Source organism: Vicia villosa, linkage group LG5, assembly GCF_029867415.1.
Source record: "Vicia villosa cultivar HV-30 ecotype Madison, WI linkage group LG5, Vvil1.0, whole genome shotgun sequence".
NCBI classification, from domain to species: domain Eukaryota; kingdom Viridiplantae; phylum Streptophyta; class Magnoliopsida; order Fabales; family Fabaceae; genus Vicia; species Vicia villosa.
Window position 1 is genome coordinate 152257571 of NC_081184.1, and position 71145 is coordinate 152328715.

The window sequence follows — 71145 nt, forward strand, 5'->3', positions numbered from 1 at the left end:
GTAGATCTCCAGGTTTATCCCTATCTAGCGGGTGAATACAACATCCATGAGGCCCTGGTAGATAGCGCCAGTATTCTTGAGGCCAAAGGGCATAACATTGTAGTAGTAGTTGCCATGATTCAATAAGAAGGTTGTCTTGGAAGCATCCAAAGGATTCATCAGAATCTCATTATACCATGAGTACACATCCATGAAGCTTAACATGCGATAGCTTGATGACCCGTCAATGAGGCAGTCAATGTCCGACAGTGGGTACATATCTTTAGGGCATGTGGCATTCAAGTCAGTGAAATACACACACGTGTGACACCTTTTGTTAGCTTTCTGTATTAGAACCATGTTGACCAATCAAGTGGAGTATTTTGTTTTTTAGATGAACCTAACGTCAGATAGTTTTCCCACCTCTTTTTTAATGCAGGTCCTTTTTTCCTCGCCAATTTTTCACTTCCTCTATGCTACTAGTCTAAAAAAAAGGTGGATGGCGAGGTGATGATTCACCATTTTGGTGTCTATTCTTGGCATGTCAAAATCTCATTATACCATGAGTACACATCCATGAAGCTCAACATGCGATAGCTTGATGACCCATCAATGAGGCAGTCATTGTCCGGTAGTAGGTACATATCTTTAGGGCATGTGGCATTCAGGTCAGTGAAATACACACACGTGTGGCACCTGTTGTTAGCTTTCTGTATTAGAACTATGTTGGCCAACCAAGTGGAGTATTTTGTTTTTTAGATGAACCTAACTTCAGATAGTTTTCCCACCTCTTTTTTAATGGCGGTCCTTTTTTCCTCGCCAACTTTTCACTTCCTCTGTGCTACTAGTCTAACAAAAGGGTGGATGGCGAGGTGATGTTTCACCATTTTGGTGTCTATTCTTGGCATATCAGAAGGAGCCCAAGCAAACATGTCAATTTCTTAATGATTTTGTTGATTAGTTCATGTTCATCGTCTATGGACAACGAAGTACCTATCTTCGTAACCTGATGGGCATAAGGATCTATCCAGACCTCATTCAACTTTTATGTCAGCGTGAGCCTTTCCACTTTTGCGCCTAGTCCGAGGTCCAACACTCAAAGTCAATTTTGGAACTTTAGAAGGAGGAACATTAACAAGAGCGAGATCTTCTTTGACTGTCTCTAGACTACTTTGATAACACTATCGACCTGCTTGTTGGGGTCCTCAGATTGTTCCGACTCACCCTTCAGGGAACATATAGTTCAAGTTTAGTTGCATGGGGGACACGACTCCTCCTTGGGCGTTAATAGTCAATCGCCTCATAATGATATTGTATGGTGATAAGGCGTCTACAATGAGGTAGCCGATGTCAATCGCCTTGGCGTCCACACCCTCGTCACATGTGGTTTCCAAGGTTATATGGCCCATTATTTGTATTCGTTTGCCTGATAACCCTGTCCAAGAACCATTGAATATTTTTATGTCGTTCGGATCGAGTTGTAGTTTCTAGATGGCGTCCCCAAACAGAACATTAGTAGAGCTGCCAGGATTTATCAGAACACACTTGATGTCCTAGCTGCTATATTGTATAGTGATGACCAAAGGATCATCATCGTGAGGGTTGACACCAATGGCGTCCTCATCAAAGAAGATGATGTTAGCCCTTGATTTTCTTTGGGAGCTTTTGGGGAAACCAAGGGATATTACATTTTTTGCAAACACTTGTCTTGCGTATTTCCTCATGGAAGATCTAGAGTTACCTCCATAAGTGAAACCTTGGGCGATGGTGTTTGTGTTGTAGGTTATGTTTTTTTGTCGGTCATCTTTAGATGGAAGATGAAAGGAGTTACAGTAGGAGTCTGACCCATGTTAGTTTTATCGGGCCCTACGGTGGGCCTCATTGTATTGGTAAAAAAGTACAAGTGTGCATGCCCACAACGACGAGAATCCCGATATGATGGTTTTATGAGTCTTGCTCACGTGAGGTGAAAGGCTTTATGGATGGTGATATGCTTAGGTATAAGAAGATGATGGGTGTGATCAATGTGTTATAATCGAGTGTTGTGGTTTTAGGATGTAATGATCTGTATGGTTTAAGATGTATCTTTTGCTCCTACAAGGGATATGTATTTATATAGGCCTCTAGGTTCTAAGACTCTATAGGGAAGGGTCACCGCGCACTCAGTCAATGCTATAACATTGAATCCATATTTCTTAGAAATTTGTGGGTCAGTTCCTGACTCCTGTCTGCCGCAAAAATGTCTTTTCCCCATGTGTTCCCACGACTGTGAGAGAGGAAAATCTTGGGGGGCGAGGTGTTACCTCCCGTCGGGCGACATGTTATTGTCCCCTTTCCGGAGGCATCCTCTATTCATCACCCTTTAGTTAGGGTTGAAGGACTTTATCTTCCGAATCTTTCTAAAAAACTAACATTCATCTTTTATGTTTTGCAAGGGTAGTAGTAGGTGTAGGTGCATAAGTCTTTTGAGTAGTCATTTGAGGTTCTACAAGTACAAAGTTATTTTCATCCACAATGATTGTGAGGAGTTGGCTAGAATGAGAAATATTGCATAAGGGAAAGTTCTTTTCCTTGGATGAATAAGATCGTTTTTACTTATAATCTTCATCTTGACCTGGTTGTAAGCATTACATTGATTTTCAAAACGAACTTACAAATAACTATAAACTTATAATTGATTGCCAAAATGATTGTTAAAAGAAAATATTTCTCCAGCCAAAAGTTTTTAACAATATCACCCTTCAGATGATTTACATCAACAAATTTCATGTCTAAAATCCCATTTTGACCATATCTTTAATAAAGTGATGTTTAATTTCAACGTGTTTTGTTCTAGAGTGCAACATATGATTCATTGCTATGCAAATGGCTACAATATTATTACAAAAGATATCAATCTTACTTTTCTTTATCTGATAGTCCTTAAATTGATGCTTCGTCCATAGAAGTTGACTGTTACAACTTCCAACTGATATGTATTATACTTTTTTTGTGGACAATACAATTGTTTGTTGCCTTTTGCTTGCCCATGAAATGAGATTATTACCATGAAATTGACAACTTCCACTCATGTTTTTTTTCTTCTATTTTATCTCTAACATAATCAACATCACAAAATCTAAATAACTTGTAATATTTTGTTTTCTTATTACACATGTCAAGGTTAATAGCATATTTTAGATATATAAAGATTCTTTTAACAATAGTTAAATGAGATTCTATAAGATCTGATTCGAAAAAAGCACAAAATTTATATCGAATAAAATATCAAGTAAAGAAGTAGTGAAATAAAAAAGTAATCCTATCATACATGTGCCTATATTGCATGTAAGGTGCATTGGAGTTACTATAAGCTTACGTTCCAACATGTCAAACTTCTTTAAAAGTTCATTTATGTATTTGCTTTGGTAAATCCATACTCCACAAATACATTGATTGATTTGAATGCCCAAAAAGAACTTGAGTTCTTCTATCATACTCATTTCAATTTGAGTCAACACAATCTTAACAAAAAATTTAACAAAATTTTGACAAAGAGTAATACTAGTAGAACAAAAAATGAAATCATCAACATATATGTGTATTATAATAATTTCATTCAATTATCTTACTTAATAATGTAGTGTCAACTTAACCTTTTGAAAAATCATTTTCAATAAGAAAATTACTTAGTTTATCATACCAAACTCAAAAGGCTTGTTTGATACCATAGAGACTTATTTTTTTCAATTTGTACACATGTTTTTGGTGTCTGACATCTTCAAACCAGAAGTTGTTTAACATGCACTTCTTCATTCTTCATTAATGTACCCATTTTGGAATTCACTTTTGACATCTACTTGATGATACAATGTAATATCATGGTTTATATCAAATGATAATAACAATTTAATTGCTTCCAGTCTAGCTACAAATGCAAACATTTGAGTGTAACTAATACATTCTTGTTAACTATAACTTTGAGCTACCATTCTAGCTAAATGCAAAAGTTTTAGTGTAATCAAACATTTTTATTGACTATAATTTTAAGCTACTAATCTATCTTTGTTCGTTACCACTTTTTATTGATCGTTAAGTTTGTTTCTAAAAGCCCATTTAATTCTAATAACGTGTTTTTCTTTTGACCGTGACATAAGATCTCAAATTTCATTTCTTTGAAATTGATTTTGTTCTTCTTGCATTTTCACGTCCAAACATCATTTCTCAATAACTTCATTGAGAGATTGGTTCAACCATCAAGAATAATTCAATTTAAAAAAATCTCATTTTTAAAAAACTATTTTATAATCAAGAGGTTGGTTAAACATTTTTTTAAGTTACCATATATTCTGCATTATTGAAAAATCACATGACTTTTTAATGTTTTTTGGGTACAATTTTTTATTTTTTTTATTTAATTATGAAGTTTTCAATGATTTTTTTTAAACTAATGATAAATCATATAAAATATTATTTTGTGAAACTTTTACTATTATAACCTAGCAGAATTTTTTTTCTAAAGGATATTGCAGTGAAACGCATACACAAATAAATGGGGAGAATGATTACCCATGTCTATGCTACATGCTAGTCCTCTATCACTACGAATATTTATGACGCAAAAATATGCTTAACTGTTGCAAATAAAGTAAAATAAAGATAGAAAAAAAAATCCGACCTACCGGATTCGAACCAGTGACCTAAGGATTAACTGTTGAAACCAACTACAGTCCTCCGCTCTACCAACTGAGCTAAGGTCGGTTGCTGGTTGATAAACGGAATTTTGCAAAATATTGTTTTCAAATGAAGCAATAGTAGACGAAAAACATATTTTTATTGGGGTGAGAGAGGCTCGAACTCTCGACCTCAGGATTACTCTTAGCTATGAGACCTACGCGCTAGCCAACTGCGCCACCACCCCAATTGTTGTAAGCGGTTCGAGTAAACTGAATATAACGATTTTTCATTAAGTGAATTGAGAAATTATTAGTAATTACTGTGAGAGCTGAAAAAAACCTAATAGATCGCATCGTACTATTATTCCTGTGAAAACACACAACCAAATTCGAACCCTAATTGCTAGGTTTCCGCCACAAATTGCCGCCATAACAATTTCAACAACTGCATCTAGATCTCAAATCAAATCCCACTGTACACCAACTCCCTAATCCTATCTACTTTCAAAATCTTTTATTCTTTTCGTTTCCATCGATTACTGATTCTCGTTTCTTCTGTTTTAGGGTTTGTTTCTGATTCCGCAGTAGTACTATTTAGGGATCTTCATTGCTTTTCAAATTGATTTCGGTACAGGTATATACTAATCCACCAAATACTGTATGAACGAACTCTTTCATTTGCGATTTGATGAAAATTTTGTTTAAAAGAGGAACTTAACCCTAACTTAGTAGAATTAATGCAGTCCCTAAACGTAATATTCACTATTTTCATAAGACCTAAGTCATGTTAAAGAGCACGAAATTCCCATTTCTTACTGGAATGGTATTATTATTATTCAGTATCTTCTATAATAGTATTGCAGGTATATGTATGGGGGAATTATTAGTTTTGAATATTTAGGTCAAAAAACATGATACCCTCACCTTGCTGGAGGTACTGACTTTGATTCAAGTTCTTTCATGCTTTGATGTTGAAACAGGTAGACTTAACAGAGTACATTCCAATTTTAGAATTGCCCCACATTTAAGAGTCTATTTGGTTGATATTGGGTAGAAGAGTTTGAAGGATGTTGGTCTGGCCAAATTACTTGCCGTGATTCTCCGTAGCCTTAGTATTCATCCACCTTTGGAAATGATTTTTTCTATCTTCTAGTATATGTCAGCCGAAGGACATTTCTAATTTGTCTTGATTCACAAGCATAGGCTGTTTGGTATAGGGATGGGATACTAGGAAGTAGGAAGTTCCCTAGCTTCCTCCTTAGTGTTCCTGCAAAAGATATCTCAGGAGCCTCAAACCTTAACAATGAGACATGAAAAAACTTTGGCAATAAAAAATAAACTAGTAGGGGGATTGGGGATACCCTGGAGGAAACCTCTTTCCGGAATAAAGTAGGAAATCTTCCATTTAATAAAACAGGGAAAGAAACCGTATTTATTTACGCACTTCTTAAGAAGATTATTCCAATTAGAAGGGAAATCTGTAAAAATGAGCTATTGTTTTATGAAGTTCCACTCAATCCAATGATAGACCTTAATTTAATTCCAACAGAGCCAGTATTGTTTTTTCCTTTTTTCCCTCATGTTTTAGCCCACAATACCAGGTAAAATCAGCTTTGGTCTATTAACAATGTTTTTTTGTAATAATCAGATCAAAGTATTAGCTTCACTATTGGAAACCTCGAGGATCATTGTAAAGACATCACTTCACCGTTGTTTTGGTAAATGAAAGCTGGCATGCCATCAGAACCAGGGGCTGTCGAAGGCTTTGTCAGTTTGATGGTGTGGTAAATCACTTCTTTAGGGAAGTTCTCTCCAGTAGTATTTCTCAAGCGGAATTTAATCCGGCTTTAACCATAGAAGTTGAAGACATTGGTGGCATTGAAAAGATTCAAAACTGTGGAATTTAAGGGGAACAAATAGATGAGTAGAAATGAGTAGGTTGTCTTTCAGGCCTCGACCACTTGACATTCACAAGAAGCTCCCCATTCTCAAGTCCTTCAAGGACTTTGAAGACGACGAGACACCCACTTCTACCCGTAATTCCCAATTGCTACGCATTGTTCCTGAGGTTGAACATGAGGTACGGATCCTTGTAATGTTATATCACTGCACCATATGAAATATTAAGAAATTGATCATAAATTTCCCCCTCTGTAAAAAGTTGAAAATAGGAAAGATACCATTAAAAATGCAATGTTTAGTTCATCAGTAACTCTATTTATTTTTCTTAGGCCCACGTTCAACAGGCTCCCAGCAAGAAATTGGCCTCTGAAATACCCACTCCTCAGTATGTTTATGTGGATACATATGAAAGGGACTATTCTTGCACTTTCGTTCAACCAACTTCCTATTTGCGGGCAAGAGGAGGTATTGCCACCAGATAAGATAATTGAATTATATATGAAATAATTTTAAAAGATTCTTTTGTAAATTCCACTTTGTATGCTGAGAGTTCTTTTATTTTGTTGCAGCTAGGGCCGAGATTGGAGAGTTTGTTGAGTATGATTTGGACAATGAAGATGAGGATTGGCTCTCGGAGTTTAATGAAGAAAGGGATATTCTGACACCTGAAATGTAACTTTTTTGACTGAATTCTGAATTTGTTCAATGATTTTCAGTTATGTGTGTGTTGAGTGCTTGAAATCTAGGGGTACTATTAATCGTGGTTTGTTTTAATTACTCCCTCTAGGGATACTATAATTTATGCATTTTATAACAGTTTTCTCTTTCTTCCAGTTTTTTATATATATATTTTTAATGGATAGGTTTGAGAGTCTTCTTTTCAAGTTGGAGGTGTTGGATCATAAAGCTCGTGAAAGAGCTGGCCTTTTAACAGCCACTCTTGGTTCGCCAATTCCTGTGCTACTACGATTTGAAACTGCTATGGAGGTCATACTCTTTTAGGGTCTTTATGTGTTACGAATCTACCTAGAAACAATTTTGTTCTCTGTGTTGATTGGTTTAGCTGTTGTATTTTTCTAAAAAGAAATATCCCCCAGCTATTTTGTGCTTGGTTACTAAGTACAAAAACTTTACCTCTGGTTCTTGAAGGATTACTTATTAGTGTTTAAGTAAAGACCTAGATGTAGACGTAGTATGCTGATTCACAGTGTTAATTAAATCCTTTTAGAAGTTCTTTTGCAAATGTGAATACAAAGAACCTCATTTGGTTGACTTATCATTAAACCTCAAATCAAGTTTGCGAGATAACAAGATGGGTGATATTTTGAAAGAAAGTTATGTAATTCAACTTAGCAGGACAGTACTTTGAAAAGTGCTGGGACTGCTGCTTGGTTTCTCTAGTTGAAACCATAATAGTTTCCGTCAAACCTGTCTAATAATGGTTTTTATCATTGGCAGTTGGAACACTCATGCAACAGTCATATAACAGCTAGACCTAGACTTCGTGCTAAAATTTTATTGAATTAAGAAGCATGGTTATGGCAATGGTCTATCTATTTCTTGACCACTTGTTGAATATGGTTTTAAGCCTTGTCAAGAGTGGACTTTAGCTCAGCATTTTTTAGTCTTCTTAATGTAATGATAAGTAGTATTGAGAAAACAGACTTGATAGGTGACAAGATTCTTCTTGTAAGAGAGTTGCACATTGATTTTAATGCCAAAAATCACAACACTACCCTAAAGGAATTCAAGTTTTCTTCTTGAGGGTTTGAGTGCAGAATTGAACATTGTATGCCATTGATGAGCTAATGCACGTGTTGTTATTGAAGGTTAACTGTTGATTCATGGATATCTATTTACAGTTTTTTTTGTTAGATGAAAACCCTGAATATTGTGCAGTGTTTTGCTAAATGGCTATGCCAATCGACTTTTGGTTCCTTTTTCTCTAAAAAGTTCATTATTTAGGCTATTATTTATTGTTCTTGAGATTGTAGGAGTGTCTTTGAAGTTTCACAGTGCATTTCATATGTCTTGCAGTACAAACATTACCATGCATATGTTTTGGACATGATTCCTATTGAGCTTATCAAAATTTGTCTTCTTTAAATTTCAGACCTTACAATCTCTAAATGTCAAATACACAATTCTCGAGTCCGTGTATGATTATTGGAAAGAAAAGGTATGTAATTTGACTCTTTTAGAGGGGTATGCCTCATTTGTTATCACTTTATCTTTCTGAATTTATTTCAAATGTATTCATTTGAGATCTAGATTGTACCAGCGCTTGATATTAATGAATATTCACATGACAACGTGGATGCTAATGGGTGGAGGGATGCATTAAGACTTTTAGAATATACCCCAAGGGGAGGATTATAATAAAGTGTCACTTATCTATACTGGTGTTTCCTCTTATAATTTTATGCTTAATCCACAATGAATTAAACCACAGCAACAAAAGGTTCCCCACCACCTACTAGATGCGGTCGGCTACATGGGTATAAGATGTCATTGTATTATTGAATAAACAATGTTTTCAATAGTCTATTTAGATGTATTATATAAAGTACTTTTTAATTATTTCACTTAGACATTTTCTCGGGCTTCCTTCTACCTTAACTATTGGAGAATTATTATCCCCACTTTTCTTCTCACATTTATTTCCAATCTTGTCTTTTATTTCCACTCATCAAAAATGACATTTTTATTTTTGCAACACTCAGCTTACTTATGCTCTTATTGTTACCACCCAAGATCTAGTGCCATAAAACATCACTATGGCTTTGTTGTAAAATTTTCTTGAGTTTAATAGGAACCTTTTGATCTCAAATAACACCTTATCTCTTCAATCACCCAGCTAGCTTGAATCTTATGATTTACGTCTATTTCTATCTAAGGTGCTGAAGCTGTGCTATGAATCTAGATCATTCCTCTTTATATGCTTCTTTTAGTCAATTTTTACCCAAGTTATTGATGCCTTACCCCTTATTTGCATATCTTTGGCAGCGAATACAGTGGCTAAAGCCTATTTTGCGACGTTTGCAGGTTGGCTTTCAAACCGTTCATTTAATACATTTTGTCGTATGTTAATATATATGCATTTAATTTCAGTTCTTATGTATTTGATATATGATTCATCTGTTCTATTACTCAATTGAGCCGGCCTTCTACAGTTTTGTTTAGAGATTTTTAGTTTTCTTTTTTAGCTTCTATTTCTAGTTCTGCATGAATAGACATGACATGATGTCCAATTTTGTTACAGGATTATAGGTGCATTCATTATCCTCTTTTGTTTACCGGTTTGCTTAGACATTATCTTAGTCATTTAGTTATTTTGCTTATCAAGTTTTAAAGTTATTTTATTGGCATTAGTTTTTGCTTAATTCAATTTCTTATTCATAATCTAGTTTTCTTCAGTGCAAGATCAACTATTCTTTTCGAAGTCTTCTATTTGAATTTCTTCTTAAGCAGTTTGCTGCTAGCCCCAGTAGTTAGAGTTATTCGATTTTTGTCTTCTGATGGGTTGGCTATAGTTACTTGTTTTCCTTAAGTAGTATGATTTGCAAGCTCATTATGAAGAGCTTTGACAAGATGTACTGAATTATCCATGCAGCCAGCTCCAGCTGTTAATGACACCAACCCATATAATGTCTTTCGTCCAAGGGAAAAGGCCCATAGGCTTCACACAAGAAGGGTAAGTGGAACAGTTCTCTTATTGTAGTTGTACTTTGTTTTTGGGAAAATGCATTTTCCTCCAAGGCATCAATTTATGAAAATGTAAGTAGTACTTTTGGTTGAGTAAGCCCATTATTTTTTCTGTTCAGATGCAAAGAAGAGAAAACAATGTGCAGTCGTTTGAAAAGCTTCGCCAGGTTAGCACCTGTTAATTAATTCTGACTCTATGACTTCTGTTGAGCTTGTTAAAATTGGGCTTGACGCTTCTCTTCTCATTTGAGGACCTGGTATTCAGTGTGAGCGTGGGGTAACGGGATTATGACCTTGTGGTTTATCCTTGCACTGATTTATTATTTATCTGAAAGTGAATGTACAAATTTTGAAAGTATTGATAGAGATCTATTTCTTTGTTCATTATTACAGGGAATAACAAGTTTCTTGAAAATATTTTGATCAGTACTTTGTATGTTTCTAACCAAGTTTCTTAAATATAAAATCCTGTGTTTTTACATGCTAAAACCGTATTGTGTATATATATTGAGTGCAACTAATATTTCCTCGCCCAAAAATTTAGTAAAAAGACATCATTATTGTCATGATCTTTGGTTTTATGGTATCTTCTGTTGTTCACTATCAACAGAACCACTTTTTTTATTAAAAAATAATGTAAAAATCATTTGCTTGGAAACAATTAGCAGTTTTGGGGTTGTAACTTGTAAGTATGACTATGTCATCCTAGCACAAACAAACTAACAAGTTTATGGAGCTGAAGGCTGTTCGTAATTTGACCAATGACTTTAATGAGAATAATGAACATTGCTCGGTATGTAAATTCCTTAATTTAGTACATGGCTTGTGTGCTGGAAATTATTTGGAAGACGACAGAAAAATGGTAAACCAAAGCATTCACCTTAATGGATTGTAATATAACATAAATTTTCTTTTCCTGACATGCTTTATATCTTTCCATTTGGCTGATAATAAGATTGCTAGCAAGTAAATACGTTAAATCAAATCACTTAGGATTGAAAGTGACACATACATATTTTGGTGTTTAGGTCATGGTTTTGGAGTTCAATATTGCTTATGTAATAGATGGTGCTGCTATTCTGCCTATAGTTGTTGTTTTAACCTAAAATGATTTGATTTGTATCCATTTCCAGTTTCTTCTGTGTTATCGTAACTGTTATAATGTAGAAGCTACCAATTAAACTATATGATTTTTGAGGCGGTGTAGTCAGAAATTCATCATAGAGAACGTAAATCACGAATTGTTACAAGTTCACCCAGACAGTGGTTCTAAATTTTTAAAATAAGCCAAAGTCAATAAATTTAAACCAGAATCAAATCCAACGGTTGAGTTCAATTTGTCGCTTTATCGTACAACTAGTTTTTGTAGTATTTAACTTTTTCCTTGTTCATGTCTCCTGTTTAAAAAAATGTATGGTTGAAAAAAAAACCATTCAAATTGGAATGTTTTTGATGAAGTGTATATTACCTGAGAATTTATTTTAAGCTCTTTGCATAAACAGGTTAGGCGCAACCTTGACCAAGCCAAGAGCTTGTTGGAAGCTTTGATCAAGGTGTGACTTTCAAGCTGTCTAGGGTGTTTTACCCAATATTTACCCTTTTCTATTCTTACTTATTGTGTTGATATACAAACATAACCAGAGGGAAGAGAAAAAAAGAGACGTAATAGAGAGTGAAGTTACACTACAGAGGATGCAAATGAAGTACAAGGTATGGGTATCATTTCATATGTTTAATGTGTTTGAACCTGTTGATACTTAGAGCCGATTATGATTGTTAAATCCTGTCGAGTCTTTACCGGTGCTTCTGCTATTCACAATGGTTACAAAACTTATTCAAAAATATTTGAGACCTCTTGAACATAGTGGAGACAATGATGGTAGATTCCTCTTGGTTGAATTTTCTCTTGTTTTGGGTTTTGCTAAACAGTTCTGTAATGATAAATCTCTATTCTCTAGTTTTTAATGATTCAGTATATCCGTCTAATGGACAAATATCTGTCGTGGACTCTGGAATTTATTGTGTTTTTTCAACTGAGGTGTAAAGTGCATTCTAAACTATTTAGAAACTTGTGAACTGATGTAGAATTATATATTTCAGCATGAAACAGAATTTTTGGAAGACAACTTGGCACTGTCTGGGTTTACTCCCTTCTCTTCCAAGCTTGTTTCAAGTGAAGAGGAATATTTTGATTCAGACGATGTCATGACCAGCCTTCTTCCTCGCTCACGATCTACTGTACAGAATTTACATCCCTATGACTCCAACCTGCCCATGGTTCCTACAGTCAGCGCAAAGCAAGAGTTAAAGAGGATACATGTTCCACATGGATGGCCACATAAACTGGTAAATAAATCAATATAGATTTTGCTAATTTTTAGCAAGGTCTTCTCCCCTAACATATTCTTGTGTCTTGAAAAGAAGATTCGTGTGTTAAAATTTCCATTTTACTTTCATATTCAGCGTGAATGTTGATGAGTTTTGTGGTATGTGCCTCTATGCAGGATCCACTTGAACCCGTTTTATTGTTCACAAAGCCGTTACTTCCTGGTAAGTTGGCAGTGGCAGGTATTTTGCCACCTGATTCTGTCGCAAAAAACGGGGGGTCAGCACAACCACCATATACATTTCGTGGAAGAATTGGCAGAGGTGGCCGCATAATATTTGACAGATCGAATTTGCTTATGCAAACTCCAATTGATTGTGGTAATTCTTATTATATGCCGCCAAAACCAAGACCTTCAACATGTAACTAACTTGTTCATATAATCTGGTGCTAAATTGGTACCCTCCCCTGTTGGTTAGGATTTTAGTTTATAATCATTAGGAAGATACAAGATTGTTTTGGGGAACTTGTAAACATGGTTTAGGGTCTGCAAGTTTTTTTCTTGCTATACAAGGCCTTCAAGTGTTTCAATGGGGTTTTGTATTATGTTTAAGGGAGTATATATTTGTCTTTCCCATGCAATGAGCTTTCAAGCTCCATTAAAAAACAATTCCAAAAATGAAAAAAAAAATCAAGATAACCCAATTTCAAAACTGATTCCCATTATTACAGTTTACCATTTGTATTTTTAATAACACCATTTCCATATTTTGATGCTGTTATTTATTTTGGAAATCATCTTTGAGGAAATAATCAGTTATTTATAAGCTTTTGTATACATGATTCCGTTCTCGCGAGACTTGTATACACATTCTCTGATTGATTTTCTTTTATGTTCATTCTAAAATTTTATTTTTGTATAATAAAAAGAACATGAGATCAAAATATATGACTTAGGAGTGTATTGAATTGAGATTTTAAGAGAATGCATGATTCACCGATCATCTTTCACGTTCGCTCTAGACTTTTATCTATAAGCGTGTTTATAGTGAGAATGAAATCAAAATGGATGATTAAGGATGATTAACTTATTGATTATCTTTCACATTCATTCTACACAAGTGTTTATAGTGAAAATGTATTTTTTATAAAAGAATAAAAGAACATTTATGAGCTTTGAGATTAAAATAGATGACCTAAGAGTATATTGAATTGAGATTATAAGAGACTATTTTTATAAAAATTAAATTTTTTAAAGACTTTAGTAGGATTATATTAACTTTTAAGACTTTTTCGAATGACGGTTTATAATCAAGATTTTCACGTTTGAATTTCAAATAATTTATAAATTTTTATTTTAAAAAATAGTAAAAAAATAGATAATAAATGGAGGAGACTATTCAAAGATATTTGTTCAATTTAAAAAGAAAAATACTTGCAGAGTGAGACAATTTTTCAATAGCCACCACGCAATTCCAATTTTGTTCCTTGCATCTGTAGATGCACATTCGGAAGTACATTTTTTTTTCAAAAATTTTATTTCGTTCCCTAGATGTATTTACGGAAGCGTTAAAAAATATAGTATTGTATAGTTAAAATTAACTTATTTCTTTTCAGCAAACATTTCGGAGATGCATCTACGGAACGTATTGAAAACAAAGTGTTCTGTAGATATATCTACGGAACAGTCTACTATATTTTCAAATCATGTTCATTCAACTCTAAAATTCAATTTTTATTACAAAAATGTCAAATTAAAGTAATGCATTTTAAAGGCAATAGTAAATGATAGACAAAAAAAACATCGTATAAATAATATCGTTCATGATGTCGAATACATCATCAAAGTAACATACATAAAATAGAAATACAGATATAAAAAAATCACAGTAATCACTACTGTGTGTGTCGGACATCTTGCGCATCTCCTCTACCTCTAGCCCCGCCTCCGCCTCTGCGTCCACCACGCCCTCTGCTGACTCTTCCTCTAACGTCAAGTGCCCCACCAGTCCTGGCACAATGCCTATGGTATATAAATGTCTCCTCTTCCAGCCTAATCATAACAACCACCACACTCCTCTGCTTAGACCCCTGAAAGAATAAACCATCTGCAATGGCTCCCAGGCCCGTGTCGGCTATCTGACGACACCGAGAAAGAAGATCCTGAGTGTGGTCCAACTCAGCCTGATGAGTCTGCAGAATCTCCTCGTGGGCTGGTCTGGGCTGATCTCCAGGTGTAGCGGGAAATATGTACGAGTGTGACACTTTGTAGTATCAGGTGATGTACCTCTCAACGTAACTCCAGTCGCTCTCTCATCTCGTCGCCCAAACTGTAACACTCCATATTTTCGTAATTTAAATTAAATTAATTTAATTGAATTATGGGGAATTATTTGGAATTATTGAGAAATTAGGCAAATGGGCTTAAGCAGTGATTAGTAAAGAGGGGGGTGCATTGGTAGGCCCTATTACTAATTAGAATGGTTTTATTTTATTTTATTTTTCACAAAATAAAGGGATTGTGATAAAAGAGGAATAGAACCAAGGAGAAGAGAAAGTTTGAACGTGAAAAGAGAAGAGAAGCAGAGAAGTGTGAAAAAAGGAAGAGCGAAAAATCAACCTTCAGGTAAGGGGGGACTCTTCCATTTATCTTCTATTATGGGATTATAGGTAGTAAGATGGAGTTGAACAGGTTGTTTATGTCAATTGAGTTATGCTTAGGTTGTAGAATGTTAGGTTTTGGGAGAATTGATTAATAATGTTGTATTGATCATGTATGGTGTTAATTGGATGGTTGAAATGTGTTAAATTGTTTTTGTTGTTGCTGTTTTGGTGTTATAATACATATGGGTGCGAATTGGTATGGATTCGGGTTTCTACGGTGTTGGAAAAATGGGGTTTTTTCTGCTACAGCAGCGTCAGAAATCGGTTCCCAGGTGGGAGGAACCGGGTTCCCGTAGTGAAAATCAGAAGCGAAGGATTTTTGTTCAGCAGGAACCGGTTCCCATGTAGGTACAACCCGGTTCCTAGTAGTAAAAACCATAGAGGAGTTTCTGAAGGATTTCAGGAACCGGTTCCCACGTAGGGAGGAACCCGGTTCCACGTACTTTTTTTAAATTTTACTTAACTTTGAAAACTCCTAACTTTTAAACCGTAAATCGGATTTTGGTTCCGTTTCGAGCATAGTGAAGTTAATCAAATATTTTACATAATAAAATAGTGTTTTGGGTCGTGACTCGAAATTATTTTAAAACACTTAATTTTACTTGGTTGTGGTAATTTATGCGTACAGGCATATTAATGAATGTTTTACTTGTTATGATGTTGTGGTTGTAATTGGTGTTTGATATACATATATTGTTGATGTAAAATATGTATTTTGTTATGGTTGAGAAATAACATAACTGTGTGTGGCTATTGATGGTTGTGTTGGTTGATGATTATGACATCTGGTTGATTAATGTTGATGATGAGCATGTTATGGGTGATGCATGCATTTCATAATCATTATGTGGCTGATCCTTGACGATGGTGGATCAGTGGTAGATAATTCCCATTGTATGGAATTAGTGAGTGGGTGTCGCCGTATCCTTGACGATGGTGGATCGGTGAGATGGGTTATCCCATATTTGGTACCACATGCATATAGTTGCATTGCATTAGGCTACTTGTGTTATTATAACATGAATGGAAGATTGTCCAATGTTATAATACGTGTGATTGTGTATTGGTTGTGATTATATGGGTGGTTGTGAATGTGATCATAACTATAATTGGGTGAATAATATGTGATTGATATTTTATTATCTATATCTTATAACATTGGTTAAATGTGAATGAGACTCACCCTTACTGTTGTTATTTTTCAGATTGAGGAGTAGCTTTGTACTTGGTGAGGATTAGCTCATTTAATTAAACACTGGGGACGTTATTTAGAGTTACTTGTTAAACTCTTTTTATTGGGTGTTTTAATGATGGTTGTGTTTTAAGTCTATGACTTTGGTTGTTTCATTATTCAGATGTTAAAGATATTTCCGCTGTGTTAACATGATAATCTGAATAATTTTGGTTTAACGTTCTCTTTTATGGCATGACATGAGTATTGTTTGATTATATGGAAGTTGTAATGCCCTTTTCATGTTTTACTCTGATTATTGTTAAATATTTATGCGGGGTATTAGAAGGGTGTTACACAAGCCTCCTCAGGAACAATGTGATGCACCCAGTTTACAAAGAGCTCATTTATTTACAAACAGATCATAAATACTCTAATTGCAAAGAGATGAAAAGTTGTTCCAAATAAGGTTTGAATAAAGTATAATTATATTTTAATTATATTTTTATAAAAAAATCATGAAAACTGCGTCATTTTGTGCGAAAAAAAAAGAGTATGCATTTGAACCACTGGTTTTATAAAACCGCCGGTTCACCGTTTTTTTTTCCGGTTTTGACCGGTTTTGGTCGGTTTTTACCGGTTCAATAGCAAATCTGGTCCAACAATCAGACCAGACCGATGACCCCTCCGATTCCCGGTCTGACTGGCCCGATCAATCGGTTCGGTCTGGTTTTTAAAACCCTGGCTTGTACGTCAGTACAGTCGCTCTCCAGTTGCACTCATAGATACGTGTTGTATCCGATAGGTGCGTCAGGTAGACGACGCTTGTGTACGACGAGCTCGTATCCACAAAGAGCTGAGTGCCTATTAAATGTAGGAAGTAACATCTCAGTGTCCAATCTCCGTATATATCCGCCTCTACCTCGTCACTAACTGCCTCTTGTGCCACAACAAGCTCCTCATCATATCTCCGCTGCAAGAAGCCAAACTTGACGTGGGTCCCGCAGGGTCCTCTCCACCTCCTCAAACGCGTCATCAGGATCAGCCCCCAGCTCAACAATCAACATCTCCATCACTCCCTCCTTCGTTAGCCTACCGTGACCAAGAAGGGTACCCCTGATAGGTAGATGCACAAGGCATGCCACATCATCAAGAGTGATGGTAATCTCACCGTGAGGAAGTTGAAATGAGGAAGTCTCTGGATGCCATCTCTCAGCAAATGCCATTAGCAACCCATTAAGTATCGTCTCGTAGTCCACCTGATAGAGGTCCCTTAGGCCAGAAGCTGCAATTACATCCCGAAACCACGACTAGTAAGGCTGCACAAGAGCGACAATCTTCCGGCCATGGTTGTAGAACCTCTGGGAATTCCTCTCCTGTTTTTTTTAAAACACGGTTATTGAAAAGCAAATTAAAAAGCTAAAGGAAAAAAGTAATAAGTAATAACCAAAGAAAATTTACCGCTTCTTCCCAGATACGCATGGCTGCATGATCTCCATACTCTGTCAACATGAATGCGTCTATATCCCCCTGTACCAGATAGGATGCGGCACCAGATCATCCTCGTGCAGCTCCAGAGGTGGCAGATCAGATCCTGCATCGGCCGTCATTGGCACAGACACAAGAGTAGAAGTAGAAGTACTACCACGACGACGTCTGCCCACACCCTTGTGAGGAACTCTCAGCATCATCCTGAGGCCTCTGTTGTGTAATAGTAACTGGGGAGGACCCCTCAAGTGGAATGTATGTAGAAAGCCCTTCAACTGGGACAGATGGAGAAGGCACAACCGAAGCGGGTGTATCAGGCTGCTGCGACGACAACTTCATCAGTGACATGAGATACTACACGCACCCGTTCACGCTGTTGAAAGAGTATTGTGGTGTACTTTCCGTTATTATCGTATCCACAGGGATTATTGCGATATCACCGCCGTTCTATAGCCTATTTTGTCTTGAGTTAATGTTACTTTAGTTTTAGGTTTGCAAAAGATCATTTAATTTTAGTAGCAAAGAGTAAATTAATGAAAGTTCTAAGTTAAAGAAAATGTATCAAGATTCAATTTCATCGACCTAAGTTTGTATGTTTCCTTATAAATAGATGCTTATGAACTTGCTAACGATCAATATAATTACGTATCGACACCTATATCGTCCGTGTCCGCAACGATATAGTCAGATTTACCGTATTGTTTAACCGACGATTTCTCCACCGTTTAAACAATACAAATAACGTTTTAAAACCGATACTTAGTAAACATCAAACTCTAAATCCATGTCTGCAACTTATAGTTTGAAAGATGATGAGCTAGGTCTAGATACAAACATTGATGTCTCAAACATTTATACCAAAGAAAAAGCTTTAATAAACAAACTAAACCATCTATATTGATCATCACTTGTTCATACACATATATTCACAAGAAAAACATACAAAAGGCTAGGAAGATTACATCTTATCTTGATACAAAAGGGGTTTAGCTATCCATGAGAATGGTAGCTTGCATAAGAAGGAAAGGATGAAGATCAACAAGCATCAAAGGCGATTAATCGACAATCAAGGCTTTCAATCTTCAAATCTATGTTTGCTACAGTGTATATTGCTCTTGGTTCTCTCTTAAAAAATCTCTCTCTCTTCTAAAAGTGATCTGGCCCATAAACAAATAAACAAAATTTCGCAGACCGCGCTTAGCGCGGTGCAGCCCGCTAAGCGCGCTATCATTAATTGCTTAAACCGCCCAACCGCGCTAAGCGGGCTCCAGACCTCGCTTAGCGCGGAACTCTCTGCCAGAACTTCCTTCTTTTCTTCAAAAGCGCGCTTAGCGGGCTCAACCTCGCTTAGCGCGCTACCTCTTTTCAGCAATCCTTGGCTTTGGTCTTGGAACATCTTCAAAACGCTTTTTCCATGGTCCAAGCTTCCAATTATCTATAAAAACTACAAAATCCAACATAGATTGCAAAGATAAGAACTATTCAACGATAATATAAATATAAGAATAAATGTATACTAAATGACAATAAAATACTACTATTAACCACAAAAAGACTTGAGAGTTACCAAAAATTACCTAAGATATTTACACAAATTGGTAACTAACACACGCCGCACGGATGCGTGTTGTGCAGTCCTCCCATGTATATCCCTATCCGGGTCGTGGGCCATAATGTCTGCATTGTGATATAAATAACATCGACTTAGATACTATGTATCTATAAATAAACAAGAAAAAAATATTCTGTAGATGCATCTACGGAAGTACCTTAGTTATAAAAAACTATGGTGTTTCCGTAGATGCATCTACGGAAGGTTCTGAAACTCGCAAACTCAACAATGGCATAAGGCCACTGTTCAATGACTCAAAATACTCATGTTTTTGGCTTGACTATCCGTTTTACACATCAAACAGCACCTACATTATCTCTAAATTATATTTCTATAACTATTCAATCATTTCTATACCTAAATATCGAATTCTAACTCGATTTTACAAATACTCTAAAATAACTCAAAAAGTAAAAAACTTACCGATTAAATAGAATTTTGAACTTGATGGAATGTGTTGATAGTTGATGTTGACAGTGTCGGCCGACCTCGGAAGAAAGAAATGTAATATTAGGGAAGTTTGATTTTTGGGGTTGAGAGAATATGAGTTTAAGAAGAGAAAAGTGAAGAACGAGGGAGGGGAAGATTCTGCCGCGAATATAACATAAAATGATTCTTTAGATGCATCTACTAAAATTTCCGTATGTGCATCTACGGAACAAAACAACGTTTAACAAAAAAATGGTACTTCCGAAGATGTATTGTTAACTTTGCGATGATTGTTAGCATTGTTCATTTGTTTTTTCCTAACTTTTTTAATTGTTTATCTCTTATGTTTCATTTTTGCTGTTTCTTTATCTACTGTATAGTTCTTATATGACGTGGATGAGATTTTCTGGTTATTGGCACGTTGTGTCAGTGGTGGAGCCAAGAATTTTAGGCAGCCTGGGCAAAAACTTTACACCATTGATTATTCATCCGTTTTAATTTTCACACCCTATTTTTACTAATTTTGCCTCTAATTTTGTCTCTGATTTTGTCTAAAAATCAACTATTAAATTGGAGGAGTACAAAGAAAATAGGGCTTGAGCCTGTGCGCCTACCCGAGCTAACTGGGCCTTGGCTCCGCCCCTGGTGACGAAGAGATCTATACTCGAATTCGAGAAAAAAACCAAAGCTTAAGATGGTGGTTGCATAGTATCGACGTACTTGACGTATTGTCTCGTTGGGTTGGCGCGAGGAACCCGTCTAAAATAGATCCTCTTAAGGATATTGTCAACTAACAAGTAATTTGCTATGGTGGCAATATTCTCAAATAGGATCTATGACTGTAGGGACCTTGTGTAGAACCCTAAACCAATGACTATTAGGACCGATGGTTGCATAGTTAATGCTTCAGGTTCCTCTATGAGCAGGTTATACCGTTTTCTTCTATAGAAAAGACTAGGATCTTGGGACCTAAAGGCTCAATTGGTTGGGAGCAGATCACTTTGTGATCGCTGTCCGATCTTGCTTAAAGCCAACAAGTTAAAGTGGGTCCCAAGCCATTCAAAATTTTCAAGAGGATCGTAGGGATTTTATTCCTTTTATTGAATAGACTTGGAATTCGTTTAATGCAAGAGGCAAGAAAATGTTCATTTTTAAAGAAAAGATCAAACTCTTGAAGGCTAAGCTGAAACTTTGGATCACTCAAGTGTTTGGCAATTAAGAATCTCAAAAATACTAGATCAATTTGTGGCTACTGGCTAATAATGAATACTAGGGCCGCGTTGAGGTCGTCAAGAAAAGAAATGAAGCTCAGTTGGCTTATTGGTAAAAATCTTAATAGGCTTGAAGCTATCTTGAGGCAAAAGTCCAACTGTACGTGGCTCAAAGAAGGGGATCATAACTCAATTTTTTTTTCACTCATTCATGAAATATAGATTAAGACAAAATGGAATTTCTGCAATCATTTATAAATACAGTGAATAATATACTTAACAATGTCTGTAGAGAGAATAAAATTAGAGCTTCAACTACCATCATGTATAATTAGAGACCAGAGCTGGAAATTTTAACTACCACAATGCATAAAGTATACTGTATATCCTTGGCCTTGCTAAGTCTAGTGTACTAAATTGAATATAAACAATTAACATTAGACATAAGTCGAATTGTATTCCTGAAAACGCATTATTATCGTAATAGACCTTTGATAATGAAGAGTGAGAGTGTCATAAAGTAAAAAGATATAGACAATTCATTAATATTAGAAAAAGAATACACAATACGACAAAACACATCACAAAAAATACACAGCATGGAAGGAAAACAGAGAAACAATTCATTAATATTAGAAAAAGAATACACAATACGACAAAACACATCACAAAAAATACACAGCATGGAAGGAAAACAGAGAAAAATATATTATTTGGGGTGAGAGAGGCTCGAACTCTCGACCTCAGGATTACTCTTAGCTATGAGACCTACGCGCTAGCCAACTGCGCCACCACCCCAATTGATGTTGACTTTTATGTTTTCTGAATTATCACACAGTTTTACTGTCTATTGAGAGAACTTTTCATTCAGAAAAATGAAGTTTGTATCGCATTCGGCTAGTCCTCACCCCTCCATCTAACACCTATTGCTATGAGAAAATAGTTCAAAAGTATGGTACTGTCATATTAAAACTTGGCAAGTTGTTGACGGGTCGGGCTTCTTTTCCTTCACAATATCATCACCGAAAAGCTTAAATAAAATGGATACATAGTTTAAACTTGACTTTACAATAGACTAAAATATATCGATGCATGTTTCGATGGGCATTAAGTACGGAATAAGTTTTGGTCCAAAACTCTTAGGCAGGAAGCATTATATGTTCCAATGTTATTTGACCAGTATTAAGATATAATGGTGGTGTGTGAAAATATAACAAGAAAGCAATCAAGGCTTTGAAATTGCTCCTACAATACAACAGAAAAATATGTAGAAATTCCTACTCTCAATAGTGCGGAGATGTACAAAAATGGGCTTACGATTCCAACAAGGTTCTCAAGACAGAATAGATGGACTTTTAGTTGCTGCAGAGAAAACAGCTGGTTCATTCTGTTGTAAAATTCATTTGAAGGGCCTTATTTTAACCTTATCAGCTTGTTGTTAAATTCATTTGAAGGGTCTTATTTTAACCTTATCAGCTTTGGAACACGTGTGTGTGATCAATCACTCAGGACATTCCTCATTACAGATTCATAAGTTTCTGCATAGTTTTGTCAAGTTTATAGTTTGAGCACCTTAAAGTTAAGTAAGATTATTAAATAATACAAAGTAGGCAAGAATAAAGAGCAGATAACCAAAAAATTTAGACATTTTTGGTGGGGTGCGCCAGGCCAATGCTATAGTGCAACGCAAAGGCAACACGTGTGAACCAAAGAATAGATATTACACTTGATCTTCTAACCAAAAACCTCATTATTATAACCAATGTGGGACTTAGTCATTATTATAAATTTATAATATTTATTCCTCTCTTAAATCCAATGCAGCACCCATTAAGTCTGACAATTCCCTCTTCAATGTGACACCATAGTCTAAGTAGAGCAACGCCCAACATAAGCATACAAGTATTTGAACTTCAATAAGTCCATAAAATTGATTTACTCGCTGAAAGTAAATTGAAAAAGAATCAAGAAGTAATAGCTTCTCATTCATTGAATGAAATTAGATTCCTTACAAGTAATGAGAGAAACCGGGGATGGGACATTTCCAATCCAACTTCTAGAGCCTATCTCCCTAGCTACACCAACTAAGGCCTGTGCAACAACATTCTTACTTTGCCTAACATAAACCACATTAGTATTGATCATATATGAGACAAATAATCAAAACAGAATTACAAAATCTAATGCAGCTAACTGTAATTTGCCACAAGGACAGTGCATAACAACTTCAGCATCTATCCCTACAAAACCGACTTTAGGGTGAGAAACATGTTCAGCGCATATCTTGTACGATATGATGAGACTCTTAACATTTATATATATAGAAAACCGGCTTATAGGGTGAAGATTGCTCTCAATTATAACTACATACTCAGGTCATATGTTATCCGATGTGGGACTCTTAACATTTATATATATAGAAACACTGAGCTTCAAATAATGAGGAAAGGGATAAAGAGAGACCTGATAAGCTCCATGATGAACAAGTTATGAAAACCACCTTCAACTTCAACCTCGAAGGAGAACATAATAGTCGGCGACATTTATATCATACAGTTAAATATGTATTGGCATGAATTCTAGAGGATATTCTCATGAAACATTTAATGGGTGAGTTGCTGTCAATTCTTGAGACTTGAAAATGTCATGCTCATGCAGGATAGTTGTTGAGCTGAGAGTGAGTCTAGAGCTTTTTTACATCAATTAGATTGCGTTTTGTGAAACTAATAATTATTTATAGTATATAGACAAAGATTAACCTTGTTAGTTCCTTGTTCATGAAAATGAAATCTGAGGTTCTTAAATATATACTTAATCACCAGTTCTTAATATATATTTAATCGATTAAATTAGTCTCTAGATATGTATTTTGCAGCTTAAATTAGTTCTCAACATTTTTAAATAGATTATTTGACTAAAGAATTATAAAGTTCATTGCTGATTATGCTCAATCTTAAGCACCTTAAGAAAAGAAAAAATCATATGAAAATTGATAAAATAAAAACATTTAAACTTTCATACAGTCAATCTAATAAACCGTGAAACAAAATCTCAGGGAAGCATTCAAAATGTAAACAATAGATTATAAATTTTATTACACTTTGCAATGAATTGAATACACATTATCTCCATGAATACATCTGCTAACAATGAATACATAAAAACACATAAAAGAACGGAAAAAATACAGAATCTTAACCTTGTGAGGAACCTCAACCTTTCATCTACTTAGCAGCTACAACATCTTGAAATAGTAACTCCAAATCTTTCAAGCTGCATAACCGTTCATTATATTTTAGTGGCCGAGTCTAAATTGAAAATACCTACATAATGCATTCAGCAATGTTTTTTTTAAAAGTTATACCTTATGTTACTCAAGTCAGGGTAGATTGCTATGGCCTCTTTGAAATCCTACATTACATCCAAAACAACTAGTTAAGTAATCACACAGGTAGTTTTTCCACTCGAATTCGGATATCAAATCGGTTAACATTTTGTTTTTAAATTAGTCTGAAGGGTCCTAACCTGATCAGCTGTGGAAGATGTGTAGGTAACCACGCAGGACATCCCTGCTTTTGTTGCTGCCTGGAGGGTTTATAAATTTACATTATAGTTTAAGCATGTTTTTAGTTAGATTGCATAATCAAATACAGGTAAGAAGAATAATAAGAAACATAATCAAAAAAGATATTTAGACTTTATTGAAGGGGTGCGCCAGGCCAATGCAATAGTGCAACACAAAGGCGACACACAAGAGACCCAATAGCAAGCTATTGTGATAGACTCTCCCCCTCGAGAAATAAATTTAATATCGTGTGAACCATTGGCTCACATATCAGATATTAAACTGATAAGAACAGATACTACACTTGATCTTAGCCAAAAGGCCGAGAAAGGTATGATTTGAAATAGAGAATAAACTCTTATTTTATATCAAAAACATAAATACTTCTTATTTCTTCTAACCAATGTGGGACAAAAAACTCGTCTGTAGTATTATATTTTTCTCTTTCTAAAGTCCAATGCAGCAAACATCGAAAGTCTAATTATCTCTTCAAACCTTAGATAATGAATGCATTTCATCACAGTTAACAAAATCAGGATAACACATCATGACTTTTCCCTGACCTCTAATGTTCTAACACAGGCTAAGATAGTTAGTTTTGTTTTGATTTACCTTTTTCACAATATTTGAAGAGATAAATTGAGCACATATATAGAGTTTGGATAACATGAGGAAGATCTACCTGTAAACTAATCACACTATCCTCTACCACCAATAGCACAGATATATTCCATACATTTCGGACATTAAATATGACAGCCTGTTTTGACCGAGATTCAACCATTGGTTTGTTATATTGTGGAACTCTTTAAGTATGTATTCTACAACTTAAATTAGTCCTCAAGATTTTTAAATGGATAGTTTGACTGAAGATATATAAAGTTGATTGTTTATTTATTAAGTATATAAACCTTACAGCTAATTATATAGTTACAGCGCAAGAACCCAAAGTCCAAACTAGCATACAATACAATCCAAACAATAACTGTAAATCCCAGCTTCGGAAATAAATTCATTAGCACAACTTGAGAGTAATTATAAATCATTAAAACAACATCATTAGGATTCTATTTAGCCTAGACCTATGGAAAGATTGGTTCATCGTGTATCCATTAGTTTGAGTCATTCATCAAGTAAGATATACAAGTTTTATATTAGTCTATCAACACAGAAGTAATCTCCTCTTCTCTTTCCAAATAAAAATTAAAACAACTCTCCCCTTCCTTTTTTTAAACTTCATCAGTTTAAACAAAAACATGAATCATTCCACAACCTCATTTGCCATCACAATTCATGCCTTTGTTCAAAACAAGTATTTTTTACCTGCAAATTCCCTCTCACTCACCTTTCTTGTTCGCGGATCTTGACCCAAAATTGTCTTTGCCAAGTTTCTAGAATCTGACAAGAATATGTTTTCTTTCGATTTGGATTTCAATTTGATGGTTTAGAGTTACTAGCAAAACACATTGCTTGCTATAAATGACAACGCTTCTGTATAGACATGGCAATAAAACCCAGACCCACGGGTACCCACCCGAACCCGCCCTGAAGTTGACGGGGAAAACCCGCTTTGACTGGGTTTGGGTTTGGGTTTGGGTTTTCCCCGATTAGAAAACATGGGGATGGGTCGGGTAATGGGGACATTAGTACCCACCCCGAACCCGTCCCCGAACCCGCCCCGTTTATTTCAATATATACATTATTATTTATTTTTTATAATTTATATTATTAAATATGTGGCTAATGTTTTAATAATTTGATTTGTGTTTATTATTTTAAATATTTGAAATATATGTATGAAATTTTTTGAGATTGTTTTATTTTGTTATTTATAATGTAATTTGATTTTTGAAAAAGTAAATATTTTTATTAAAAAAATTGATTTTACGAAATACATGGTGGCGGGGGCGGGGATACCCGAACCCAACCCGAACCCGTTAATGACGGGTTTGGGTTTTAATTCCCCATCCCCGTTTGGATTTGGGGCGGATAACGGAGATTGATTGGGGATTCGGGTTTGGGTTTGGGGAGGTAAAAACCGTCCCCGACCCGCCCCGTTGCCATGCCTACTTCTGTATATTCAGGTTTTTAATATAATGGTTTACATGGTAAATGTTGCAGCATAGTACGTATTATATGATTTTGTGTATAAAATTGCTAATTTCAATTTTGAAGAAGTATTAGATCCATCACCCAGTTTGCACTGCTAAACTTTGCAATGCTGTTTTTTCCAATCAAAGACAATTAGGGTTACCAAGTAAGAGAGTTACTCTGAAGTACTTTTATCAAAAGAAAGAAAAAAACTTGGACTTATTTGGTAGAGTGCGCCAGGCCAATGCAATAGTGCAACACAAAGGCGACGCTTGAGAGACCCAATAGCAAGCTATTGTGGTGGACTCTCCCCCTCAAGAAATAAATTTAATATCGTGTGAGCCATTGACCCACATATCAGATATTAAACTGATAAGAACAGATACTACACTTGATCTTAGCCAAAAGGCCGAGAAAGGTATGATTTGTTTTAGAGAATGAACTCTTATTTTATATCAAAAACATAATACTTGTATTTACTCTAACCAATGTGGGACAAAGAACTCGTAAGAAGTCTTATATTTTTCTCTTTCTAAAGTCCAATAGCGCAAACATCCAAGCCTAAAAATCACCTCTTCAAACCTTAGATAATGAATGCATTTCACCACAGTTAACAAAATCAAGATAGCAGTAATTGTAACATTATCAAAAGCAATTTGAGGAGATAAGGAACAAAATGAAGATTTGTCAATTGAAATTTCATTTACCTAAGCCAACTAATATATATCATACAACACATCAAGACTTTTCCCTGACCTCTAATTTTCTAACACAAGCTAAGATAGTTAGTTTACTTTTTATTTTCCTTTCTCACAGCATATAAAGAGATTAATTAGAGTATTAATAACGTGAGGAAGATCTACCTGTAAACCAATAACACTATCCTCTACCACCAAGCAGTTTTTCTCTGATACACCAAGCTTCTGCAATGCACAATATGTAAATTATATTTCGTTAGTTGGCATGATAAAACTCACAATTTTACATTTCTAAGTTCTTGATGGTGATATTGTCATATTAAAACCTTGGAAGCTGTCAAATATATGGATGGATCGGGCTTCTTTTCCTTCACGTCATCACCTGAGAGTTTAAACAATAAGTTATAGTTCCAAACTCTTAAGCAGGATTCAGGAAACATATGTTTCAACGTAATATAGATATAAAATTGATGTGACTGAACATACCAGCAAGGAAGCAATCAAGGCTTTGAAAGCGCTCCTACGTCAGAAAAATGGTTGAATGCATATTAAGAAAAAAAATCTACTGCCAATAGAGAGAATATTTACGAAAGTGGGCTTACGATTCCGATAAGGTTTTCAAGACAAAGAATAACTGAACTTTTAGTTGCTGCAGAGCAAACAGCTAGCAACTTCCCCTGAAAAAGAAATTGGACAAAAGTAGAGTATACTTTGTGCAACAAAACAGAAACAAGAGATCACAAGATTACATAAACATATATAAACTAGTAAACAGTGTGATCTTACGGCGTCTCTAGCCTCGTCCATCAATCTCAAAACTCCCGGTCTAGGTTTGACCTGTGCGTAATGAACATATAATTTAATAGTAGCTCATTAACAAAAATACCTACCACATTCTCAAATTATGGAGTATTAGGAGAGGAAATATATAAAAATATAGCGCTTACCGAGCCAGACTTGATTATATCTTTGTATCTCTCTGTCTTCCAATCCTACATAACCAATGAAATGACACCATAATTTTGGTGAGGCAACAATTGACAAGGTTCTTCGTTATTTAAAAATCAAAATAAGTCAATTATGCATGCAACACAAGCATACACAGGTGTTTGAACTTTTAGGTGCATATCACTTAATTAGATCCTTCTGTCATATGGCATCTGTTGGGGCTATTCGGGGGGTCAACACAAAGAAGGATTTTAACTTCAACATAATTATAAAATCTCACGTAACACTGTAGGATTTCAAAACCTTGCCATTAACACCACTTAAGATACTATTCCAAAATCAACAGTATCATTATAACAACTAATCAAAATCCAAATAAGATTTGTCCCTGAAAAGAAAACCAAAATAATTTAGACTATATTGGTGGGGTGCGCCAGGCCAATGCAATAGTGCAACGCAAAGGCGACACTTGAGTGACCCAATAGCAAGCTATTGTGGTGGTCACTCCCCCTCAAGAAATAAATTTAATATCGTGTGGACCATTGGCCCACATATCAGATATTAAACTGATAAGAACAGATACTACACTTGATCTTAGCCAAAAGGCCGAGAAAGGTATGATTTGTGACAGAGAATGAAGTCTAATTTTATATCAAAAACATGAATACTTGTTATTCTCTTGAACCAATGTGGGACTTAGGCATTGTATAAGTGGTAGTATATCATTCATACTTTTCTTTCTTAAATCCAATGCAACAACCATTTAAGTCTAACAATTCAATCATCCGTGTGACACCATACTCTATGTGACTAAGGACAAACAATTGAAGCTAAACAGTTAATCAAAACCAAAATAGCCCATCTTACTGATCTAAGACAGCTAGAAGCAACAACCCCCTCCCTAAACTAGAACAAACTTCTACCCTAAAACAGTTAGTGAGATTAAAAGGAAGGTAATGATTAGTAATTGATGGTTCAACAATTGAAAGGGCCAACAGAAGCAAGCAAATGTAGTAAATGTTGGATAATGACCTGCATATTTTCCAATCCAAGTCCTATTCTATGAGCAATGGGAAACATGGTTACAAAATAGTGAAACTTAAGTCCTAAGCCCTAGGTAGTAAATTGCTATACAACAAACACACATGGCAAGTCTTAAATTGATAGAAAAGTGGAAAGCATAAAAGACCTGAAGAGTGTCAATTAACTTGGCTTGTTCCTCATCATTAGTTGGAGGAGTTTGCAACAACGTTGATGAAGGCCACCCATGTTCCTTAAAGTACCTTAAAAATCCCCCAAAAAACGAAAAACACAATGACAAACATAAGATAGCATAACATATTAATAGTAAGAAGCAAAGTTGGTAGAATAAAAAGAAAGTGGAAAAGAACCATCGCATTTTGGGTTTGCCACCACCGATTTGGTTCTGGAGTTGATCATAGAATTGAATATCCCAATTGAGTGGTTGGGAAGAAGTAGATGGAGAACGAACATTGAAGTGAAGAAAAGCATCATTATAAGCTTGACGATGTAAATGTTCGGATTCCAAGATGACACCATCACAGTCAAATATGAGAGCTTGAAAAGAAGATGAAGATGAAGATGAAGCTGATACTTTGAACTTGGAGAAGACACGGTGGTTATTATGGTTAATGTTGAAAGAAGGGAAGTTAATAGTAGTTGGATATCGAAAACTGTGTTTGGTTTGGGAGAGATATGAACGGGAAGTGGAGGGAGTAAAGGAGAGAGTGTGAGTGAGAGTAGAAGCCATTGAAATGTTTATTAACCATTAACCATTCATCTTCATCACTTTATTCATCACTCTTTCTTTTCTGTGGCTCTGCAATTAACCATTAAATTCAGTTTTTTTTTTAAATAATAAATTAAAAAAAATATTTGTATTAAAATTATTTTTTAAATTGGGTACTTTATTTATTATCTTTCATTAATATTTTTCATATATATATATATATATATATATATATATATATATATATATATATATATATATATATATATATATATATATATATATATATATATATATATATATAGCAAACAATCGAACAACAAAGTTAAATGATTTAAATAATTATAAAATTAATTTAAATGAGTTGGAATATTGAACATCAAAATTTAAAATTTGTTTTTAATAAATTTTGTTAAGTCATCTCAATTAATAGTTATATAGAAATATCAGATATAAAGACGCAGGTTTAAATTCGTGATATTTTATTTGTTCACTTTTTTTGGTGAAAATATTGGTATCCGACCTTGCGACTGACGAATCCAATAGGGACTAATTCCACCGTCCACTAGCGGCGGTCCCGTTAAACCAGAACAAAGTTCTGTATGAACTGACCCAACACAAAAATTGATAGCACATAACAGGTTAAAATTTGTAATATTTTATTTGTTCACTTTTAAATGGTGAATTTAAATTATTAGACTATTTGGTAAAAAAACTTGCTTAAATAAATAAATAAATATGTAAGCTAAAAAAAACAATGACATGTTATATTTGAAATTATTAAATTATTTTGTAAACAAAATTTATCTATTATTATTATTCTTAATTTTTTTAAATTTTATTTTTAAAATCATTAATAAACAATCTTTGTAATATTACATGATTTAGCTTTGTCTAATACTCAAATTCATTAAGTTATTTCTCTTATTAATAATTAATGAGTTTATAGGTAGTAAATATACAATCAATCAAAATCTTTATACTTACATGTCATATCAATATTCATAACTTTGTGTATTACTATGTCTATTTTTGATAGAGAGACTTAGTAAGAACACTCCTTAAGGATGAGACAACCTCTATGAAACTTTCGATAAGGACGGAAGAGTCCGCCCTAAAGTAGCAAGGGCGTCCATCTCTAATTAGAAAGCCAACTAGACTATCAATTAAGCAGGCAACACGGTCCAATAGACCCAAAATCAACATAGAAGAGACAATGAAGTGATGGGATGTAATGTCTAAGCACTTCGCCCGAATACATGTCTTGTGCTTAAGGGGTTGTGTTATGTTAATAATATTTTTATTGGGATACCAGCAAATAAGAGACCTCAATAGGACTCTGTAAAGGAAAACTCAAGTAAGAGTCGAGCTATAAGCAATTTACACCAAGGTAGATAAAGTCTGGCATTTGATCATGAAGGTGGACATCATCATCATCATTAGGCCAACTCGACCTTTAATAATGAAGGCGACTCCACTAAGCTAAGTCTGACCCTAAAACATTCATCAAAAGAATAATTTGGTTTCATGCCTGGTCTCTCGCTTAAAATATTTTGTTTTTACAGACCTCATGCTTGAGGAAGAGTGTACAATCAAGTAAAATGGGTTGGGTTTTGACCCCTAGTCGATAAAACCCGCCCCAAATTTTAATTCATTCATAAATATGAGACCGAGTTTAGACAATTAATGAGTCAAATCAATCAGGCTGACTCAAAACTAATGCTAAGGGAATATTTGAATTAAGAAGTTGTGTACTCTTTGGTCTTTCACCTAAAGCATTTTGCTTTTAGAAACATCATGCTCAAGGGATTGTGTACAATCTAGTGAAGTTGGACCGAATCTGAATTCGGACTCAAAAAAGTCCATCGTGATTTAAAGTTATTCAGGGGGCAAGTCCAAATTAGTTCAAATTAGTGGGCTCAAGACCTACATATCTTATCCCAGACTGATATATTCTAATGCGTAGACAAAGCATTCAAAGTGTATTAATGGTAGAGAATTTCTTTCCTGACCCCCCTATGGGGTGACCCCCAGCGAAATTCCAAACTTGCCCCTGCTTCGGAGATGTATCTCCGAAGTAAAAAAAATTTCTAGATTTTTCCAGAGTTCGGAAGTGCACTTTCGAAAATACCAAATGGGGGTGTTTTCGGAGATACACTTCCGAAAACACCTTTTTCATATTTTAGGGGGTTTTCAGAAGTGCACTACCGAAATATGCATAAATTGTGTTTTTTTTTAATGTTTTTCTTAACAACGTTTAGTCCCGTATTTTTAATTAAACGAAAACACCGAATAAAATAAACGACATATCAACATAAAATACTAATATTATATATACAAGCCGAATAAAATACTAATAGTGTGCGTAAATGTATGTAAATGTAAAGAATACAAACAGAATACAATAAGGTCATAGAAAAATAAACCGGAACCCCTACTGTGAATGCCTAACCCTAACTCCCTGGGACCTCCTCTGCCTCCTATATGCCGCCGCACAGCTCGCATCACCGACCATCCTCTCCACCACGACGACTGCCTCTGGACCGCCCTGATCAATGATACCTCGCTCCTACGCGTCCCGCCCAAGCATCTCTATCCGCTGGCATATCGGCAGAAGATCAATGGCATGGTCATCCTCGACCTGCTGGTTCTCTGGGATCTCCTCGTATGCTGGCCTAGGAGCGTCGGGTGTCATCAGAGGATGTGACACCCGACAGAACCATGTCACGTACCCCTCTACACAATGCCACTCCTGGGTGGCCTACATGCGACGATACTCCTCCGGGACCAATGATGCGCCCAGTCCTCAAATATGGCAGTGAGCTCCACTCGGATAACTGTGTCGGGAGCAGCCTCAAACGGTGACCTCAGTATCATCTACACATGTCCAAACTGCCGCATGCACCGCTTCGGCAGATACCTCACCATGGTGTTGTCCCCGCATACCAACCAGCTAGAGTATAACGCGATGCGGTCAAATGGGACAACAGCGGTGTAGTCACTGAATAGCGTCCAACGAATGTCATCGTGAGCTTTGCGGTCGACGTATACGCGATATGGTCCCACTGTGTTGTTCCCCCTTTGGAGAACGTATCGGGCGGCCCTGGGCATGGCGCCATCGTACGCATGATCAACGGTGAAGCCGTGGATGCGGTGGAAGTAGGAGATGATCCAGCCCTGAAAGACAAACACGATAATGTATTAAAAATAAATAATCCAGCACTAAAAGACAAACACGATAATGTATTAAAAATAAATATGAACCATAAATAAATGTGTAACAATTAAAAGGAAACATACCGTCAAGAGTGTGGCAGATCCAGTCAACTGCCTGGTCCTCCAGTTGGAGGCTTCATTCAGCTTCTGGTATAGGTATACTACAATAGCTGACCCCCAGTTCCACTGATGAATGGTAGTCAGGTTCATGAAGTAGCGGAGATAAGTCACGTCGACGTAGGTTGCATTCTCGTCCACAAAAAATGCAATGCCTACCAAGAACATGAACCAGCACCGGAGAGCGCAGGCACGATGATACTCCGTAAATAGGTCGTTACCCGCCTCCTCAGAATCGGCCGCCGCCACCAAGTGGTGCTCATACAACTCTCTCAAGATGGAGAACCGGATATGAGCCCCATTTGTCGTCCAACACTCAAAATCAGCCATATAAGGGTCCATACCCAGATAGATCCCCATTCACTCGATCGCATCGACCCTCTGGATCCGGGAATGGTTCAGTAGCATCCCTGTAATCGGCAAGTGGAGAAGACAATGCACATCGTGCATGGTGATCGTCAACTCCCCAACCGGTAAGTGGAAAGAAGACGTCTCCCTATGCCGTCGCTCCACAGCCCCATGCATGCCGTGGCTGATGGTGGTATACCCGGTCATGCACAACCCACCTAGCCCAAAAGCAGTCACCACATAATTAAACCACTACTCCTCTGGTTTAAACAAATCAAAAAATTTCAGCGCGTGGTTCACCATTTTTAGCGTCGCCCTTTCCTGTTACAACAAAAACAAAAACAAAAACAAAAACAAAAAGATTGTAAATTAGACCGTGAAGAAAATATGAAATAAAAATCTAAATAAAAAACAATTAAATAATAAAGTCGGATAAATTATAAAAAAATACCTCTCTCTCCAAGACACGTCGAGCGACGTGCTCGTGGTAGGAAATCAGCACAGAAGTGTCCCTAGGCCCTCCCGGGTAGCCCTCATCCTCCTCCTCCTCCTCCTCCTCCTCCCCGTGTGGAGGATCAGTATCAGGTATCTCCTCCTTCGCCTCCTGGTATCTCATCTCTTCCTCCTCCTCCTGGCGGGAAGAAGATACCCGAGCCAGCCGACTCCTCGATCCAGACGATGAACCAGGCTCATCTGACTAGACGGGTGCTCATACTCTACCTTGTCCCTGCGTCGATGCCAGCTGTGTCGCCCGCTCGCGTCTAGCCGACGTTGTCTGTGTCTCTCTCCGCTGTCTAATTCTAGCTGGGTTGCCTGCCATTTTCCTGAAACAATTGAAATCGATTAGAAAATAAAAATAATCATAGTAAATAATCAAAAAAATTAAAAAATGCAAATAACCAAGAAAATTTAAAAAAAAAAGTACAATTATGACTCATTTTGGAAGTTCATTTCTGAAACTGGTGAGGGAGGTGTTTTCGGAAATGAACTTCCAAAACCCCCTGCGAACACCATTTTTGCAGGTTTCATGGCAAGCACCTTAAACACTTCAAAACCAGTTTTTATGCTTCTAAACAACCCTAGAGACTACTAACAACCTATCCCTATATCATTTTTCTATGTATTTCAATGATAGATCTAAAGTTTTAGAAACTTACAAATTGAAGGTGATTGTGATACTTTAGAATGTAGTAGAACAAGTAAATGAAGCCTTTGAAGTAGCCTTGAAAGTTGGTTTGATGAAAATCTTAGAGAGGTTGAGATTGAAATGTGATTTAGGGTAAATGTGTTTTGGGGGAGGCTGTTTAGTTTAAACAGTAGAACGCGCATTATTTCGGAAATGCATTTCCGAAATGTTGTTTTCGGAAATGTATTTCCGAAATATTTTTTTTACGTAAAAAAAAGGTGATTTCGGAAATGCATCTCCGAAATCAGTCTTTTTTTAACTTCGAAATAATGAAGCACGGACACGATACGAGTATCGGATACGATAAGTATCCGATACGGCGATACGTTACTAATTGAATAATACAAGATACGATACATTTAAGATGCGCATATAAAAATTAAAATAAAATATTTAGTTAAATTATAGTCTAACAAAACCAAACTCATAATAGAACTTTCAATACATAACTATATTACTAAAAAATATTAAATCTAAGATATTGGTATAGTATCAGTGTCGTCTCCTCCTTCGCCATCATCGGTGAATAGAGTGGCTTCCAAATTTGACTCATCAAGAGACAATGATGCAACTTCAAGAGTTCCAACACCATCAAAACTTTCCATGCATCTCATCAATGTCCCACATCTTAGTACTCCCTTCTTTGTATTCTTCGCATTTCCTACCCAACAACCTCAAATTTGTATGCACATAAACCAAATCTTCAGCTCTTTTAGGATTCAATTTGTTTCTTTTTAAAGAGTGGATGAATGAATATGTACTCCAATTTCTTTCACAACAAGATGAAGATCTAGGTTGCACAAGAAGCTTCAAGGCAAGCTTTTGAAGAAGAAGAGCGGGAGAACCATGCATAACCCACCATGATTTGGGGTCTAATACCCATCTATCTTCAATAGAGTCAAAAGAATCAAAACTATTTGATTTTGATGAGAAATTAGCATACTCAATTTTAACCTTTTTCCTTTCCTCAACCGTTGTAAACAATTTTCAAAAACAATTATTCCTTTGTGTAGATATCTCTTCATCCTCGTGTGGAGAAACTCTATTTGGTTCCTCACGGAGCCATTCATCACTATAATACCTATAAACGAAATAAATGTTAATACACAACTTATGAATTACAAAAGGATATAAAATAAATAATAAAAAAGCTAATAAATTTTTTGCTAATTTTACCTTGGATTTAAAGAGTGAGCCAAATGAAGTGTGGACTCATCGGTATCACCTTCTCTCTATCATGCCTATATATTGATGCCTTCACCTTCTCTATCATAGAATCCCACATCTCATATACCAAATGAAGTGTGGACTCATCGGTATCACAAACTCTAACCATATTATAAATAGGCTCTGTAAAATCAATAATATATGCAATTTTGTCCCACCAAATATCATTCAAAATAAATTCTTTTGTAGCTTGAGCCTTATCCATGTCATCCTCTCTATAAGAATTCCATTCTTCATTAATAACCACTGATTGCAAAGAACGCTTCAAGAATTTAAATCTTCTTAACATTACAATGACAGATGCAAAACGTGTGTCAGAAACATCAAGTAATTTGAAAGATGAGAATTGTTTAAAAATGACATTTCTCATAGAGCGGTTCATGATAAAATTTCTAACAAAAGAAACATCATCAGCAATCTGAGTAATCCAATTACATTCAGTCCATACTACCTCATTTCTTTCAGTATTTTTGGCGGCACATATGTTCTTCGATGCAAGATTTAATGTGTGCACAACACAAGGAGTCCAAAAAACTTTCGGACATGAACTTTCAATGATCATTCCTGCAGCTTTGCATACAGGAGCATTATCTGTTATAACTTGGATCACATTTTCTTCCCCTACTTCTTGTATAACTCCAGCCATCCTATCAACTATGTAGTGTTTACTCTTAATTTCACTTGAAGTATCCACAACTTTCAAGAATACAAGACCCCCGTCACTTATGGCCATAAAATTTATTAAAGGTCTTCTTTGACAATCTGTCCATCCATCAGAAACAATGCTAACCCCTTTTGAATTCCAGGTTGATTTAATGGGCTTAAGCAATCTCTCAACATGTGTTTTCTCTTGTTGTAAGATAGTTGTCCTAAATGCATTATATCCAGGGGAGGAAACCAGATAAATTATTATTTGCAGCAAATAAATAAGAATTCACATAATAAGGATTTCTTGCAAAGTTAAAAGGCAATCCGACAGAATAAAACATTATGGCTATGAGAGCTCTTAGAGTCTCTCTTTCACTTAAATTAAAAGATTTTTCTAATGGAATATTTTTCCTCCTCTTCAAAGAAGGACCCTCTTGCCTTTTTTTAGTGGGTAATGGAACATGTTTAAGTTTCACTCTATTGCTAGCTAATTCTACAATAGATTGTAACTCAGACAAATATTCTTCATTTACACTAGGACACACAGAAATTCCAGTTCCATAAATTCTTAGCAAATGATTTTTGAATCTAGAGTAAGAACTTGTAAACTCTTTTTGACAAAAGTTACATACCCATACCTTATTTCCACTTGCTTCTGAACCTTTAGTACCCTTGTTTGTTATACTGACATAACCCCAGAGAGGACAGTGACCATCTTGTAAAATATTTTCAGAGAGAAACTTATTTAGAATTTTTGAATTTGATTTGGAAGATGTTGACATTTCGGTGTTTCAAAAATGGGAAAATTGGGAAAGTATGAAGAAGTAGAAAGAAAATAGAAGAAGAGAAAGAATTGTACGTTGCAAGAGAGAGAGATGAGAGATGGTGAAATTGGAAAATGTTAGTCATATAAATAGCCACTAATGATCAATATTATTGGAATTGAAAACTTAGCTATTGCCTATTTAATTTCTTTTTTGATAGTAACGTACAAGAATTGTCTAATAGACAGCTATTGCTTATTTCTTCTTTGATAAAACAATTGTCTAGGATAGTTATTATTAATAGTTATTGCCTATTACTTTTTTATAACGTACACCTAATTGGAAATCCCAACTAATGATGAATAATGATGAATTTAATTAAATAAGATATTAAAAATTGATAAAAAAAATTATTGGAATAAAAATATTAGGAAAGAATTAAATATGGAAATAAATAATGACTATTAAAAAATAAAAAAAGAAATGAAGAGTCATTAAAAAATAAAATCTGCAAAAATTTTGAAATCACCTCTCGGGGACGTATCGGAAACGTATCGCAACCGTATCGGGTTTTTTTTTTAAAATAAAAATTCGGATACTCCTTTGATACGTATCGGCAGCGTATCGGCGTATTGGATACGATACGACAGAGATTTTAAAGTATCGGTGCTTCATTGTTTCGGAAATGCATTTCCGAAGTAAAGGGGACAATTACGGAATTTCAACGAGAGTGACCAAGAAAGTAGGGAGATCCATAAAGAATTTCTCTAATGATTTTGAGTAACCGGTCTCAAACAAAGGAGGAAAGTGCATATTATATTAATTAGTCTTATGTAGACAAAGAGACACATGTCTTAATGTCCAATTAATCGATTATATTAGTAACCATCAAAGGCAAAGGGACAGACACATTCTATACAATTTAGACTCAGATTTACTACTCTAACTTGTTCTGTGCTGACAGATACATCCAAGATGGAAGACAAGTATTTTGAAGAGGAGAGAGTTTGAGCCATTTATAAATTAGAGGCTTACTTGCACCATTTTGTACCAAGTCATATTATATACACACACAAAATTGACACTTATATATGAAGACACCATATACCACCATCATGGGAGAAATTTGACCAAACTAACAAAAAAAATATTTAAAAATTAACACAACTGTATTTTATGAGGTGATGATGTGCATAGTTGTGTTTAGTTAATACCTCTCTTTTGTACCACACACCACGTCATTTGGGTTTTTTCAAACTTCTGCTAGAGACTATTTCCATTCTTGTCTAAGAGCATGTTAGATGTCACATCCATATATACTCACTAATTGAAACCAATTAACTTAAAAGAAAATATCAAACTATAACACTAGCACATATGAAAAAGAGATAAATATATAAAGTTGATGTATTTAACATAGATCATTACATCTTAATATATTGACACAGTATAATTTATGAACATTTCCAACTCAAACAAATCAGGTTCATTATTCAAAACTCTTACAACTAAATCATACATCAAAACTATGTCTTTCATGAATTACTACTACTTTCAATCTCAACTTTACCCATTTCTTCATCTTCATCATCAACTTTCTTCTCCTTGCTCAAAACAAAAGCTCTCTTCTCCATTTTCCTCTCTTTGCAATCATTGAAATAAACCACACAAGCCACCCATTTCAATGTATTCATCACAGTAAGAACACTAATTTGTAGAAAAACTCCACTACCTCCTTTGTAACATTCAAAGTAGATACAAACCAACCTTAAAAAACCTCCAAAAACAAAGAAAACAAGCATCAAAACAAGCCCTCTCTTCTGATTACCATTGCTGAAGTAACAAGAAACTCTCAAAGCTCCAATCCCATAAATACCCTCCAACACTGATATCACAATACTCATATCCCAAATAGCACTCCATTCCAAATACACCATCAACAATTTCCCTATAGCTACAAAACAAATCGTTCCAAATATCATGTAGCACCAAAAAGTACTAGCCAAACCGAAACAATTACTAATTATCCATGGAAACGCAATCAGAAGACAATTTGATAATACAAATGTATACAAAGAAGTGACAAATGTTCCTTTCATGATAGATACATCAGTTGAATTCTGAAACATGTGTTTCAGACTCATCTTGGTTTTCTCTTCTGAGCTTATAAGCTTTGAAGCTAAATCCATAGTTAATACTTTAGAAAAGAATTCTAGAACATGAAGAGGAACTGAGTAAATCAACCCAAGTTGAATCAAAAGAGGTAAATAATAGCTCCGAAAACTTGGGACATTAATGTATGTGTCATCAATGTATGGTTCATCATGAGAGCCCATGTAGTGCATGATAATAACTTCATCTTTTTCTTGAAAAGGTAAAGATGAAATGATTTTTGGAGTTTGAACTAGGATTTGTTGAAACAATGTTTCAAAGTAAAGCATGAGAAAAAAGAAAGGGAGTGAAATGAGGAAAGTGAAGATGATGAAGTTGATGTTTTTGAAGTAGATGGTTAGAGTTTGTTTGAGGATATCTAAAACATCCATGTTCTTGTTCTTTTGATTAATGGGGACAACTTCACTACCCATCACAAAAAGTTGGGTAGTGTACCTTCAACCAATCACATGCTGCCATTTAAGTTTAACACATTTAATTATTTATTGAATACTACAATTATTTGTTATTTTCAAAGCATTTTACATGGGAGGTAACCTTACCCAACTTTTTGAGTTGGGTAAATAAGAATTCACCTTGATTAATACTAACTTGTTTGGTTTCATTCTCCATTGTGGTATCTTCTTAACTTGAATGCAGATTTTCATATACAAGTCATAGATTTTAATATATGTCGATTCTAGCTTCGAGGAAATAGACCTTTTGGTTTAGGGATGAGGATGACTTTGACTTTACACCCACTCTGACTTTGCATTAATGATATGGAATAATAGTTCTCATTTGTCAGCCTCCACCTTTGACTATGACAATATTGTTTTTATAATTTTGACTATAAATTAATAAGATTTTATATATTTTTCAATTAGGTGAGGACTATTAAACTTTGTATTTTTATTTGGGGGTTTTAATTATTATTTTATGATGTAAATTTTTTTATATTTTCAATTTTTTCAGCATTATTGGAATGTTTTTTAAAATCATAACAATTGTGTAACGGTTGTATATTTTGATTATCTTGTCCTTTGTTGTTATTATATCATATATTTTTGTTGAATGACTCCTCTGTATCTGTGTTTTTCCTTGTGTATTACACATGTGTTAATATTGTTGGTATTGAATTCTCTTAAGCGTTATTTGTTTTCCTGTTTACAACTAGTTTAGGTTCTTAGGTCGATTTTGTACAGGAAGAAATTATTGTTGGAAGAACTAATCCCGTGATAGTTGATTCCCTTGAGGAAATGGCTAATGTCGTGGCTCAAGCTACTCAATCTTTTAAGGAAGCTCATGTGAGCATGATGCTAGTTTCTTTGAACGTGGAGAGCAAAGCTTCGATTGATGATTTTCCTATGGTGTGTGCTTTTCCTGAAGTATTTGCGAAGCACATTTATAGTTTGCCACCCGAGCATGAAGTTGATTTTTCAATTGATTTATTACTTGGTACTAGACCAATATCCATGGCACTGTACAAGATATTTGCATCAAAATTGAGTAAGCTTAAAGAAATTTTAAGACATAGAGTATTCCCTTGGGGTGCGCATGTGTTGTTGGTTAAGAAGAAAGATGGAACCATAAAGTTGAGCGTGGATTATTGGCACTTGAAGAAGGTTACTATTAAGAATAGGTATCCTCCTCCTAGAATTGATGATCTTATAAATCAGTTGATGGGAACTTGTGTTTACAGTGAGATAGATCTAAGATCGGGTTACCACCAAATTTGAGTGAAGTTTGGAGATATTCTTAAGACACTATTCAAGACTCGTTATGGTCATTGTGAGTATTCAGTCATGCCTTTTAGTGTGACCAATGCGCCAGGAGTGTTCATGGAGTATATTAACAAGATTTTCACTCCCTATTTAGATCAGTTTGTCGTAGTGTTTATAAATAATATTTTGGTATACTCTAAGTCAAAAGAAGAGCATGTGAGACATATGAGAACAGTATTGCAAACCTTGAAAGACAATAGTTATATGCTAAGTTCTCGAAATGCGAGTTTTGGTTGAAAGAAATCAATTTCCTCATACATGTAATTTCAAATGGTGGAATAGTAGGGCATCCATCTAAGGTAGATGTGGTATTATAATGGGAAACAGCTAAGTTGGTAATCAATATCAGAAGTTTGATGGGATTAGCCCATTATTATAGAAGATTCATAGAAGGTTTCTCAAGGTTAGCACTACCTTTAACCAAGTTAGACCGTCAAGACCAAGCTTTTGTGTGGGGTGATCAAGGTGAAAAGATTTTTCAATATCTTAAAAGAGATTAACATTAGTGTTAGTCTTGATTTTTCCAAGTTTGAGCGAATATTTTGTGGTGTATTGTAATGCCTCTAGTTAGGTCTATGCGGTGTGCTTATGCAGAAAGGTCAAGTTGCAGCTTACGCTTTTAGACAACTTATGACTCGTGAAAAGAATTGTCCTACTTGTTCTTAAGATTCAGAGGCATTATTTTTTGGATAAAGATTCGAAGCTTTTAGTGATTATAAGAGTTTAAATCATCTGTTCTCTCAAAAGAAGTTGAACATGAGGCATGAAGGATGGTTGTAATTTTAGAGGATTGTGATTTCAAACTGACTTATGATCCAAGTAAAGCAAATGTAGTCGCAAATTCTTTAAGTAAGAAATCATTGCATATATTTATTTTGATGGTTAAGGAAATATAATTAATCGAGCAGTTTATAGAAAAGAGGGAAATTGGGCTTGTTGAAGGCAACTAACAAAGTGTTTAAAGAGATTAAAGAAGGTCTGAAGTTGTATTTACACTTATTGGATCAGTTGACACTGATAAGTCAGGGGAAAAATAGATTTTAAATTAGGTGATGATGGGATTATGATATTTCACGATATGATTTGTGTGTCAGATGTATTAGAACTTAAAAAAATGATTTTGGATTAAGGTCATACGAGTAATTTGAATATTTATTCACGAGCTACAAAGATGTATCAAGACATTACAAGAATTTTTAATGGCCAAATATGAAAAAGGATGTCGCTGAGTTTGTGTATCCTTACTTAGTTTGTCAAAACCCCAAGACAGAACATTAGAAACCGTCTGAATTGATGCAAACTTTGAGTATCTCTGAGTGAAAGTGGAATATTATCTCTATGGATTTTATGATGGGTTTTCCTAGAACCATTTAAGGGTATGATTTTATCTGGGTCATAGTGGATAGGTTGGTAAAATCAGTTCATTTTATCTCGGTTAATATCACTTACCCATTGAAGAAGTTGGCTGAGATTTATATACGTGAAATAGTGGTATTGCATGGATTTTCATCTAGCATAGTTTTGGATATAGATCCTAGAATCACGTCAAGGTTTTGAGAAATTTTGCATAAAGCAATGGAAACCAAGTTAAGATTGAGTTATACATATCATTCACAAACGGACGATTGGACAGAAAGGACTATTCAATCCTTAAAAGATGTTTTAAGAGTGTGTGTTTTGGAACTAGGAGGTAGTTGGGATAGTTATTTATCATTGATTGAATTCACCTATAATAATAATTTTTATTCTAGTATTGGGATGAGGTCTTTTGAAGCGTTATATGGTAGAAGATGTAGAATACCTTTATGTTAGTAAAAGATGTAGAACACCTTATGTTGGTAGAACACCTTTATATTTTTAGACCTAAAATATTTAAACTATTTCTTAATTTCCTCATTATCATAATCTTTATGAGGTTTATTTACAAAAACGACATCAACAATCATTTTAGAAATAAAAGGTCAATCTTCAATTGCAAGTCATTATTGGAAATCAATAGTCATAAGATGCATGTACATACCATCCTTCCGATATGCGTAATTTTCTTATATAAATATGGGAGTTCTTTTGTATGCATCATTTGGATCATTTTTAACCATGTTCAAAACTGTTGAGGTCGTGACCTTGATCAAAAGATCGGGGTTCTTAATTGTCACTGGTTGAGAATATGGTGGCACAATAGTCTGAAAGGAGGGTTAAATAGACTATTTGACTTTTGAAAGATACAAAACAGGGTTCTTAAGAGAAAATTAAATCAACTAAAACTTTTGAAAATATTCGCGATTTGAAGACTTATGCTCATCGAATTAAGGATTACAAAACAATAATGATGATCTATAGAAATTTTGCACTTAATCTATCTAAGTTCAAATTGAGAGATTTAAATATATTTAGATTAAATTCTTATTCGAGAGGTAGTTCTACTTTGACTTAGACTTATGAATCAAATACTCTAGGAAAAAAAAAAAACCTAAATCATGTAAAACTATCAAAGTAAACTAACACAAAACATACAAGATCTAATGCTTAAAGTGGAGATAGAAGAACAATGCACAAATATTTATATTACTTAGATTGTTTTTCGTCTTCAAATGACATCTTCTCCAGTCTCTGATGGATATTGATCAGAAGTTCATTTTTCACTAATTCACTTTTGGTTGCAAATTTTTTTGGTACAAAATGAAATTACATAAAATATGCATAATATGTTTAACACTTAAGACAACTATTCATATTTCTTGATTTGCTTCGATCTACACACAACTCACAAAACTTGTTGTTAAGATTCATTTCTTAATCTTAACTCAATCACCTTTAAACTTTTAAGATCTTCAGATTTACTTTTAGCATTAGTACTTTAAACTCTATTCAAAATCACTTGAAATAGATCCTAAAATGAATATGAGAAAATAAAAAATTCTAAACTTTTTGAGCAGAGCCGGCCCAATCAGACAGAAAGTCCGTTCTAATTTAAAAAATGGACCCAAATTTTTTTAAAAAATACAATTATAATAAATAAAAATGGCACATATAAAATATAATTATGTATTAATAAAGTAAATTTAATTATAATTATCTGAACTTTGATCAATCTCATTTTTTGATTGTATTGAATTTTTATTATAATATTTTTTTGATTTATTAAATTTTTTTATATCAATTTATATATTTATTAATATTAATAAAAAAAAAAAGGACTTTTCAAAAATTTGGGTCCTGTTTTGGAGAAAAACCTTCTTTTTTTTTTCCTTTGAGAATCATTAACAGATTTTCAATAACAATTTTCTTGCTTGAACAAGCTATCACTCTTTAAGTTGAACATTATTCATTTTAAAGATGAAGTTTTGAAGTTTGAAAAAAATAAATTCTCATAATAAAAAAAATCTCAATTAAATAAATGACATAAAAAATATTTATACGTGTTTGAAAAATGACATAAAATTAGTGTAAAAAGTTCTTATGATTCAAGTCACGATCATGTACAATCATGTACAATGAACTGAATCAAACAATGAAGTGAATCAAATCAAGCATAAAAAATTGGAAATAATCATTTTATGCATAAATTTTTTTTTTAACCTAGAGTGAGTGTAGGATTTGTTTGAGGATTTCAAATACGATAAGTTTGGGTAAAGACAAGGTATAAAACAAGACATCCTCAAGGAGCTATTTCACCTAGTTTGATCCATCAATATAGCCATCTTCGATGATTTTATTGCCTATTGCACCTCCTTTAAATCAAGACACTGATAATTAGCTCAAAATATGTCACAAGTGTTGTTTAAAAGTTATTTGAATGTCTTCAAAACCCAAACCAAAACCGAATCAGAAGTCTTGACCAAAATCAAATTCAAAGTATTTTGTTGAATATTTGTAAGATTACGAAAGGTTAACTAACACCTCCCATTAATCATTGCACTACAACCAAAATCGCAGCTTCCCGTTTTCTAATCAGTGCTGAAAAGTGAAAACTTAATACTATAAACTAACAACAACCCATTTGACTTCAAAGTTCAAATATGCTAGAAAATTCCTTTGACTTCAAAGTTCAAATATGCTAGAAAATTTCTTGCTGTATGTGTTGCGATTGTGAACCTTTACGATGAACATTAAAAAGCAAGGTTTCACAAAAGTAAAACACGTGAGCACGCTCAACTTATACTTATTGATTAGTAGAACTAATCTTGCAAATTTACTCGTTGTTCCAAAGTCAACGTCTTACACTATCTGTTCCGTAATCAAAAGTCGAAGTCGTTTTTGAGAACGTATAAGAAGACCCGTCTTTGAGGACGTACAAGACTACTCTACTCAGGATCTCAAATTTATTAAAGTTAACTCTTAATTAAATCGAACCTCATAAAATATTTATAATAGTTAAATTGTGATTAGACCCAACGTTATTTATTTTTCAATAATTAAACTAGGCTAATTTACACGTGATTTCCAAAGCTAAACACATTTTCGAAAACAATTACCAATAAATATTCAATTCCTGGTGATTAATAGTAGTAGTAGTTATTTTAAGAAATCTCATATAATCAAATTAATTTTTTTGAAAGAACTAGTATGAGATTACCAATCATCTATAAAATGTACTAACATTATAGATTATTCAAAAATATTTTTATTTTTAAAATCATGATTTAGAGTGTTATAATAACCGCAAAAATTAGAATTATATCATGGAAAATTGTGTACTATACATAGTTGAATTGAAAATTTCTAACAAGAAATATATATATATAAGAGCATTTTAATATTTTATGGATAAGGTAAGGATCAGAATCCATGGATAGATCGAGAAGATAAGCAAAAGTTGATGAGGAGAGACAGATCCATCCATCCACAACAGATTACGAAAAGAGGGAAAGGGACAATTGCAATTGACAAGACAAGCCTCTCTCTTGTCCTCTTTTCTGACAAGAAAAATTACCAAATAATCATCGTAAATTACAAGTATAGACTCTAGACACCAATCACATCCCTTATCATAAATTCATCCCACACAATACCTTTTCTCAAAAATTATAGATACAGCTACTCATCAACTAGCAATTCAGGTCTATAACAAACTTTTTGTACATGTGTGTAGTACTTGTATACAACCAATGCTGACGCAAGCATTAACCACATAAATTAATTAATACTAGTAGTATATCATTAATTAATAATTTAGTAGTAACAAAAAAGATGGAGCTAGCAATCAAAATGTTGGATCTTTGTGATTATCATGGATTGAAGAAGTGGTCACCACAATGGCATTTCCAACCTAATGGTTTGTAATTGGAGTATCTGTTGTTAGTAGTACTACCTTGAAAAGATGGAGTAAGCCGTTTCTCCATGGAAGAAGAAGAAGAAGCTTTGGCGAGATGAGGAGGGAGAGAGTCATGGTTTGGTAAAGATGGAACTTGAACCGCCATGCATGGATGACACTCGTTGCATTTGCTGTGACAGCTTGGTGGAATTGAACCTAGTTTGTTTTTCTCCTCGTATAACAGTTCCTGCACATAAAAATGACACACTCATACAGTTTGTTAAACAAGTTTTTTTACATGCATGAAATCATGAGGAAATGATTGAAGAGTGTATATAGAATAGAATGGTTTACCCTTGGTTGGTGAATTGAGCTAGAAGCTGGATGAAGGACATTGTGGAGAAGAAGTATGATAAACAAGGTAGTGGTGGTTGTGAAGAAGTGATATGAGTTGAGTAAAGGCATGAATGCATATTAGGTTATGATGAACCCTTTGAAGTGGGAGAAGAAGAGTGGTGATATTTAATACTATGTTTAAGTGATTAGTGAAGTGAGATCCGAATGTGAGTAATTAAGTTTATCGATTTGTGTTTGTGTTGAGCGTTGTGAAGCAGAGAGAGAGAGAGAGAGGACCCTCCTTGACCAGTGTTATAGGGCTTTGAGAATGGTTAATTAGGTTTATAGAAAACATATTTTTGTGTGTCTCTCTCTCAAAGGCAAGGCAAGAGGTGGTTATATTTGGCATTTATTATGCTATCTAATTTTTGTCTTGGTTTTCTCTCTAACACACTCATCCCTTTGACTACACACTAACTTCATATTTTATCTCCTCAAATTAATTACTTTGACATGTTAGACCTATTCAAATGTATAAGTCAACTTATTCACACATTTTAATAAGTTTAGTTGTAAAAATAATTATTATGAAGTAGACTTTTTAGTTAAGTTTTTTTACGAGTATTGATCTCTTTATTTTTAAAGAGAGATAGAGAATACAATTACTAAAATATTGGTATATAAATATTTATATTCTCAAAATGTGTGATATATAATTTATATAATTTGACTTGTATCTAATGAAAATATTGATAATAATATTCTCTATTTCTTTTGAAAAATGGAGAGAATCTCAACCTGTTTTTTACTTGGATCTTTTAAATAAACATTATGTTAGATTTTAAAAATTGCCTATATTTAATGACACATGCATGTCAAAATCAAATCATGTATCTTGAAAAAGAAATCTATTTAACTACTATATACAACTATAGAAATCTATTCTTCCTCTTACTTGTTAGTAACAATCACTTTTACAATTACAAAATTAAGCACTAGTAGTAGATTGTGAAATTTGGGTGTAAAGTACTAGGAATTAGTTGCCCCCTACTTCAAGTTTTTTATGAGGTTGGAAGAAAGTGAAGTGTTGGTATGTATTTATGACATTTCTTATCATAAATTGAACTCATACGGATGTGGTCCCGTATCATATCTATCTATCTAAGCATAATAAAAACATTGACAAGTACTAAGTCTTGCAATTATTTATGTGCCATTATTCAATTTATCTCCAAAAGAATTACAGTCTTGTCAAAAAAATTCATAAATTTAAATATTAAAGGCTTTAATATCTCTTTTTTTTAGTGCATTGGATAGAATTAAGACATGAAAATTAAATCAAAACAAGATAAGATAGTGAAATAGCTTGTGGAATTGGAGTGTGAGCCATAGATGTTAGTTTATTCATTTAATATTAGAGGGTCGAGAGGTAGAATTAAAAACAGAATGATGATAAAATTTATACTTTTTAATTATTTGAATTGTGTTGTTATTCAAGAGACTAAATTTCCTGTGATATCTGATTATCTAGTTCAGTCGCTTTGAATTTTTTTTCTATAAGTGGACTTTTTAACCCACGCTAGGTAATAGTGGTTGTCTTATTTCAATTTGGTGTAGCTTGAGAGAAGTGTCACTCTTCTCTTTCTTGGGTCCGAGTTCTCTTGGAGTTTGTTTTGACTAGGGTGCCTCAAAGTTGATTTGCTTCATGGTCAATATCTATTCCAAGTCCTTGTTGGCTGAGAAAAAATGTATATGGCACGATTTTTGTTTGTGTAAGTCTGACTTTAGAGGTAAAATTTGATGTGCCCTAGGGAATTTCAATTTGACTTGCTCTCCTTGTGATAGGGGATGTTGTCACGACTTCTCTAACTCCTCTAGTTCTGGAGAGTGTATTGCTTTTTCCTCCTTCATCTCTTGGATGGAATTGTTGGAACTTCCTTTGTTTGGTATGAAGTTTACCTAGTTTCGAGTTTCGACCTAATGAGGGCTCATAGTAAACTCTGTCAGATTCTAATTTCTGATGGTTGGAGGGGTTGTTGGGACACAATTTCTAAACGGCCTTTCCTATAGATGTTTCAAATCATTTTTTTTCATTATGAAGTATGACAATCATTTATGGGGCCCTAAATTGTTTTGGGTCAATAATCATTGACTGTCTCACCCGGACTATCCTAAGTTGGTTCTTATTTTTTTAGTCATTTTTCCCAATCAGGGTTGGAAGGTCTTTGTCTTAATGAAAAAGCTTATACTCTTAAAGTTACTATTAAAGGTTGGAACAATTAGGTTTTTGGCAATTTTGACTTCTAAATTGAGTCTTGTATAGTTGTGGTTAACAATATGGACTTACACGCCGACCAAAGGACCTTATCTGATGAGGAAGTGGGAAATAGGTCAAAAGCCTCCCTTGTTTATGGGTTTTGCTTACGACAAAGGATACTCAATTGTCTCAAAGATCGAGAGTTCAGTGGCTCAAGGAAGAAAATGCTAATTTAGTTTTTTTTTCATGCTTCGATTAAGAGCGAAAGCATAAGGATTTTGATCTTAGCTCCCGAGGTGGTTGAGATCCATCAGAAGGTCTTTAATTATTTCTCTGGATGATTTAAAGATTTGATGGTTGATCGACCTCGTCTTGACAGGTGCCTTTTAGGTCCATCTCATTAGAAGATAATTTGAGCTTAACCTCCTCATTCCCCTTTGATGAGCTTGATCGAGTTGTCTCAATGTGATGGAACAAAAGTCCTGGTCCCGGTGAGTTTAACTTCTCTTTTTTTCAAAAGATTTTGGAATTTGATGATGGAATGGACTATGTTTTCTAAGTTTCATCATTTTGCATCAATACCTCATAGTTTTGCTTCCTATTTTGTAACTCTTATCCCCAAGGTTGAAAAACCATCTCTGTTGGGAGATCTTTTCCCTATTTTTCTTGTAGGATCTCTTTATAAGTTTGTATAAAATGTTATAGCCAACAGACTGGGTATGGTTATGGATAAGTTAATCTCTCATAACCAGACGACTTTCTTAAAAGGGAGAATGTTGATTGATGGAGTTATGGTTGTTAATGTCACGGTTTACTTAGCAAAGCGTTATAAGAAGTCTTGTTTCATCTTTAATGTTGACTTTGTGAATGCATATAATGTGATTAGCTAGAACTTACTGGAATATATGCTTATTAGATTTGACTTCAATGATAAGTGGAAGTCCTAGATTAGAGCATGTATGTTTTCTAGTAACTTGGTTCTGTTGGTCAATGGCTCCCCAATTTAAGAGATTAAGATTCAAATGGTACAAAAACAAGGTTACCTTTTAGCTTTTTTCCTCTTTCTCCTTATGGTATACGGTTTTAGTCGTTTAGTTAAGAGGGAAATTGAATTATCCCTTATCTCTAGGTTTAAAATCAGTACCTCCAATTCAAAAATGTTCTATCTCTAGTATGAAGATGATACCTTATTCTTAACAGATCCATCAGTGGAGAATTTGTGGGTCATTAGAGCTATCTTAAGAAGTTTTATGCTAGTTTCTGGTCTTGGGGTTAATTTTCATAAAAGTAGCTTGATTGGAATTAATGTTGACCCCTCCTTATTATAAGTAGTGTATAGTTTTATTCATTGCAAGATTGAGTCCCCCTTGTTCAAATATATAAGGTTACTTGTACGATTTAACCCTTGGTTGGAATCTACTTAGGAATCTTGAGTTAATCTAGTGCGAAAAAGACTTATTTCTTGGAATAATATGTATGTTAATCTAGGAGTAGAGTTTCTTGGAATAATATGTTTGTTTGTCATCATCGGATAAACCGGGATTGCCTCAATAAAACTTTTTGCTAGAGTAATTCTTCCTGCCAAAGACAAATGATTTTTCTTCCAACTGCTGAGCTTAGCCGCCACTTGATCCACAGTATATTGGAAGTCCTCCTTATTGAGTCTTTTACCACTTATAGGGACTCCAAGATATTTACTAAAATTTGTGTCTGCCGAAATTTGGACATATTCAGTAACTTTGCCTGCATACTTCTCGAGACAATATTGGAGAAAAGAATGATAGTTTTATCTTGGCTAACTTCCTGACCTGACATTCTGCAGAAAGTATCAAGAGTATTTGTAACACACAATAGTTGTCATCCCGTAGCCTCACCGAATAATAAAAGGTCATCAACAAACATGAGGTGTGACATCTTAATATCGTGCTTTCCAAGCTTAACACCTTTCCACCTGTTCTTATCGACTTCCTCTTCAGTAAGACGTGAAAGCTTATCCATGTAGAGGACAAATAAATACGGTTATATCGGTTCACCCTGCGTAATGCCTTTTTGAGGCTGAAAGAAAGCATTATGGGTTCCATTCCAATTCACATTTGTGTCAACATTAATAACATCGTTCATGATAATATTCATCATTGTTTCTGGGATATTTAACTCTTTCAACGTACGCCGAATAAACTCTCAGCTTAGTTTGTCATAGGCTTTTGAAAGGTAAACTTTAATAGCAAAAAATCATGTATTTCCTTTCTTCATTTCCATAGTATGCACAACCTCACTAGCAATAATAATATTTTCATGAATTATCCTTCCAGGTACAAAACCAGATTGATAAGGGGAAATCAGTCGATCCATCAAATGCTTTAATCTTCCCACAATGATATTGCTCACCACCTTGTAAATAGTATTACACAACGAAATTGGCCTAAATTATGTCACCATAGTTGGATTCTCCACTTTTGGAATCAAACAAATGTTTGTTTGATTTACTTGAGAAATTTCATGTGGTCTCTCCCACACCTTCTGAACAAATGCACAAACATTGCCACCAACCACTCCCAAAGACTTTTGATAAAACCCCGCAGGAAAACCGTCACGCCCTGGCGCCTTCCAAGGTTTCATGTCAAATAAAGCCCTCTGGACCTCCTCATTACTCACTGTTGCCTTCAAATTATTCAGGCCCTCCTCGTGCAACCTGGGAAAAGTAATGCTAGTTTGAAACCAACTGTCCTAATGATTACCTAATGAGAAGAGTTTTTTTTTATAAAAATCATTCACTAGATTTTGAAGACCTTCTCCATCTTCAATTCATCTCCCACTATCATCCTACTATCATCCTTAAGCATGATAATCTTATTTCTCCTCCTCCTGGTAACTGTCTTGAGATGTTAATACCTTGTGTTTCTGTCTCCGTCAGTTAACCATTTTGCCCTCGATCGTTGAAACCACAACAATTATTCTTGCTTCAAGACAGTGTTCAGATCAAAATGCAGCTTCTCTTTAAGTCTCAAAAGGCCTTTAACATTATGGTTTCTATGAATACTCTTTTGTATCCCATTCAATCAAGCCATAATCTCCTTCTTAATGCCTTGAATATAGTTCACAGTACACTTCTTCCATTCCTCAACATTATTTTCAATTCTCTTCATATTAGTATTGATCTCATCATTCAGATTCCAATAAGTTTTAAGTTTGTCGAAGTAATTTCTTCCAACCATCCAAGCACATTCAAAACGAAAAGGTTTAGCCCCCCTCACATTATGAGTACAACTTAACGATGTCAAAATTGGATGATGATGAGAAAAACTCACTCTTGTAAGAACTTCAACATGAGCTTCCGCAAATCTCAGACGCCAATCTTGATTGCTTAAAGCTATATCCAACCTCTCATATATCCTTTGGCCCCCATTATAATTGGGACCCATCCAAGTGAATTTGGGACCACAATCTCCAAGGTCTTGTAAATTGCAAGCACCCATATTTTCTATGAAATTACTACATCTTCTGGTTGAGACTTAAACACCTCCCTTCTTTTCATTGGCAAAGGCAAGATCATTAAAATCTCCAACTACAAGCCACTGCAGTGTTACATTAGCATCCAAATTTTTCAACTGATCCCAAAGCATCTTATTTTTATAGTCATTAGGGTTAGCATACACCAGACTAAAGTTCCACTCTAACCTTTGCTTATTGGCTATTTTAAGATGAATAAATTGTTCATCTTGAAAACACACATTAACATTTAAACTTTCCTCTTTACAAGCCAAGATTATCCCTCCCGCATAACCTGTATTGTTCACCGAAACAAATTTGTGGAAGCCCAAATTATTTAACAGTTTATAAAGCTTCTTTGGATCACATTTTATTTCCATAAAAACAATAATTTCAGATTTATAAATATCATTATAATACTTGCTAAACCTGAAAAATTCTTTCTCAGCAACACCCATACACTTCCACTCTATAATATTGTTGTTTTCAATCATCATTATACAAAATGATAAAAAGAAACATTAAACCCAACATCAACATATATCCGGAGTCTCCTTGACGGCTTCCTCCTCCATCACAGAGGTGCCTTCAAGATTAATCTACCACCTGATTCGAGTCTCATTATCTTATATTTGATCGACACTTAGTAATTATTCTCGATTAATTGTCCTATGTTGAGCAAATTACTTTTCATGCCTGGTATATAAAATACATTAGAAATTACTGACCTTTTGACATCTTCCCTCATAATCAGAACATCACAAACACCTTCAATAGCTAGGGTATTGTCATTTGAAAATTTCACCTTGTTCTTCATTGAGGGATGCATTCTAACAAACCAATCTTTCCTTTTAGCCATGTGTGACGAGCATACTGGGTCCAAGTTCCACTGGTCCTTGAATATATATTCATCTCTCGTTGTGACCATCAGCAACATCTTTTCTTATTCGTGGTTTGCAAGCCTTGCATCAATTTCTTGATTTCTTTTGTTTTTAGGATAATCACTAGAATAATGACCATACTTCTGGAAATTGTAACAATGAATGTGACTCTTGTCAGGTTTTTTTCCACCACCTATTCCTCTACTTGCAACACCATCTTTGTGATTCCTTTGGTTTGAGGGTCTTCTCTGATTTGACAAATTTCCTTCTTGTTGGTTACCTCTGCCATTTGAATGGTTGTAACCTCATCTACCTTTGTTACCGCTCCATCTTTCTTTGTCTTTCTTTTCTTTTGTTGATCGTGCCTGCATAGCTACATCACTTTTTCCTTGCATGCGAATCTTTCAGCCATCATTTGTTCATGAGATTTAAGTGTCCCTTGAAGCTATTCTTTTGACACGCTTAACAAATCTTTCGGTTCTTGGCTACTATCACATGATTGAATTTTGGAGCCAATGACCTCAAGATATTTGCAATAACTGATCTTGATGTCAACACTTCTCCATACATCTTAATTTGATTCACCAATTTCGTAACCCTAATAAAGAAATCATTTACATTTTCACTTTCTTCCATCTGAAGCAATTCATTTGTTCTTTTGTGAGTTTGTAACCTCACCTCTTTCACCTTCTCTGCACCTCCAAACAATTTTCCCATGATGTCTCATGCTTCCTTTGCTAAGTCTAAATCACTAACTTTCTCAAAGTTGTCTGGATCAACGCAATGATGAATTATAAAGAGAGCTTTATGATCTTTCTTCCTCAAATGTGCGACCTTCTATTTATCTGTAACATTCTCGCCAATTGGTGTAACCTTTTATTATCTGTAACATTCCCACAAGAAAACCTTCATCTGCACACCAATTGTAACAATTATCATCTTTTAGGCTTGAAGGATTTGCTAGAAAATATCCGTTCAGATAATTCATCGTGTTATGCTTCTCGAGAATCACAGTCAATGCTCTAGATACCATATGTTGGATTAACCCCAATCTTTGACATAATCTAAATCAATCTTGATGAACAAGAATCATTCTTTCTGATTGATCACTCATTTTGTTCTTCACTCCTCACTCGAGTGTTTCAATCACTCCTTTATAGTAAGATTATTCTGCTACGCAAAGATTATGAGAGAAGATAAACTGAGAGAGAAGAAAGAAAGAGAGAAAATTATGATTTTGGGAGAAAGGGGAAGAAGATGGAATAGAGTGTACAAAGCTTCTCTATGTTTTTCAACTAGAAATTTTACTCAGCCTTTTTCTTCTCTCTTGTTTACAACAATGAAGTACTTTCCTATTTATAGCTGAGTTTGTTTGTTCACCAAACAAACTCTAACTAACTCAGTTGTTACACAACAAATGTTAAGTCTAACATATTTCGACAACTACATACTTCACTAACTATTTGATGTATTCAACTCTCTGTCTAATACAATTAAAGTTACTACAAACTCTGTCAAATATTACTTCAACATAGAATTATATATTCAACAAACAGACGAATTTAAGATCATGCAACTTGCATATATAATCTTTTAAAAATAGGGTGTTGGCAAAACCCCTTATATTAGAGTAAATAGATTTGAATCTTGTTATAATGTTTTTCGTATAAGTTAACTTGAATCAAATCATGCTTGTTTTCTTTTCTCTATTTAAAATGGTTTTTGCAAGTTCTTTATAATGTAATGTTAGAAAACACTAGAGTGGGGTTATAAATTGAGAGCAATTTGTAATTTGAGATACATTTTAAAAAACTTGAATAGAGTAAATTTATCGTGGATTAAGTGAAATTGGAGATTGTCCATTTTAACTATTGAGTTTGATTTGTTATGATTTTTGTATGATTCTTATAAAAACTCATTGATGGTAAATGAAAAGATTGTCCTCTCTCACATATGTCTAGACATTTTTGTAGACATACTGAATTAACAAACAAACATCAATATTAATATATTTTATATGTAAGGCTTACTCTCTTTTGAACCCTAAATTATTTAAAATAGGTTCTCTTTTTTATTTTTATCTATATTATTTGTCTATTTAAAATATCAAAACAATATTTATTAATTTATTTTTTATATTTTTTATTTATCGTATTTTTATCCACCTAACTATTCCATCAACTATTTTTATAAATATATTTTATTATTAAAATTAAGACAATTTCTCATCATATTCTATGAGTTTCTTACGCACCATCGAATTAACTGAAATGAGAGTTTTGGATGACTGAATAGTGGAGTTACGCCATCGTTGCGTTTCTAAGCTCCAGTGTCTTCCGTAGACGCACCTCTGAAAGAGATGAACGTTAGGACATTCCGTAGATGCATATACGGAAGCACCATACATTTTGAAACTAAGGTGCTTCCGTAGATGCATCTACGGAAAAAGTAATTTTTTCTCTTCATTTTCCTGTTTATTTATAAATCATTGTTTATGTATGGATACATAGTAGCTAAGTAGATGTTATCACAATGCAGACATTATGACTCATGGTCCAAATAGGGATATACATGGGAGGAATGTACAACACGCATCCGTGCGGCGTGAACGAGTGCGTGTAGTATCTCAGGTCACTGATGGAGTTGTTGTTCCACCTGATACACCTGCTCCAGTCGGGCCTTCTGCATTTGTCCCAAATGAGTGGCTCTCTACTCCTGTTCCAGTCTCTACACCTGCTCCAGTCGGGCCTTCTCTATCTATCCCAGTAGAGGGGCCTTCCCCGTCTACTACAACAACACGGAGTCCCCGGGATGATGCTAAGGGTTCTTCATAGATGTCACCCCCCGCAGAGGCGTGTGGTGGATGTTATGATTAGGCTGGCACATGAGGCATTTCTATACTGTAGAAATCGTGCCAGGACTGGTGGGACACTTGATGCTAGAAGCAGAGCTAGGAGAGGCCGTGGTGGACGCAGACGCGGAGACGGGGCCAAAGACAGAGGAGAGCAACAGGATGATGTCCGACACACACAATAGTGATGTATTTCTATTTTTATTTTTGTATTTCTTTGATGATGTATGTATGTTACTTATGTTATTTTGATGATGTATTCGACATTATGACCGACATTATTTATACGATGTATGTTTTTTGGTCTATCTACTATTTTCTTTAAAATGCATTACTTTAATTTTATATTTTTCCAATAAAAGTTGAGTTTTGGAGTGAAATGAACATGATTTGAAAATATAGCAGATTGTTCCGTAGGTGCATCTACAGAACACTCTGATTTCACCACGTTCCGTAGATACATCTACGGAAGACTTCCTCAACTGAAATTACTGGCTTCCGTAAATGTAGCTATGGAAAGAAACACATTTTTTCAAAAATAAGGGTGCTTTCGGAAATACATCTATGAAATCTGATGGTAAAATTGAAATTTCGCTCGGTGTGTAAGAGATCGACGAGGTGCATTGAAATATTGTTAAAATTAATACTATTAATTATTATCTTTGAAAAGTGTGAAAAACAACTAATGTGAAATGAATAGAGTATATTTTCTAGGGGTGTTCGCGGGCCGGTTTGGTTTGGTTTTGAGAAAATCCGATACCCAAACCGATTAAAATTAAATGGATTGGATTTGAAATTTTTTGCGATAAAGCCCAAACTGAACCGAACCGAGAAACAACGGGTTGGTTTGGATTGGATTGATCGGGTAGATAAAAAATGAAAAAATATTAGAAAAAAATAACTTATTTACTGAAATTAATTTTTCATAATAATATAAAAATATAGTATTAATAGTGTTCAATTGTAAATACTAGACTAATAATTTTTCCTTAATAGATTCAAAAATATCTAACAAAAAGATATGTAATATAAAGGTTTTTGAATCTATATCTAGTCACTTGAGTTATTATGGTAATGAATGAGTTTTATAGTTCTATACTCACTTACCACATTATAGTAATAATTTTCTAATAACAAATTGAAATAGCATAACTTGTCCACATACGACATTTTACTTTTTTTTTTTCTTCTCAAAGTTGAATGTTTGGTAGAAATTTTTATGATAATTAATTATGGTTGGTTTGGGTTGGAGTTGGGGGTAAAAAATTGAAAATTCAATGCCCGGACCAATTGTCATTGAATTTCATTGATTTGGTTCGGTTCTTACCCGAACTGAAAAATTGTCCAACCTAAACATTATGATTTGGTTCGGATTTTGGTTTGGTTCGGATTTATCCGAACCAATGAACACCTCAACATTATACTAGTATAGCCCTCCTATATACTATAGCCGATGCATGCACAAATTAAGGGTATCAACTATCAATCATCTTGAGACGCACCCATCTTTGATATAAATTTCCAAAACTAATCAAACACATTTCTCATCAACAAAGCATTTCACACAAAATAGTCTTTAAAAAGCATATGTAACTATTCTTGTTTCGGTTCCCTTTTCAAGGTATCTTGATTCTTCAATTAGTCAAAGCTGCAATTAGACTATCGACATTGCACTGAGAAGGTAAGAAAGGATAGTGACTGTGTGAATGACCATACGTACTCATCTTTTTTACCATTCTTCGAGACCATGAAAATGATGTGTCTGCAAATATTTAATATTTTCCATTTTTCTAAGTTTTTTTTTCTTTACTTCATTTTCTCCTAAGTTTTCCAATGGAGGATTGATACAATTATTTTACTATTAATTTGGGCTAAAGACAATGACACTCACCCCACCTCTATTGTGTTATTGTGTCTATAGTATCACTATTAATATTATGTACCTTCCAAATTCTTACTCAGTTTGTTGCTCTGTGTATTTTTTTTCTTTGGAATAATTGAATTAAAAAGTACGTACTGTGAATTTATATTCACATGCAACGCCGGGTTTAGTGGCACTTGTAATTTTGAGGATTGCGACCACAGGCTGGGGAGTGAATAATTGCAATTTTGTATGATAAATAAGCCAAATATGTTACTTTTTCTTTTACAATTTTTTTTCTCTTCACAACTCCCTAATTTAAATGAAAATATGTGATTTGAGAAACTATATTTTAATACATAGTATTATACAAAATAAATACTACGAAAAAAATTGATACTAAATAGAAGGAATGCATAGTTTGATGAAAGTGAGAGATATTAATATTATATTTGTTTTTTTCTTTTTCTTTTTTTTTTTTCTTCTAACAGCCGAGTTTTCAAGCACATTATTTGAAGTATCAAACTAACCCTGTCCAAAAAGAAAATTTTTCAACATACCTTATGAATCTCTTAAACATCATACGAAATTTTATTTTTGCCCCTTCATTTTGTAGATACATTCGAAAGCACCTCATATTTTGCCCTCAACTTTCGTAGATGTACATTCGGTAAGTTTTTCAATCCAAATTTTTAATTTTCTCTACATGCATTAAGAAATAAGAACATTAGATTGTGTAATCCACATTACTATTAGGTAGTTACATTCATTTTAGATTGTTATATTGCATTTTGTCCCATTCTCGTGTCATGCATTTCTGTCATTTTTGTTTTCTGAGTTGCAGGAAACTACAAATGTGCACTTTCGTATTTGTTCAAAATTTGATTTTCCAGAAATACTGAAGTGCACATTTGTATTTTATCTGTCTGCATTATTTGTTTTGATTTTGAATGTCTCTCATATGGATTTGATTTTTTTTGGCTTTGTTTGGTTTGTATGATTTAATCATCGATAACATGGTTGGCAATCTAGAACGATTAGACATAATAGAGTGTCTCAACATGCATTTGTTCAGGGAAATAGACCAACCCATGCGACCACTAGTCGGTTCAAGTTCATTTGATGTGGAAGCATCAACTTATGGGGGTTCAGGTGTCTCTGGCTTCGTCTTCTCGGAGGCATGTGTCACTTGTTGTTGCTTCGTAAGCCTCGACAATCTAGGTTGATGCATATGTTGTCGATGATGTCATTCTTACGGAATTTGGAGGAGGCTCGTATGACACATCACTACTGCCTTTGTATGCGGACCATGATGCTAGGCACGTGTGGGACGAAGAGGAAAAATTTATCTCTACTCATTCTTTGAAACACACATGTTATAATATTCAAACTTTCTAATGATGATGTATTTTTTTATAATACCGTGATGCTTTAAAATGCATCAACCATGGTAGGAAGATTGTGAGGTTGTAACAACCCGAGGAGCAGTGATTTCACGACTCCATGCAACTATTTGTGCTACGAGATTTATGCATGACCGGTTATACTACTATTAACCATGGTATGTTGTCAAATTTCATTAGAGATGTCAATTTGAGACGTCTTAATTTCATCTTTTGCATGGTGAGATGTCCCACTACAAGAAATTTGACATGTACCAACGACAAAATTGATTGGTAAGGGTCCAAAAACCATTGGTAAAGGTCAAAAACCCTATACCAACGGACATTTACTTCCGTCAACTATAATTCTCTATTCCAACACCAGTTTTCCGTCCCAATATCTTATACCAACGAAGGCTATAGCAACGACTAATTATACTATTTAATAATTTTATCCACTTTATATTTTCGTTGGTATAAGGCAACATTAGCCATTGGTATATGTCTATTTTTTTTACAAATTTTTTTCCTATAATTTGTATTTTTTTATTATCAAATTTTGTTAATACTTTATATATGGACCGCACAAAATTTCAATTATATTGTCCAAATAGCAAGTCTTACAAACATATCAAAATAAAAAAGTAATCTCAACTATATAATAACAATCGCCAAAATATATGCTAAAAAAAAACACAAACATATCTAAAATAAAAGTAGTTTCTAAAAGTATTTGTAGCCTATTGAAAATAAAATAAAACAAATTACAAACTTAACTTAATAAATATTTTTTCATAATATTCAAAATATGAACTCGAATAGTAAAATGTAATATACATGTCTTGCAGCTTGTAAAATAACATTCACATCTTCTTGAAATAATAGATTTTGTATCACTGACATCATATTTGCCATAAACACATTTGTTCTCTCTCGACTTTCTCGCATTTTCTTAAGTTCATCCATCAACTCTTGATTTTCAGACAAAGAAACCTTTTGGTTTTGTAGGTTTTAGAATATTGCCTTTACAACACATGTGTCCCCTCTTGTCCTTTTACTTGGGAATGAATGTCATCCTTCTAAAGCATATGACTTTGTGTCTTTTGAGCTAATTGAGAAGTTTGGGTCTTATTACTATGTTTGTTTAGTTCTTCCTAAAATATTATAATAAATGGAATAAGACAAAATGCAACATGAGAATAACTAAATAAGATCATTTTTTTAAATGGCTTAAATGCACCTTTATTCCCTGTAAGTTAGCGAGTTTTTGATTTTCGTCTCTGTAAGTTTTTTTTGTCTGAGTCCCTCCCTATATTTCACTTTTGCGTTCCTTCTAGTCCCTAAAATCAAAATCCGCAGGAAACCTGCAGATTTTCCTGCTAATTTTGGCTTTAGGGACTAAACTGCAAGCAAAAAGTTAGTTATGGGACTCAGACAACAAAAAAACTTACATGGACGAAAATCAAAAACTCGCTAACTTACAGGGACCAAAAGTGCATTTAAGCCTTTTTAAATTCGTGAGATCACTTCTTTAAGAAAAGCATATAAATACGACATTGGCTTAATAAAGAGAATCTTATTAAAATTTTGACAATTATTTACTATAAGTCAAAACATAACTGTAAATCATATTTTTGATAATATTGATATATATATATATCCTGTCATAATATTCAATCCGAAGTATCTATCTATATTATAAAATACGATGTATCGAAGAATCCCATTCATTAACATTCAATAATGTTAGAAGAATTTAATAAATATTACAGATTAATTAATAAAATTTCCACCCTATTAACATCATACCAACATAGTACCCGTTTACCTGGATCCATCACACTGGATGATGTGTCATATTTGCTACATCTTCCTATCGGTGAAAGATTATTAAACCGCTCCAATATGACCAGACTTGATGCACTAAAGATGATGGTGAGCTATTTGGGAGCTGACCCAGAGGATGCCCTTAAGGGTTGGAAGACAAATAGGGTGTCATGCTAGATTTGGATTTTTGGAGAACCTATACGAACACCAAATGGCTGCAAAAGTGGAGGCCAATGGTCATGATAAACAAATTATGTATCCTAGAGCATGAGTATTGATGTCATACCTTATGTACTTGGTTGGCACAACCATATTTGTGGAAAAGAGTGTCAATTACGTTAATGTGGTTCACCTTATATACTTCATTGACTTAGAGCGAATTCATGAGTACAATTGAGGGATTGTTTGTTTGGTTTATCTGTACTCAAAGTTAGCTGAAGGTTCTCTTTGGAAGACTAAATAGATGACAACTACTTGCACACTATTTACGGTAATATATTTGCATTATTGATTGTCATTGTACCATTTTCATAACACTCGTGATACACCATTACTAATAATTCATTAGTACCATTTTCATAAGAGGTGTGTTACACGATTACTAATAGTTCATCTATACCATTTTCAGGTACGGATCCTCCAACAATTTCCATGTATCTTCGGTTGGTCGTTTGTTGATGACTATGATAACACTGAAACGCGTCACATATTTGACTCGATTTGCACATGTTTTACCATTGTTTTTTGTTATTTCTAGTATTATGTTGGTGTTTTATCTATTTTTAGGTGTTTGACCTTAGGAGAGGTTTACGCGAAGAAACAAAGCAAACTGGACGAAAAACGAAGGAAAATGATTATTTTGCACTCAAGGTGTTCTAGATGGCGTTCATTGTGGAGAAAGCCAAGAGGTGAGCGGCGTGTTCCTCCCACTAACGATCAGGAAGACTTAGTCTTCCCCATTTTGTGAAGATGGTGTTCACCGTAGGGGGTGGCGTTCGCCACCCTTTGTTTTTTTCTTAAGGAAGTTGAGAAGTGGACTTGGGCTTGGTATCCATTTTCTCCACTAGTCCTTACCTTTCCTCACACGAATTCAGCAACCGCCAAGGCATATTTAAGGGTTTCTAAGCATTATAAGTTACTTTTCACTTTTATAGGCATCCAAACTTAGTACAACTTAGGCACAAATTTATATTCAAAATGCTTTAATTCTTCACACTGGAGGATTATCGCATTGTTGTGTCGGGTTTGGAGCACTTTTATTTTGAATCAATTTATCATCCCGCATTTACATTCCGAATTAGTTTATTTCTCACATTTTCTTTCAATCGAAGTTTATTTTCACTGTACCAGATTCAAGCCTCCGCTTGGAGCAAGTTCTTATTTAATTCAACTTTATTTATATTTTGTCTTCTTTACTTTATTTCGCACGCTTATTTTATCGCACGTTCTTATTTATCATGTTTACTTCCGTATTTCAAACAAAAGCTTTTATTTTTACCGCAATTATGTCAAACTAATTTCTTAAGTGTTGGAATTTGAGGACCGTCGATTCAACGACACTGTTTATTTTGTTTCTTCAGGATTACAACTGAGGGTTGTTTTGGTTTTAATACAGTTTTTCTAAACTTAATTTGATTGCTTATTACGAGAGTAAAATCGTGAACATGTCGGGTAAGATCGAAGGCCGTCTGGTACTAAAGAATAAAATTAGTTTATTTTTGGTTAATATTTCTAGAACGTGATTTTAAAAACTATTAAGCGTTCATATGTTTAACATCCGGTTATCCGAGCATATGTCGGGAACCCTTTTAAGAAAACTTTCCAATCAAAACTACTTTATAACTGAGTAAAAGCTTTAATTTCTTTAAAAAAGGATTTACTACTTTAACGCAGTACGCAACTGTGGAACGTGACAACCACGGTAAAAATTAGAAAGTAAAATTCGGTTTTCAATACGCGAGAGCGACAATTCCTGTTCAATTAATTCTTTTTCAAGGTAGAAAATATTGGTCTTTAAGTAATTCTAATTAGAAATAATAAGAGTGTTGTTGTTCAATGAAAGCCACGCTTGAGTACTATTTCCCTGAATTCATTAAAAAACGATATATTATCCATTAGGTCTCAGTGGGTTCGACAAACTTTTATATTACTCTGATACACTTCGTATACTTGCAAAAACACGCGATCAAGTTTTTGGCGCTGTTGTCGGGGACCAATTGCATCAAATATCATAACCCTGTTATTACACCGTCTATACTAAGGCACCCTTTTTTCCGGTAAATGTGAAGATCTCGCTGTACCAGAGCTTTAGTAGATCCAACAGAAGAACCATAAATATACGCATGTGCACGACTTTTGCTCCAACGAATTAAGAGAGCAATGGCAAAAGAACAAGACCGTAAACCACTTAAGGATTTTACTTTACCTTCTAACGAGGAACCTCATTCAAGTATTGTGAACCCTGCAATCGCAACTTAAAATTTTGAACAGAAACCCACTCTATTGCTAATTGTGCAATGAAACTAGTTTACCGGTCTGTCAACAGAGAATCCAAACCAACACTTAAAAGTGTTCATCCAACTAGATGACACATTGAAATTCAATGGTGTCCCTCCTAAGGAAATGTGATTACGTTTATTCCCCTTTTCCTCGGAGATAGTGCAAGGACATGGCTAAGTTCCCTCCCAGCAATTTCAATCACCACTTGGAATGACTTGAAGAAAGTGTTTCTTGTTATATACTTCCCACCAAGTAAGATTGTTGGTCTATGAAACCAAATAACCAAATTTACCCAATAAGATGGTGAATCTCTTTTTGACGCTTGGGAAAAATACAAAGATCTATTAAGAGCATGTCCACACCAAGGATTAGAACAATGGTTGACCATCCATACCTTTTATAACAGACTTCTCTACAACACTAAGATGACCATAGACGCTGCTGCTAGAGGTGCATTAATCAACAAACCATACCCCAATGCATGCGCACTCATAGAGAACATGGCACAAAACCATTATCAATGAGGGACTGAACGAACATCAGTAGAGAAAAAAGAAACAAATGGAGGTATGTACGAAGTTAATGGCCTAGATCAGAAGGATATTCAGTGGCCTGCAACACTCGATCTGTGGTCGGTCCAAAAGAGAAGGAGGGATGTACCTGAAAGACAGTCGATGACAAAGTGAGGTTCAAAGTGAAAAGAGTAAGTACAAAGTAGAGAATGAATTGAATCACCGACCCTCTTATGAAAGAGGGTATTTATAGTACCCTAGCTTTGGACCAAGGTCTTCTGTTTTGAGCTGAATCCACAAACCCAAAATAGAAGACTGCTCGTGAACCTCGGGAGGTGGAGGACCGGTTCTTTCGGACGGCAGTTGGCCACGTGCCCTTGAATGGGGACGTGGGTGACAAGCTCGCCAACGACTACATACATTTAGATCGTTATTAGGCCTTCATTGCAGTTACGCGGGACTGGGCTCTGCCCGACAGTGAGCTTACCACATACCCAGTCCAGAACAGTATTTTAAAAATAAAAGTATAATATGATAGAATACATGCCTCTTATTAGTTGACAGTGTAAAAATATTTTAAACCGTCAGTGTATATTCTTTTTTCTCTAGTTTTTTTACCTCAAGAAAATAATAAATAGTAGTATTAGTTATAAATTAAATATTTAATATTTATAATTATTTTTAAAACAAATTATGTCCTTTAAATTTAACCACAATAAAATTTAATTTCTAATAAACCGCACACATTTTAGGGGTGGATAAAGAAACTTCTCAAATATAATTCCCTTGCTAGTTGAGAGTCATAGTGGGCCAACAAAAAAAGTTGATAACCCTAATAGGCCGACAAAAATTAAAAAATGGGCCGTGAAGATTAGGCCCGTCAACAAGCCCTTGTGTTTTTGGCGGGAAGACGTTGGTACCTTGTATAATTTCCCGCCACTCAACTGGTCGTGTTCATTAGGAATAGCTAGAAGAAGAACTGTGAAATCAAATTCCAAACTTCAGAGACCTAGTGGAGGTTAGGGTTTTATATCCATTTCTCAGAAGCTTCAACTGGTTAAGCGAAAATGGAAGCTTTCGGCGGTTACTTGGTCGATGAGAAAGCCGTTAGGGTTGAGAACGCTTTCTTAGATTTTCTCAAAAGGTACTATACTCTATCCCTCTTCGTTTTCTTCAATTTCTTCTCCTTCTTCAATTTTTGTAATTTTGTAATGATTTACTGAATAACCGTTTCTGTTTTGTTGAATCACAGTTTTAGATCCGGACAACGGAATGAACTGTATTACGAAGCAGAGATTGAAGTGATGAGAGCTAACGAGTCCAACACCATGTTCATTGATTTCGAGCATGTTATCAGATTCAGTGATCTTCTTCAGAAAGCTATCTCCGATGAATATCTGAGGTTATTTTTACATTTCATTTCATTTAGATTTTTATTGAAGTTGTTGAAACCCTAAAATTTGTTATTATTTTGGGATTTTAGGATACTAACACTTGTTTTCTGTGTTGATGATTATAGGTTTGAACCTTACTTGCAGAATGCCTGCAAGAGGTTCGTTATGGAGCTCAAGCCAACCTTTATATCCGACGATAACCCTAACAAGGACATCAATGTTGCGTTCTATAACATTCCAATTGTTAAGAGGTATATATTTTTCTTCAATTTTTGGTCCTATTATGTTAATACTAGTTTAACTTATTTTTAAATTCAGAATGGAGGTTGTGGAATTGTGATTTTGTATGTATGTTTATGCAATTGAAAATTAAGTTTGAGAGTTTCTTTTTGATGAGATGTTCACTGCTGAACTTATACACCTGCAGGTTAAGAGAGTTGGCTACATCAGAGATTGGAAGGCTTGTATCTGTAACAGGAGTGGTAACAAGGACAAGTGAGGTTCGACCCGAGCTTCTCCAAGGGACTTTCAAGTGTCTTGAATGTGGTGGGGTTATAAAGAATGTTGAACAGCAATTCAAGTATACTGAGGTAGTTACTAGTCTGTTACTTTTTTCATACTTAGTACTAGTACTATGTTATATATCATTCATTACTTTTTTAAATGATTGTTCTATTTGTGCCACTGCAGCCAACAATCTGTCCGAATGCCACCTGTAACAATAGAACAAGGTGGGCTCTGCTGCGCCAAGAGAGCAAATTTACTGATTGGCAAAGGGTCAGAATGCAGGAGACTTCCAAAGAGATACCCGCGGGCTCTTTGCCTAGGTCATTGGATGTTATTCTCCGTCATGAGATTGTCGAACATGCTAGGGCTGGTGACACGTGAGCCTCTTTTTGCCCCCTTATTTGCTTGAAATGTTTAAATTTTATTGAAATGTTTACTTTTTAGACTTTACCAACTCAATAACCAAACTACACTGTCCCTTCGCAGCGTGATTTTTACTGGCACTGTAATTGTCATACCTGATATATTGGCATTGGCATCCCCCGGAGAGAGATCAGAGTGTCGTAGGGAAGCTTCTCAACGCAAGGGTTCTTCATCTGGAAATGAAGGTGTGAGGGGCCTTAGGGCTCTGGGAGTCAGAGACCTCTCCTATCGTCTAGCTTTTATTGCCAACTCTGTTCAGGTTGGTTATTTGTGTTTTGTTATTGGTACTTTAATTTTTATGATGTAACTTTAGTTTTTGTGATTGATGTGTTTTCTGAATGGTCTGTTCCAGATTTGTGATGGTAGAAGAGAAATAGACATCAGGAATAGGAAGAAGGATTCAGAGGAAGATGATCAGCTATTTTCTGTAAGTTGAATACTACCTCTGCATTGTCATGCCACCATCTGATTTTGATTTCATATTGTCAGCTGTTGTGACCGACTGGTTTTACCTATATTATGATTTAGAATATTTTTGTGATTGCTTTTATCAAGTCACGTAATTTAGGTTGATCACCATTCCTGTTATATTTATCAACAGTATGAGATTATTTCTGGTCAAATTTGGTTTTTTTGTTCATTGCTAGCTGCTGTCCTTAACCTGTTCAATTTTCTTTAGCACACATTCTAAGCATATACATAATGTTATTTGTCAACTCTTCTGATATAATTGAGAAAATAATGAGCCTTGTATTTGGCTGTTTGTTTAACAGCAACAGGAACTGGATGAAGTTCAAAAAATGAGGAACACGCCAGATTTCTTCACAAAACTTGTTGAGAGTGTTGCTCCTACTATTTTTGGTCATCAAGATATTAAGAGAGCAATCCTTCTTATGCTTATGAGTGGGGTCCATAAATCTACTCATGAAGGCATCAGCCTTAGAGGAGACATAAATGTTTGTATTGTTGGAGATCCTAGCTGTGCAAAGTCTCAATTTCTCAAGTACTACCCTTTCTCTTTTTCTTTGATCACTTTCAGTGGTTTGTGCGAATTGAATGGATTATGTATGGTTATCATTGCGAATTGAATGGATTATTTATGGTTATCATTTCAGGTATACTTCAAGCATTGTTCCAAGATCTGTGTACACATCTGGTAAATCATCATCTGCTGCTGGTTTGACTGCAACTGTTGCCAAGGAACCAGAAACTGGGGAGTTTTGTATTGAGGTCAATATCTGCGCTCTTAATACAAGCATCTGGATAGATTAGCCTAGGAAAAAGATTAGAAATTCATACTGTTCAAAAATGTCCATTATTTATCTTGAGTTGTGTTTTTGTGTCTTTGGTTTGGCAAATTTAAACTGGTACATCCCTAATGGTTCCTAGTTTTAATTAGATAAAACTAATGCTATTGTTTGTCCCAATTACTTGACAAAGCATGATAATAGGATTAGAGCTGCGTTGGGTTGAAAGTACTTGCAGGAAATTATGAATTAAGCATTCTAGAAAAATTGCATGTTGTAGAGGAATTCCCTTGGTTATAAACAAATTCCAAAGGAGTGGGTATTAAGAAACATGTCTTGTTTTCTTATGTAAGACCTCGTTTTCAGGCTGGTGCTTTGATGCTTGCTGACAATGGCATTTGCTGCATTGATGAATTTGACAAGATGGACATAAGAGATCAGGTAAGAGGCATACATTTTTCGACTGGCTTTAAATGTTATAGACTGGGTTATATATATCTCACATTTGATTCCATTAAAGGTTGCAATTCACGAGGCTATGGAACAACAAACTATTAGTATCACGAAAGCAGGAATACAAGCAACACTCAATGCTCGCACTTCCATTCTTGCCGCTGCCAACCCCGCTGGAGGACGGTATGACAAGTCTAAGCCGCTGAAGGTAACATGTTCTGCTAATCTGGCTATTAATTGCCTTATGGAGTACAACATGGCCTAATTTAATTTTTTCCCCTTTATTGTTCCAGTACAATGTGGCCCTTCCACCTGCTATACTCTCAAGGTTTGATCTTGTATACATCATGATTGATGACCCAGACGATACTACAGATTACCACATAGCTTCTCACATTGTGCGGGTTCATCAAAAGCGTGAAGATGCTCTTGCTCCTACTTTCACTACCGCAGAACTGAAGCGTTATATAGCCTATGCAAAAACTCTTAAACCTAAGGTTTGAACACTTTTAATGATCAAGCTGCATTGGGCTAATTTTACCTTTGTGCTTATTTCTCACTTAACCTGATTAATGCAGCTAACGTCAGATGCAAGAAAACTACTGGTAGACTCTTATGTATCTCTTCGTAGGGCTGATACAAATCCTGGCAGTAGGGTTGCATATCGTATGACAGTTAGGCAGTTGGAGGCTTTAATCAGGCTGTCGGAGGCCGTTGCACGGTGTCATTTGGATAATCAGGTGTTTAAAGTTTGCAGGATCAGGTCATTATGCATTTGTATGTCTTTTCCTTCCCTGGGCTAAAGATGATTTTCTGATTTTATTACAGGTACAACCTCGCCATGTTCGTTTAGCAGTAAAACTGCTGCAAACATCTATAATAAGGTAGGGCATATTTCTTGTCTGTTTTAAATTTCTACTTTGGGAGCTAACTTTTTGCCATAACTAACTACCAATTTTACTTTTTATTCCTTGCAGAGTGGAGTCCAGTGAGATTGATCTATCTGAGTTTCAAGATCAAGATAGGGAGGGAGAAGCAGGCAGTGGTGATGGAAATAACAATGATGTTGATGGAACTAATGGTGATAATGGTGAGGTGTCTCTTACCAATTATGCCTTACAGTCATCTATGTGATGCAATTTAATTATTCATAGGTTTAATTACTTTGCAGAAAATCCAGCGGATGGATCTAACCCCCAAAGAAAGAAATCAACTGTAACTGATGAATACTTTCAGAGGATTACCAAGGCCCTTGTCATGCGTCTTAGACAACATGAGGAGACTGCAGTGCAACAAGGTTTTTACTTGAAACTTGTTTATACAATATCTTAACACTGTTATACTTCAAAGTTTTGATCATTTACATTGCTCTGTAAAATTTAAATTCTTAAATATATTCAAATTCTGAATACCCTTGGCCTGACTTACATTAATTTATATAAACATTTGTTAGGAATACTACAAAGTGCTCAATGTTATCATATTGAAATATGAATTATCTGTGGGCTTGTTAATTGCAGGAAATGAGTTGGCTGGGATGAGGCAACGAGATTTGATTAAATGGTATGTAGACCAGCAAAATGAGAAAAATAACTACAGTTCTATAGAGGAGGCTAAAACTGAAGTTTCCCAAATTAAAGCAATTATAGAGGTATATACTTGTTTTATACTACTATTCTTTCAACGAAATAAGTATATTGTAGGCAGACATGTTAATTATATCAAACGTTTTACTGTAGATTTTAATTCGAAGAGAGGGGCATTTGATAGTGGTAGATGATGGTAGACAAGCAGCAGCAGAAGCTGCTGGTGCAGAGCAAACCGAGTCTGCAGCTAGAAATGATAGAATTTTGGCTGTAGCTCCTAATTATGTCATTGACTGATAGCCTAGTATTGAAGAAAGAAACTGGAAATCACCTCATTTTGCAGTCCCAGTATTACAGCGAGTTGATGGCTGTTTCTGGGCTGCAAGCCGGTTATTGAAGATTGTATTAGTAATGCAGGAAAACTGATGCATGTTGCTCTAATAATGCATCTGCATCTGATTATGTATAACCAAAGGGCCAACCAGCAGTCTGTATTTCATCTATTATTTTGTTGGTTCTCACCATTTCTATTTACTAAAATGATTGACGATGTGTCCATTATATTAGACAGTAAATGGTATTTGTAATATTATTGACTTCAATTACATGCGGGAAGACTTATACGTATTTTACATTAAATTCCAGTTCTGAACAATTTTAATGGATTGGCCATTCTAACTATTCTTTTCAATGTTGCATTCAAAAAGAATTTTTTTACATAGAAATTCTTTTCAATTGAGTTGGAAGTTGA

The 71145-nt window shown here is 34.7% G+C and overlaps 7 protein-coding genes and 7 non-coding genes across 14 annotated transcripts; 2 read left to right on the top strand and 12 right to left on the bottom strand.

Moving 5' to 3' along the window:
* Window positions 1-4630: 4630 nt before the first annotated feature.
* On the bottom strand, window positions 4631-4719 carry TRNAY-GUA (transfer RNA tyrosine (anticodon GUA)). Its single transcript is given in 2 exon segments — window positions 4631-4666; window positions 4683-4719. It is a non-coding gene; the product is annotated as a tRNA-Tyr (tRNA).
* Window positions 4720-4795: 76 nt separating this feature from the next.
* TRNAM-CAU (transfer RNA methionine (anticodon CAU)) lies at window positions 4796-4879 on the bottom strand. Its single transcript is given in 2 exon segments — window positions 4796-4831; window positions 4842-4879. It is a non-coding gene; the product is annotated as a tRNA-Met (tRNA).
* Window positions 4880-4952: 73 nt separating this feature from the next.
* LOC131603245 (uncharacterized) lies at window positions 4953-13180 on the top strand. Its single transcript, XM_058875543.1, has 14 exons — window positions 4953-5109; window positions 5199-5268; window positions 6283-6714; window positions 6866-7001; window positions 7106-7208; window positions 7400-7523; window positions 8650-8715; window positions 9543-9581; window positions 10150-10230; window positions 10361-10408; window positions 11744-11794; window positions 11883-11951; window positions 12342-12587; window positions 12746-13180. The coding sequence occupies exons 3-14, from the start codon at window positions 6565-6567 to the stop codon at window positions 12995-12997; spliced, it is 1365 nt and encodes a 454-aa protein (XP_058731526.1). The 5' UTR covers window positions 4953-5109; window positions 5199-5268; window positions 6283-6564; the 3' UTR covers window positions 12998-13180.
* An 8676-nt stretch (window positions 13181-21856) lies between these two features.
* Window positions 21857-21940, bottom strand: TRNAM-CAU (transfer RNA methionine (anticodon CAU)). The gene is given in 2 exon segments: window positions 21857-21892; window positions 21903-21940. It is a non-coding gene; the product is annotated as a tRNA-Met (tRNA).
* A 2271-nt stretch (window positions 21941-24211) lies between these two features.
* Window positions 24212-30273, bottom strand: LOC131603246 (haloacid dehalogenase-like hydrolase domain-containing protein At4g39970). The gene is made up of 11 exons (XM_058875545.1): window positions 29836-30273; window positions 29634-29727; window positions 28444-28488; window positions 28283-28333; window positions 28099-28173; window positions 27983-28016; window positions 27823-27878; window positions 27662-27721; window positions 24668-24727; window positions 24507-24553; window positions 24212-24415 (listed from the first exon to the last, which is right to left on the bottom strand). Exons 1-11 carry the CDS (start codon window positions 30213-30215, stop codon window positions 24367-24369), a joined length of 951 nt encoding a protein of 316 aa, XP_058731528.1. The 5' UTR covers window positions 30216-30273; the 3' UTR covers window positions 24212-24366.
* Window positions 24847-25042, bottom strand: LOC131608287 (U2 spliceosomal RNA). The gene has a single exon (XR_009285562.1). It is a non-coding gene; the product is annotated as a U2 spliceosomal RNA (small nuclear RNA).
* LOC131608283 (U2 spliceosomal RNA) lies at window positions 27025-27220 on the bottom strand. The gene has a single exon (XR_009285558.1). It is a non-coding gene; the product is annotated as a U2 spliceosomal RNA (small nuclear RNA).
* LOC131608275 (U2 spliceosomal RNA) lies at window positions 28868-29063 on the bottom strand. The gene has a single exon (XR_009285551.1). It is a non-coding gene; the product is annotated as a U2 spliceosomal RNA (small nuclear RNA).
* Window positions 30274-35557: 5284 nt separating the features above from the next.
* Window positions 35558-37799, bottom strand: LOC131607810 (uncharacterized). Its single transcript, XM_058879768.1, has 2 exons — window positions 36238-37799; window positions 35558-36142 (listed from the first exon to the last, which is right to left on the bottom strand). Exon 1 carries the CDS (start codon window positions 37019-37021, stop codon window positions 36245-36247), a length of 777 nt encoding a protein of 258 aa, XP_058735751.1. The 5' UTR covers window positions 37022-37799; the 3' UTR covers window positions 35558-36142; window positions 36238-36244.
* A 1279-nt stretch (window positions 37800-39078) lies between these two features.
* LOC131607811 (uncharacterized) lies at window positions 39079-40305 on the bottom strand. Its single transcript, XM_058879769.1, has one exon. It carries the CDS (start codon window positions 40283-40285, stop codon window positions 39236-39238), a length of 1050 nt encoding a protein of 349 aa, XP_058735752.1. The 5' UTR covers window positions 40286-40305; the 3' UTR covers window positions 39079-39235.
* A 6188-nt stretch (window positions 40306-46493) lies between these two features.
* On the bottom strand, window positions 46494-47645 carry LOC131607812 (EPIDERMAL PATTERNING FACTOR-like protein 1). Its single transcript, XM_058879770.1, has 2 exons — window positions 47244-47645; window positions 46494-47136 (listed from the first exon to the last, which is right to left on the bottom strand). Exons 1-2 carry the CDS (start codon window positions 47352-47354, stop codon window positions 46864-46866), a joined length of 384 nt encoding a protein of 127 aa, XP_058735753.1. The 5' UTR covers window positions 47355-47645; the 3' UTR covers window positions 46494-46863.
* Window positions 47646-52541: 4896 nt separating this feature from the next.
* Window positions 52542-52958, bottom strand: LOC131605755 (uncharacterized). Its single transcript, XM_058878075.1, has one exon. The coding sequence runs from the start codon at window positions 52956-52958 to the stop codon at window positions 52542-52544; it is 417 nt and encodes a 138-aa protein (XP_058734058.1).
* Window positions 52959-64535: 11577 nt separating this feature from the next.
* LOC131608395 (small nucleolar RNA R71) lies at window positions 64536-64642 on the bottom strand. Its single transcript, XR_009285658.1, has one exon. It is a non-coding gene; the product is annotated as a small nucleolar RNA R71 (small nucleolar RNA).
* Window positions 64643-65722: 1080 nt separating this feature from the next.
* LOC131603247 (DNA replication licensing factor MCM6) lies at window positions 65723-71055 on the top strand. Its single transcript, XM_058875546.1, has 18 exons — window positions 65723-65928; window positions 66037-66186; window positions 66304-66429; window positions 66606-66768; window positions 66869-67062; window positions 67172-67367; window positions 67461-67535; window positions 67882-68111; window positions 68224-68338; window positions 68722-68796; window positions 68876-69016; window positions 69102-69305; window positions 69387-69548; window positions 69637-69692; window positions 69786-69898; window positions 69980-70105; window positions 70329-70459; window positions 70548-71055. The coding sequence occupies exons 1-18, from the start codon at window positions 65852-65854 to the stop codon at window positions 70689-70691; spliced, it is 2478 nt and encodes an 825-aa protein (XP_058731529.1). The 5' UTR covers window positions 65723-65851; the 3' UTR covers window positions 70692-71055.
* The last annotated feature ends 90 nt before the right edge of the window (window positions 71056-71145 follow it).

Coding starts and splice junctions, on each gene's coding strand:
- LOC131607810 (XM_058879768.1), bottom strand. CDS start 37,021: ATGGCCATAAGTGACGGGGGTCTTGTATTCTTGAAAGTTGTGGATACT.
- LOC131605755 (XM_058878075.1), bottom strand. CDS start 52,958: ATGGGTGCTTGCAATTTACAAGACCTTGGAGATTGTGGTCCCAAATTC.
- LOC131603246 (XM_058875545.1), bottom strand. CDS start 30,215: ATGGCTTCTACTCTCACTCACACTCTCTCCTTTACTCCCTCCACTTCC. Junction 27,722..27,822: donor TATATTTGACAGCTTCCAAG/GTTTTAATATGA, acceptor TGTGCATTGCAG/AAGCTTGGTGTATCAGAGAA. Junction 24,728..27,661: donor ATAGTGTTATTGGTTTACAG/GTAGATCTTCCT, acceptor TAAACCCTCCAG/GCAGCAACAAAAGCAGGGAT.
- LOC131603245 (XM_058875543.1), top strand. CDS start 6,565: ATGAGTAGGTTGTCTTTCAGGCCTCGACCACTTGACATTCACAAGAAG. Junction 8,716..9,542: donor ATGATTATTGGAAAGAAAAG/GTATGTAATTTG, acceptor TATCTTTGGCAG/CGAATACAGTGGCTAAAGCC. Junction 9,582..10,149: donor CTATTTTGCGACGTTTGCAG/GTTGGCTTTCAA, acceptor TTATCCATGCAG/CCAGCTCCAGCTGTTAATGA.
- LOC131607812 (XM_058879770.1), bottom strand. CDS start 47,354: ATGCCTTTACTCAACTCATATCACTTCTTCACAACCACCACTACCTTG. Junction 47,137..47,243: donor GCTCAATTCACCAACCAAGG/GTAAACCATTCT, acceptor TTTTATGTGCAG/GAACTGTTATACGAGGAGAA.
- LOC131607811 (XM_058879769.1), bottom strand. CDS start 40,285: ATGGGTAGTGAAGTTGTCCCCATTAATCAAAAGAACAAGAACATGGAT.
- LOC131603247 (XM_058875546.1), top strand. CDS start 65,852: ATGGAAGCTTTCGGCGGTTACTTGGTCGATGAGAAAGCCGTTAGGGTT. Junction 68,797..68,875: donor AGATGGACATAAGAGATCAG/GTAAGAGGCATA, acceptor ATTCCATTAAAG/GTTGCAATTCACGAGGCTAT. Junction 69,899..69,979: donor TGGAACTAATGGTGATAATG/GTGAGGTGTCTC, acceptor ATTACTTTGCAG/AAAATCCAGCGGATGGATCT.